Source organism: Danio rerio, chromosome 4 (assembly GCF_052040795.2).
Source record: "Danio rerio strain M-AB ecotype USA chromosome 4, GRCz13ab, whole genome shotgun sequence".
NCBI classification, from domain to species: Eukaryota; Metazoa; Chordata; class Actinopteri; order Cypriniformes; family Danionidae; genus Danio; species Danio rerio.
Genome location: NC_141024.2, coordinates 60,818,948 through 60,891,036, shown reverse-complemented (window position 1 = coordinate 60,891,036; position 72,089 = coordinate 60,818,948). Strand labels below are relative to the sequence as shown.

Genomic DNA, 72,089 nt, shown 5'->3' with positions numbered 1-72,089 from the left:
AAGAAATACACTTTAAAATTGTACAGAATAACTACTCTGTAAAATTCTAGTATTTCCAAATTTATTAAAATCGACAGCCCCTGTTCTTTCTGCAAACAAGCAGAGGAGACACTTGTACATATGTTTTTTGATTGTCCATTATCCAAGCAATTTTGGTCACTCCTAAATTCTCATATATCTGCTTTTGCCAATGCTGTGAATTGCTTTAATCTAAAAAATATAATAACCCAAAAGCTAAATCCCTGGAACACATCATACATTTTTTTTAATCTTATATGGCAAATTTTTCATTCACAAACAGAAATGTGCAAATAATTACTCATTTGCTCATTTTAGAATAGAATTTAACTCCCTCCTAAAATCACTTTATCTTATTAACAATAAAAAAAATCTAAGATTCCTGAAATATTATGCAGATGTATTTAAAGAAGATTCTCGATTTTAGTTGCTTTCCTTATGGTGATTTGTTTAAGTGTTATTGTAATTTCATTCATTTGTTTAATTTTGTTTGTTTAATTTAGTAATTTTATTATTATTATTAATATTAATACTTTAATTATATTAATTTTTTCCCCTTTCTGTCTAATAGTATTATTTGTATTTGTATGTGATTTTAGATATTTTTTCTTATGACAAAAAAAAAGTGAATCAACTGGAGAAAGGTTTGTTTTAAAGCTTTTACACAGCTATAAAGCGATTGATTAAAGTTTCAGGTTTTTCATCCAATACTAAATGAAGTTCTGCTGTTGACAATTTTATTTTAACCCTTTATACAACGTAATACTATTTTACTCAAAGTAAAGAGAACTATTGAACAACGTGTTTGTATTAAGTGTCTTAATGAAGGTTTAATTGATTAAATAGCATAATTTCACTTCATTCTAAGTATACATCACTATATATAAAAAATGCAGTACTAGTTTTAATCAGCTCATTTGTGGCTGTTGTTTCTTGCTCGGACTTACCGGATTTATTTTTGTTAATTACTCTCATATAAAGTAACTGTTGAAGGGAAGTTATTTTGTTTCTATTCATAGTTTTATTTATTTTAAACAGGACATTTTTATTGCTTTGTTCATTTTAAACATGATAAAATGTCCAAACGCAGAGAAAAACTATATAAGTCATGACTCATGACTAAGAGTAAGTGGCAAAAAAAAAGAAGAAAAAAAAAGACTTTTATTTTGGCGTGACATGTGACGTCATAAGCCTGCGCAGCTCCCGCGCTGTGATTCAACTGGAGAAAGGTTTGTTTTAAAGCGTTTACACTTATATAAAGCGATTGATTAAAGTTTGTTTTTTATTCAGTGCTAAATTATGTACCTGCTGTTGACAATATTATTTTAACCTTTTATACAACGCAGTACTATTTAACTCACAGTAATGAGGTCTATTGTTTGAATAAAGATAGGATAAACTTTTTGTCCCCGAGAGGAAATTTGTCTTGGGCAAAAAAATGCTACACATTGCTGTAAGCAGACAATAAAGTAAATAAAACAAACAACAATTAAGAACATACTCAAATAAAGTTACAGGGATGTAACAGCATGTAATAAGTGTTTTAATGAAGGTTTACTTTATTAAATAGTATAATGTCATTCCATTCTAAGTATACATCACTATAAGAAATGGAGTACTAGTTTTAATCAGGTCATTTGTGGCTTTTGTTTCTTGCTCTGACTTGCCTTATTTCTTTTTGTTAGTTTCTTTTATACAAAGAGACTGTTGAAGAGAAGTTATTTTGTTTTTGTTCATTGTTTTATTTATTTTGAATGGAACATTTTTATTGTTTTGTTCATTTTAAGCAGGACAAAGTGTCCAAACACAGAGAAAAACTCCTGCTGAAGCGACTGATCTCCACACTGTTATAAAGATGGCGTTTATTAAAGAGGAGAGTGAAGATGTGAAGATTGAAGAAGCAATTACAGTCAAACAGGAAGATCCACAGGAACAAACAGGTTATTTTTCATTCTCATAGACCAACTCAGTCATTTAATCCTCATTCAGATATATTTTAATAAGAAGAATACTAAATTAAATCCATCTTGCAGCCCTGAGTGTGCTGCCTAGTTCTCCTAAATGTACATAAGCACTCATTGAAAGACAGGAATGAGTTTAATCTGTTACTTGTTCTCATGTCTTTTGTCATTCTTTTATGTATTATTAGTCTCCCATTTTCATGATCATGGGCCAAAAATATAGTTATCGTGATGATAATACGATTAGTCTCGCAATCTATATACCCTTTCATTATGTTCTTGGCTGTTTTTGACCCATTGACTTCCATTACAACCACATTTTTTAACCGCAAAGCCATGACACCAAATAATCATGCATTCTAGATTGTTGCTGTTTTCCTTGTTGGGAAGAGGTCAAATGTGTCATTTTTACTGTTGATCATCAGTTGGCTGCATTCATCCTTTAGATGGGCCTGTTCAAATAAGTTTCTGTCTTTTATATGGAGTTCGGTGGAGTAAAACAGCAGTTTATAGTGTTCATGCATTAATACACTTTGTAGGGGGACCAACAGTTTTAACCCAAAAATGACCCGTCTATCAGATGAAGAAGAGCTGGATTCAGAGATTCAATTAAAAGAAAGTTTACTGTAGATAGTTTGCAGTTTCATCAGCAGAAGCCAGCTTCAACACTCACAACAAGTTTGTAGACTGCTCTACATACAATCTCAAAACAACAACAATTAGATGTCTAGAATCCTCTCTTTTCTCTCTATGCAAACTGTTTTAAGAAATGCGTCAATAAAATGCACTGAAACTTCACAAAAACAAAACACACAGGGAATATTTGAACCTATCAGTTTACAATATACTGATGCTTGTTTTTCCAGGCTTTATTGGTGTTAAAGGGCCATGAAACCCCCTCGTTTCAGCAGAGTGTTTTCACACCTCTACTTTGGAAAAAGTCAGAAAAGTGGGCGTGTCCAGCTCTGTTTAGGGGGGAGTGTCGGAGGAACTAAAGTGGGATGGTGTGGGAGTGTCTATTTGTGCACGAGTTTCAGAGTCAAAATACACACCCACACAGACAGGAGAAAGTGATGGTGTTTAACCTACATGGACATCTGTAGTCAAATTATTTGCCAAATTATTAAATGTTGGACTTTAACTGCAGTTTGGCTCTTTCATTCAGGGAATTCATTCATGCCCCTCGCGACAAACGAGATATTTGATTCGAGGAACTGCTGCAAGTGTGTATTTTTCATGCAGTGTTTGATACCGCACGGCGAATGAGAGAAAAAAAAAACTCTGCATTTCCCGGAAATTTAGATGCATACGGCAGGTAGTGTCAGAAAGCCGCGTGTGTTATTCCGGTCACAAAATGCGGTGCTAACATTTCTGCACTCAGTGCAATAGTTAACTTAATTCGATACGAACAAACTGAATAAACAAAGAGCACTGGTCGCTCACTTACCAAATCTGTAGAGACAGAACAATCACCAGCAACTAGAGCCGCGTCTTTATGAAGAGAATACTACAAGCAAATCCAGATTTCAGCGTTTGCAGATGAGAACAGCTCTCAGGTAAACAATAATCCTCCTTAGACACGTAAGTTATTGTTGTCGAGCGTCGCGTACACTGTTAATCCACATGTGAGTCTGAGCTCTCACAGAGAGAAAATGAAAACGAAACTTAACAGCAGCAAACTATAAAAGCAACACTTGACGCTTGTTTTGCCAACACAACGTGGCGTCTTTGTGGTGTAAACACGGTGACAATAATGAATATTAATGAAGTTGCACAATAGAGCGCGCTGATTGGTTTGACCCAAGCCTTACTCATGCATTAATGCATCACACTGTAAGACGTAATAAGGCTCACTCAGGCACAGACGCCCAGTCTGCACGCTGGAATACAACGCTATTATGTCATGACCATGACGCAGCTTCAAAAACTCGTTTCAAACAGGAAGTACGAATTTGCTTGAAATAACGCAAAAACAACCAATTTACACTTTTTAGTGAAATATAGGTGTCCTAATAGTGTTTTTAGCAGCGTTGGACACATATACGACTGTCAACAGCTCAAAAAATGTGTTTTGGTGTTTCGTGACCCTTTAATGGTCAGAAACGTTGGACCATTATTGCCTTTTTAGCATAAGCAGAGGAGAGAAACTAGCCAGACAGTAATCTGTGAATTGTGGAGCGGGCAAAATCTAAAGACGCATGTATTTTTTAGTAAGTGTACTTTTTTGTTATTGTTGTTGTTGCTTTTATTCTTGCCATAATAAAAATATGTATTTGTAGGGCAGCCCATGTTCTGCTGTCATTAATATTTTAAGAAATTATAATGGGTAGAACTGTCCGAGATATGAAAAAAAGCAAGTGATGCACCAAAGTTTGATTAAAAAAAATCTTGAATGGTCATAAAAATCCTTATAATCATTAAAATAATTTATAAAAACAAAAAATCTATTTAGTTTAAAACATTGAACGATATTAACGAAATGACGTAGTTACGGAAACTTTCTACTTCTCTGTTTATCCGTCTGACTTTACAGTGGGTTTCTTTTGACTGCCCCCTGTCATTTTAAAGAATATCACAACGGCGAACGTGGCGAGTACAGCCTCGTCCATTTCGCGGGGAGGAGCGTGCAGTCAGCGGTGGTGCGTGATGCGGTGCCAGGCTAGAGTATTCACCTTATACTTTGCCAACAAGCGAGCGCAGCCATTTGAATCTTTTTGGCACGAGACTTCCGGTCTCATTCAGTTACATTCATTTTTAGATATTAAAAACTGCTATTTTCGCTTTTTGATGTTGAAAACTGATATTTTCTTAATATATAATATTCTACTTGGTCTGTATAGTCATGCAAACATTTGCTTGTAGAGCAAGTAGTTTGACCATTTTCTGTCGTTTATTATTTCTAGTCATTTCTCCAATAGGCGACTGAATCGGAAGTTCTAAAACAATCGCGAAAACAGACGCACTTCCGCATTTTAGAATAAGGTCAATAAATCCAGCTTCTGTCTCTTTCTCACACATTCACACACACACTCACACACACACACACACACACACACACACACACACACACACACACACACACACACACACACACTATACTCCATATAAAAGGCAGAAACTTTTTAGCACTGAAACTGATAATCAATTTTAAAAATCACAAATCTCTTCCCAACAGGGAAATGTAATGGTGATGTGGGAATAGTGATCCCCCCCAAAAAATACAATAAACAAATATTAAACAAATATGTTTGTCACTTGTTTTTAAGTAGTTAATCTTGGGCACCAGACAGAATATCTGTTAAAATACATTTCAAACAAAATATATCACGGCTAGCTCTCACCACCAGTTACAAATAATAAAAAATAAATAAATGAATAAAATAACAAACAATGAGAACCAGAAAAAAACTCAGATAATTGCTGTAATTGTCTAAATAAAGTTTGTATTATTCAAAAATGATAATAAAAACACTTTGTACTTTTCATGCACAAACAGCAGTATCAACAACAAAACAAACAATATAACAATGAAACGCAGAACCCTCAGCACTTATAACTCAGTTGAAAGAAAAAAATGCAAATGATTTCAGGCCAGCAGATTTGTCAGATTTGAAAACCGGGAAAATAATGATAACAATAGTACGGGGAGAAAACAAAACAAGAGAAACAAAATGAGAACTTGGGCAAAGAAAACAAAAACTTTTGCTTCTTACCCACGGAGCGGAGGGGTCAAGGGAAATGAGTGGGGAATGGCGAATGTGGATGTGAAGGTTGAGGGTGTTGGTGAACCCAGCCGGTGAGTTGGCAGCTGACTCCATTCCAGCGAGAAAGATACATCGGTAAGTTGATTTTGTTCAGGAAACACTGCACTGAAGTCTTTGATGACGCACTCATTCACAGACGTCACGAGTAACAAGACACCAATCTTTGCTCTGTTGCTTCAATACATACTTCCGCTCTTTGTTTCTCACAGCCGTTAAGTTTACACTGCTCATCTCGACCCGAATTCTCTACTCGTTTCCCCACACAGCAACAGTACAGTCAACTTCTCTTTCTTCTACACACCACATAATGCTGCCTTCTTCAACTCTCCTCCTCCTCCACCTTTATTCTCTTACCCATTTCCTTTTTGCCTTCTCATGGGTGGAGACCAATTAAACAATGTTGACCTTCGTCAAAGAAAACACCAACAATCATAAATGCATGATTATATGCTGTCATGGCTTTGCAATTAAAAAATTTTCTTATAATAGAGGTCAATGGAGAAAAATCAGCCATGAATATAACGAAAAGGGAGTAAATTTGTCCAGAGTGTATTGAGTTTTTAAATGTTTTTTTTAAGCATTTTCCCAGTAATGGCGAATTCATTGTCTTAATGAACTTATTACTCTCATTTATATGCTTATTTGAGGAATTTCAGTGTTGTTGTTGTTAATATTTTTATTATTTTATTATCTACTGTATTTTATTTGCACTCAAATTTTTTTTATATTAGAGGCCGATGGAGCATTTTTCCAGAATATGTCAAAATAAGATGTCCCCAAATATCAGTCCATTTGCTAGAACACCGAGAACATTTGGCCGAATTAAGCCTCAAAATCACCTCAGAATGAATGAAAATGACCCAACAGCACACAAGGGGAAAGGTGCACATTCCAGCCTTCATGCAGATGCTGTACAGGTATGTCTCATGCCTGTGAGGTAGGGGTGGGTGATATGTAAAAAACATCATATCCCGATTCTTTCTGGGGAAATCACGATTCACCATTTTTATCCCGATTTTTTTTTTTTTTTTAAGTTGGTTTTTTTAAGAATATTTAGCAAATTACAAAGGTACAATACAACCAAACTAATGTCACCACATAAAAATATACTCTTAGCATGTATGTATAAGAATATTTTAATCAAGTGAAGATTTAATGCAAGTGCTATTCTGCAAAGAAAGAACATTCAACAAGACTTCCATTACAATTACTGTACCATCAAAATTAACATTTGTTTAACAAATCTAACAAATCTTAGTTTATTATTAGTTTATTATATATCTTAGCTTGTTTTTTTTACAAAGTTAAATAAAGTTTAAATAAAAATATAACTGTCAATGCAAGTGCACAGACTTTAGCATAACTCCCAAAATAAACATTGGCTTAGAAAAGAAAAATAAACATACAAACAGTAAACTACCTTTTGTACTCTGTTAAGTACCATAGATTTTTGTGCAACATGTTTCAGAACCAAAAAAATTAAATAAAGATACAAAAATATTTCCTGACCTCATTCCTGAGTCTTGTAAACTTAGCAGCTTTGGAACATATACATTTCTAAAGATAACAAAGTATGACAAATCACTATCACAAATTCTTAGAAAGGAAGACCAGCTGATTCACTTTCTCAGGCTTAAGAGATGCCCTTTGGCAGGTGACGATATTGCCACCAGTACTGAAAGCCCTTTCTGAGGGAGCACTTGTGGCTGGAATGCAGATATACTTTCTAGCAAGCTGGCTAATTCTTGGAAAGTTTGCCTCATGGACTTTCCACCATTCCAGCGGATCCACCTCACTTTCTGCATTTGGCGTGGACAAGTATCCCTTCAATTCTCCTTCTATTGCCTCTTTCAGAGATGAGGAAACTGATGTGGTTGCAGATGCACTTGCAACACCTAAGGCTTTTAAAAAGCTGGAAATTTTTTTCTTTGCTTTCTTGGGTGGTGTCTGATCCTCATCAAGGATTTGTGATGTGGAGGCTGAGGTATTAGATGTAGACTGCTGATCTGATTTTGGATGCTGTATGTGTATGGTCATCAAAGACTCCAGCTCAGCCACAGCTCTGGTTTGTATTCCCTCTACCTTGTCTTTGGCAATGAATTGTGTTTTGAATCTGGGATTGAAAAGCGAAGCCATATCCAGCAGGTCATCAGTGGTGGGGTCCTGATATTTGTCAGTGAGGTAATTCAGAATGGTTGTCTTCATTGTTTTTGTTAGTTCAGTGTCTTCATCATTCAGGCTCAAAATGTTGACTTTCAACATGTGAAGCACTGGCTTGACATAAGATACACTCAAATAGTCCTCACCTGAGAGCGCATCTGTAAAGTCTCTCAGTGGACTCAGTGCCTTTTTCACAGACTCCATCACGTCAACATCTTGCCATGATGGGACCAAATGCCTTGCCTTCTTGTCTGCCTTCAACCTGAAAAATCGCCTTTTCCTGGTCAAGCACTCGCTCAATCATGCTGAGCCTTGAACCCCATCGTGTTGGGGACTCAGTGATGAGCTTCTGTTGAGGTAGCTTTAGCTCAGCTTGAGCATTACTTGGTTCCCTCTTTTTCTTCCAGCTGAAGGAGAATGTGCTGACAACTTTCTTGCAAACAGATGTTGCACGTTCAACACGAGGGTCTTTGGCACTTTTTTCTAAAAAAAAACAAAAAAAACAATGTATCAATTAGATTAAACCTAATGCACAACACAATGTAAAAATGTATATAAAATGTTTAAATGTATATAAACATTTCATTTACAAAACATTTACTCATACCAGTGCCAGTGGCGCCCTCAGAAAAATTTCATAGGGGTGGCCAAAAGAGGCTACATCAAATCTTGGGGTGGCACACACGAAAAAATGAATTCAGTGTAATGTTATATTTTTGTGTTAATGTTATAATGTGATTTTAACAAGCAATTAATTACTTCAGTAATTCAGCAATTATAATTCAGCAAGTATATGTGCAAACCTAATAAAAATCAATATTTAGTTTTAAAACACTTTTTAGGCCAGTTATCTTTTACATACTTTTATTGTAAAGCAGTATATGCCATGTCTAAAATGAATGAAGATTAATGAATTAAGTCATTTTGTTGGCTGCATTTTATTGATTTATTTATTGTAATACTGTAAATTTACATAACTAAATTTAAATTAATAATATCAAAAGCAAAATCATATTGGGGTGACCAGAGTTTACACACAGCAACCCCTGGCCACCCCTTGGGGGCGCCCCTGACCAGTGCAATTACAGCAAACTAATCTCATGATTTTACTATGTTCAAAGTTCCTAATGTAATTTGCAATGATTTATTATAATAGCTGAATATAATCACTTGAATATCGGAGACCAATATTATTTTTAGTTGCACTAACCGATGGCTAGGTGGAGTCTGTGCCCAAAACACTGCAGACGAGTCCAGCTGTTGAGCTCCAATGCCTTCACCATGTTGGCCCCACTATCTGTCGTCATACAGGTCATGTTTGCTTCTTTCAGTCCCCAACATTCAAGCGCGTCCCTAAGACCTTGCGCTATGACCTCGCCTGTGTGGTCTTGTGAAAAATATGTTGTTTCTAGACACGCACTGCACAACTTCCACTCATGAATAAAGTGAATCGTCAGACTTAAATACGGCTCTGACGTACGGCTAGACCATAAATCAGCCGTTGTAGCGAAAAACTTTACGTTTTGAATTTTATTTGAATCTTGCTGCGACACTCTGAATAAAGCTGTGGAATGGCAGTGGAGGAAAAATATTTGCGGCTGGGTATTTCGTAACGTGGATCTACGACTTTTCAATCTTTTAAAGCCCTCATTTTCCACAGTCTTTATAGGAATCATGTCTTTGGTCAGGTAAAATGTCACGGCATCAGTTACGTCTTTTCAGCGCTTGCTCGTTCTCTCATACGAAGTTCCTTTGTGATATGTTTCTTTCGTTAGAGTTGTTTGTTTAAGCCTTGTCGTTTCTGGCTGATTGGATGTACCTGGTGATGTACTCGCGTGGGGTCCTTTTAAAATTTGACTCTCTGCATATTCTTTCGGGTGCTTTCTCTTGAGGTGGTTAAAAAGGTTCGTTGTGTTGCTATCCGTCGTGCGAATCTTATCATTGCAACATTTGCAAATAACTGTTGTTTGCGTTGTGTCTGTTAACAAAAATCCGAACAATTTCCATATTACAGAAGTTTAATTTTTTTTAGGAACCAACTCCTCCGTGTTTCCCTCCATTGTCACTGACTCTGTCTATCGAACTGCAAAGGATATGACGTGTTGTGCACTTTATATGGCGATACAACGATTCTTCCGAAAAAGTGGATCGTGCAGTAATTCTGATCGTCCACGATCAAATATCGTGTTATCGCACAGCCCTACTGTGAGGCAAGTATTCAGCTGATACCCCAGAACTTTTTTTTCTGATACGTTTACCAGTCAGGCACACAATGAACAAGTATTTCCTGTCCGCTTTACAAATTGTAAAAATCTGTGTCTTATCAATATGACCAAAATGACTTTTATGAGAAACTCTGAAAACTGGACTGACACTGTTTAAATTTACTATAACTTCTATGTTAAGCAGCTTTGACACAATTTACATTGTAAAAGCACTAGATAAATAAAGATGAATTGAATTGAATCTGCTTAAATGTGTACATGTTAATGGACCAAACACAATATAATCTGATTTTTTTTACATTTAATGTGCATCAAAATTACAGTGTGTGTAGCCAATGTTTCCAGTGTCTTTTCACTTTTCAGCTTTTGATGAGAGTTTTTAAGACTTAATGAAAACTAATGTTTTATTTATTTATTTCAGACCTAATTAAAGAGAATGAGGGGAGTAAAGAGGAGGAACATCATGTCAAAATTGAGGAAAAAAATCATTTACAGACTGATGGTATTTTAAAAAGGAGAGACAAGAATCGTTTCACCTGCACTCAGTGTGGAAAGAATTCGGCAAGCAAAGGCAAACTTAAGATTCACATGATGATACACACTGGAGAGAAACCATTCACATGCACTCAGTGTGGGAAGAGTTTCAACCAATCATCAAACCTTAATCACCACATGAGGATCCACACTGGAGAGAAACCATTCACATGCATTCAGTGTGGGAAGAGTTTCAGCCAATCATCTCACCTTAATTATCACGTGATGATCCACACTGGAAAGAAACCATTCACATGCACTCAGTGTGGGAAGAGTTTCAGCCAATCATCACACCTTAATCTACACATGATGAGCCACACTGGACAGAATCCATTCACATGCACTCAGTGCGGGAAGAGTTTTAACTGCTCATCACACCTTAATCAACACATGAGGATCCACACTGGAGAGAAACCATACACATGCACTCAGTGCGAGAAGAGTTTCAGCCAATCATCAAACCTTAATCAACACATGAAGATCCACACTGGAGAGAAACCATTCACATGCACTCAGTGCGGGAAGAGTTTCATTCAATCATCATCTCTTAATCAACACATGAGGATCCACACTGGAGAGAGACCATTTACATGCAGTCAGTGTGAGAAGAGTTTTATCTGCTCTACAAACCTTAAAAAACACATGAGGATCCACACTGGAGAGAAACCATTTATATGCACTTAGTGTGGGAAGAGTTTCAGCAAATCATCATCCCTTAATAAACACGTTGAAGGAACTCATGGGCATGTGTTGTATTTCAAATTTGGATACTTTAATCTAAAATCGTTTAATTTGTAGGAGAAAAAAATGTCTGGAAAATACCATAAAGCCATGTCAGACGCTACCGAGGTAAAGTTGGTTTTATATTCGCACATTCAGACTTTCCCCTTAATATTATAATTTCATAAAGTATTATTTGCTAACTCTAAATAGGGAAATCATATTAGCAACAAATGAATATCAAAGTACAACATTGTTCATAGTCAATTAAAGTGTTAATGTTGTTTTCAAGTTATATTTGCATGCTAATTCGGATTGAATATTCAATGGTAAACAATACAGAGACTACTAAATGAATGAATGTGTGAATATAAAACCAACTTTACCTCTATTCAGATGCTGACTGGATTTCACGTCTGAAATAAGTTTGCCTGCACAGGAGTTTGGCCATCAAATGAAGGCAACAGGCCAGCTTCTTGACAAAAAAAAGTGGCTTGAGATGTATCTGTAGGGATAGTTTACAGTTTAACCCAAAGAATGACCAGTCTGGTAGATGAAGAAGAGCCAGAGTCAGAGATTTAAAAAAAATAAATCAAATTTACTGAAGATAGTTTGCAGTTTCATTCGCAGAAGCCAGCTTCAACACTCGCAATGAGTTCCTAGGCCGCTCTGCTTACAATCACCAATCAATAACAATTATATTCTCACATAACGTCATTAACTGCGTCATACATATAGGTGTTCTAACCTGATTGGTTAAAACACAGATAGACTAGGAACATGTCCACGTGGGGTTCGTGCATACAATTCTGAACAATATCTAAACATAAACGTCAGACATCCTTTAGACTGATTAGAGCTGACTCCAGACCTGTGAAACGGATCAACAATCAAATGGAACACACACACACAAAATATAATCTGTTTCTTATCCAAGGCTGAGTGTACCGTCAGCCGTCTTTATCAAAACTGGTTAAAAACTGGTATAATCTACATTCAGGCAGTTATATTCTTACTACACAAAGTCTATCTTAAATAAAAAGTAGAATCACTTTAAAAGATTTAACTGTAAAAATATAGCAAAATCACTTTAAACATTTTAGACAGTATAAACTCCTAGAAATAACAATAGAAACAGTTGTTTCCAGTCCTCAGTTCCACTCAAGGTCTCCATGACCTCTGACCTAGTTTGCTGGCTCCTGAAAATAGGTATAAAGAGACAGGCAAATGCACTGAACATTCTTATATTAAGCAATGTGTTAACTTATTCATTAATTAAAATCAATTCACAGTTAAATACTGAAAAACAGGATGATGAAAAGGATAAACGGTGGTCCATGATAAGACGGATTCGAAAGCAGAAATCCGAATCCTTCAGTCGCCCCTTTTGACCAGAATGGAGTCCAAACTCCGCTTCCGGTCAACCTGTCACGGTTGTGGATCTATCTGCTCTTCTATGATGTGTCTGCGTGGTGTGAATTGTTTATTTGGGTTTGCGGGGTGTGTGCGCTTGTCTCTGTGTTTGTGTGAGAGTCGCGTGGCTGTCAGTGTTGTTGTGTTCATGTCATCAGCTGGGCGGTCACATGATCATGGTCATCGGTCGCCTAGCACCGCTCAGCTGATTATTGCGCTCCAGGTGTAGCGCATTACTGTGGCTATAAATGTTCAGCGTTCCTGTCTCACCTTGTCAGTTCGTTATCCTCACTTGTCTCTGTGTCTTTGTCAGGCTCTCCTCGTTGAGTTCGCTGGTTGTTCGCTGGTTGAAGTTTTCTCCGATGAACTTTAGATTCGCTCTGTTGACGGAGATTGAAGTTCTCCCCGATGAACTGTTGATTCGCTCTGTTGACGGAGATTGAGATCTCCCCGATGAACATTGTTCGCCCTGCAGACGGAGAACTATTTACCCCATCATCTTCTTCTTGTGAACACCCGACTTCCAGCCAGCCAGCTTCTCTTTGTTCTGTGTCCCTCCTTGTTTAATAAATATTGTCGCTTGCATTTGGGTCTCCACGTCATCTTTGAACAGTGTGACAGAACGAACTGACCAATATGGACCCAGCAAGCACTTCGGAGATCCAAGAGATTTTGTCCCGCAGCGCCGCTCGCTTAGATCATCAGGATCAGCAAATGCAAGTCACCGGCCAAGCCATTCAAGCTCTGGTGAATCAAGTCTCCGAGCTCACCACCCAAGTTCAACGTCTTAGCTCGGGTCTCGCCGCCGGATCCGCTCTGCCGCCTCCTCCCGTTGATCCACCAGCCAGTCCAGTTGTCAGTCAAAGCCGCTCCAGTGAACCACGATTACCTCCGCCGCAGAGTTACGCGGGCGAACCCCATCTATGCCGAGCCTTCCTAGCTAAATGCTCACTGTACATCGCTCTCCAGCCTTCTTCTTTTCCCAGCGAGCAGAGCAAGGTGGCATTTTTGATTAATCTGCTCACAGGTAAGGCGGCTTTATGGGGAACTACGGTATGGGAGAACAAGAGCCCTTGTTGTAACACTTTCAAAGCATTTTCGGACGAACTCAAGGTGGTTTTCGATCAAGCAGCTTCAGGCAGAGAGGCGTCCAGAAAGCTGGCAGAGCTCCGTCAGGGAGATCAGAGCGTCGCGGACTACTCCATCGAGTTTCGCACGCTGGCGGCAGAGTGTGGCTGGAACAGCGAGGCGCAATGGGACATGTTTTTTCACGGTCTAGCGGAGCACATTAAAGATGAGATCTACGCGTTGGAGTTGCCTAAAACGCTTGAGGGGCTCATCAATCTGGCGGTAAGAGTGGACAATCGTCTTCAACGTCGGGGACATTACAAGGAGTCCCGCCTTCAGCGTCTGGCTTCGCAGCCCTGTGTTCAAGAGGTAACGCCCACTGAGCCGGAGCCCGAACCCATGCAGATGGGAAGATTTCGTCTGTCTTCGGAGGAGAGACGTCGTCGACGTGCTGGGGGGTTGTGTATGTACTGTGGAGTTGGGGGTCATTTTGTGGCTTTATGTCCAGCCAAGATTAATAAGCCATCTATGGGTAAGAGTTTATTGGTGGGTGAAATTATGCCTAGAAGAAACTCTCCTAATATGACTTCCTTATCCATCAAACTGTGTTTTAATTCCATTTCTCACACATGCCACGCCCTCATCGATTCCGGAGCCGAGGGGAACTTTATTGATGCTAAATTAGCTAACAGTCTGAACATCCCTGTTTCTCCTCTTTCTTCACCTATAGCGGTGCATGCTCTTAGTGGACTGTCCCTTCCTACCATCACACACATTACTGCTCCCATAAAACTCATTACTTCGGGGAATCACACAGAACTCATTACATTTTTTCTCACAGACACCATTGATACTTCTGTCATTCTGGGACATCCATGGTTAGTGTTACATAAACCTCACATTAATTGGGGGCATAATGCAGTCTTTTCTTGGAGTGAGAGCTGTCATGAATCTTGTTTATTGTCTGCTTGTTCTAATGTTCCTTGTTCTGTGTTTCAGGAGGAGCAGGTGGATCTATCAAACGTGCCCCGTGAGTACCATGACCTGAAGAGAGTGTTCAGTAAGTCTCGGGCTGCTTCTCTACCTCCTCACCGTCCCTATGACTGTGCTATAGACTTATTGCCAGGTACGTCTCCGCCTAAAGGCAAGTTGTATTCGCTGTCTGTTCCAGAGAGGGAGGCTATGGAGAAATATATTTCTGATTCTCTAGCAGCCAAGATCATCCGCCCGTCTTCTTCACCGGCGGGGGCGGGATTTTTTTTTGTGAAAAAGAAGGATGGTTCTCTTCGTCCATGCATTGACTATCGAGGGCTGAACAGTATCACGGTTAAGAATACGTATCCTTTGCCGTTGATGTCTTCAGCCTTCGAGCGCCTGCAGGGGGCGAACTTTTTCACAAAATTAGATCTCCGCAATGCTTATCATTTGGTTCGCATAAGACCCGGGGATGAGTGGAAGACCGCGTTTAACACCCCTAGAGGGCATTTTGAGTACTGCGTTCTGCCCTTCGGCCTTTCTAACGCTCCGGCGGTCTTCCAGGCACTCGTCAATGATGTGTTGAGAGATATGATAGATCAGTTTATCTATGTCTACCTGGATGACATTCTGATTTTTTCTCACTCTCTCCAGGAACACGTTCAGCACGTCAGGCGAGTGTTGCAGAGGCTGTTAGAGAATGGGCTTTATGTCAAGGCGGAGAAATGCGTTTTTCATGCACAGTCGGTTCAGTTTTTGGGGCATATCGTGTCGGTCGAGGGGATGCGCATGGATCCAGAGAAGATTCAGGCTGTGGTAAATTGGCCAACTCCAGATTCCCGTAAGGCCCTGCAGAGGTTCCTGGGCTTTGCCAATTTTTACTGGCGGTTTATTCGCAATTTCAGCCAGCTCGCCGCACCTCTGACTAATTTGACCTCCTCCAAAACACCGTTCAGGTGGTCTAACGCAGCCGAAGCTGCATTTTCCAAACTGAAGGGTTGCTTTGTTTCAGCCCCGATTCTCATAGCCCCTGATCCTTCTCGGCAGTTTGTGGTGGAAGTTGATGCGTCCGAGGTCGGGGTCGGAGCCATCCTGTCCCAGCGCTCTGCCTTGGACGGCAAGATTCATCCCTGCGCGTATTTCTCACATCGTTTATCTGCTGCTGAAAGAAATTACGACATTGGTAATCGAGAGTTGCTGGCCGTCAAGCTTGCGTTGGAGGAGTGGCGACATTGGTTAGAAGGTTCTGGGGTGCCTTTTATCGTTTGGACCGATCATAAAAATCTTGAGTACATCAAATCTGCCAAAAGACTAAACTCTAGGCAGGCTCGGTGGGCATTATTTTTCGGACGATTTAATTTTTCAATATCGTACAGACCAGGTTCTAAGAACATCAAACCTGATGCGTTATCTCGTCTTTTTGATCGCTCGGATCGTACGTCATCTCCAGATCCGGTGCTTCCGCAGAGGGTTTTTGTGGCGAATATTTCTTGGGAGATCGAATCACGGGTTCGCACAGCCCTGGATGGGGTAACGCCCCCGATCGGATGCCCGCCGAGTCGATTATTTGTGCCAGAGGATCTACGGTCCGACGTTATCCGGTGGGATCATTCCTCCAAAGTAGCCTGTCATCCGGGGGTGAGTCGCACATTATTCGTTATTAAACAAAGATTCTGGTGGCCAGTAATGGCTCGTGATGTGCGCGATTTTGTTTTGGCTTGCTCTGTCTGTGCCGCTTCTAAGTCTTCCAATCGCCCACCTGCTGGACTCCTTCAACCGCTGTCAGTGCCTTCGAGACCCTGGTCACACATCTCGCTAGATTTTGTTACGGGTCTTCCATCCTCTAACGGCAACACGGTGGTTTTAACCGTGGTGGACAGGTTCTCGAAGGCTGCTCATTTTGTCCCTCTGCCCAAATTACCTTCAGCCAGAGAGACAGCGGTTACTGTCATTGATCACGTCTTTCGCATTCATGGCCTCCCGACAGACGTGGTTTCTGACAGGGGGCCTCAGTTTGTCTCTAAATTCTGGAGAGAATTCTGTCGTTTATTGGGGGCTACTGTTAGTCTTTCTTCTGGTTTCCATCCCCAGAGTAACGGTCAGACCGAGAGAGCCAATCAGGATCTTGAGCGCACATTGCGATGTTTGGTCTCGCAGAATCCATCCTCTTGGAGTCAGCAGCTTTCGTGGGTGGAGTACGCACATAATTCGTTACCAGTGTCGGCTACGGGCCTCTCTCCGTTTCAGTGTAGTCTAGGTTACCAGCCACCAGTTTTTCCCAGTCTGGAATCCGAAGTCGCGGTCCCCTCCGTTCACGCTTTTGTCCAGAGGTGCCGCCGCACCTGGAACAGGGCCAGACAGACCCTCCTCCAGGTGGGGGAGCGCACTAAGGCTAAAGCCGATCGCCACCGGTCTAAGCCTCCCGTTTACGTTGTCGGTCAAAAAGTGTGGCTTTCATCTAAAAACATTCCTCTCCGCACCGTTTGTAATAAGTTGGCTCCTAAATTTATTGGCCCTTTTACTGTCACTAAAATCATTAATCCTGTGGCAGTCCGCCTCAAATTACCTCCAGCGTACAGGAGAATTCATCCCGTGTTTCATGTATCTAAAGTAAAGCCCGTTTTTCATACGGCAATTAATCCGCATGCACCAGTTCCCCCCCCGCCGCGTCTCGTAGATGGGGAGACTGCTTATTCGGTTAAGCGCATTCTGGACTCTAGACGGAGGGGACGAGGATTTCAGTACTTGGTGGACTGGGAAGGTTACGGTCCTGAGGAGAGAAGTTGGGTTCCGGCTGGGGACATACTGGATCACTCTCTTATCGATGATTACAATCGCCAGGTAGGCTCGTCTGGGGACGCCAGGAGGCGTCCCTAGGGGAGAGGGTAATGTCACGGTTGTGGATCTATCTGCTCTTCTATGATGTGTCTGCGTGGTGTGAATTGTTTATTTGGGTTTGCGGGGTGTGTGCGCTTGTCTCTGTGTTTGTGTGAGAGTCGCGTGGCTGTCAGTGTTGTTGTGTTCATGTCATCAGCTGGGCGGTCACATGATCATGGTCATCGGTCGCCTAGCACCGCTCAGCTGATTATTGCGCTCCAGGTGTAGCGCATTACTGTGGCTATAAATGTTCAGCGTTCCTGTCTCACCTTGTCAGTTCGTTATCCTCACTTGTCTCTGTGTCTTTGTCAGGCTCTCCTCGTTGAGTTCGCTGGTTGTTCGCTGGTTGAAGTTTTCTCCGATGAACTTTAGATTCGCTCTGTTGACGGAGATTGAAGTTCTCCCCGATGAACTGTTGATTCGCTCTGTTGACGGAGATTGAGATCTCCCCGATGAACATTGTTCGCCCTGCAGACGGAGAACTATTTACCCCATCATCTTCTTCTTGTGAACACCCGACTTCCAGCCAGCCAGCTTCTCTTTGTTCTGTGTCCCTCCTTGTTTAATAAATATTGTCGCTTGCATTTGGGTCTCCACGTCATCTTTGAACAGTGTGACACAACCAGTGAGGTCACTAAGGAGAGTGAAAGTAATGACTCATGCTCTCTTAATAAGTTCGCAGAGTTTTCTTCGCCCCTTCTTGGACAAGCTGGAACCTAAAAATTCCAGTCCCCAAGCTAAGGGCTCTTTCACTTTCCACCCACAAAAGGAGTTCACGTTTCTCATCATCGATGGGATTAAGGGTCCTGCAATCTGAAGTGAAAACATACAAAAACAACAGCGGACCAAAGTCCAGAATGTGAACACAAATGCGCAAGCCCTAAAAGGCCTCCAGAAGTAAACAACTCATAATTTCCATCGATACTTCCTCTGATGCATCTACAACTTGCTCCAACTCTAAATCCAAACATACAGGCTAATTCTAGTGCTCAGAGTTCCTCTGATCAGACACAAAAGGTCATCCACTCGACCTAAGCCACACAGGATTCAAATTTATGACCTGCAAAAACATCTTTATCTTCACCAGTTTTAAAACCTTCATCAGCGTGTTCTGTAAATTCAAATTAGAATAATGAAAGATTTTTACATTAACACGCATTAAACATGCCCATACCACAATAGTCCAATTCAGCACCATTACCATGTTTAATCATCACCTTGCTGAACTCCATGTCAGTCAAGTCCACTTAAAATATATTTTCATTCAAATAATGATGTGATTGTAGTGATGCTACACATTCCTCTGTATCATTGATAGGAAGTGTACAAGCACCCTTGTCCTGGCCATAAATGAGCCAAAATCACCTTCACAGTTAACAAACTAATATCAAATCCACTCTCTGGAAGCCGGGCTAAATGAATAAACACTGTTATTGCACTCCTGACATTGAGCCAGACCCTCAGTCACCTCAAAGAGACTAGATATAGAAATAACCTGTTACCTAGAGACCAAGAAAGATGTAATGGTTTTTACAAGCTATTAATCCAATTTATTAACATGCAATAAGAGGGATTATGAATCCATTTCTTTTGTTCCCATATTTTAGGGGTTTAACACAATTTTCGTCTAGTTCAACAAAGATCAAACATAAGCCTGTCAAACTCAAGCATCTTTTAACAGAAATAAGACTAAACCTTATAATTATCTTCTCAACTTGTCATTTGTACCATTTACTTTACTCTGACTAAACCATTCAACATAATCAGAAGCAAACAGTATGATTTTGTATAAAATTCATTCGATTCTTACTGTCTGGTCAATTAGAAATGCTCACATGTTAGCTATTTGCTCAAACTTTTGATTATTTAAAATTCTTTCATACATGTCATTTGACAGTGAAACCTGTTTGAAAGCATTACCAATTGAACAAGAACAGACTGAGTTAACAACTCTTTTACCACATATAATCAAGACTCTTGCTTGGATATGGACTACTAAATTTTCATTTAAAGACAGTCTAAGTTTCTGTAAAACTTGTTAGTATTCACAATAATAATACTGACTTGAGTTGACTTGACTGCTTAAAAATGCTGTTAAAGTTGACGCTGCATTTCTGTTTACTAAAATGTTAATTTTCACTGCAGCAGTATAAATACTTCTTACTGAAGTCAACCATCAGATTCAAACACTTTCATTCAACTTTATCTCTCTGTTCTACACAACATCCAAACAATTATGTTCCTCTACCATTGAGGACACACACACATAGACAGATTGATTTACTGTAGCATTTGCCTTTAACACAAATGACTTCGACTCAATTCTCTGCTTATTTTTCCTATGCTAGAGTGAGGATGCTTTCTGGACTATTGTGGTTAGTGACTTAGCCAATGTCACTGTTTAAATGCCATCAAGTCTAAAATATTTAACATTAACATTCAGATAGCAAAGAAATAACTGTAATTAACCTTTTAACTTCTTAGTCAATTTAGACATGGGTTTGTAACCTGATATGGATGGCAGTCTTCAATTTCACAGCTATAAGCTAATAAAATTATTATTATTATTATTATTCCAGAGAGTAATCTGAACCAGGAAAAGAAGTCATTATTAACCATTGCAAACAGAGCCGGATAACCCATCCGTTTAAAGCTCATCTCATGGTCTGCATCATCTTTTCATCAGATTCAGCATTATTGACTTCTCTAATGTTTGATATTTCGCTTATACAATCAGTAATGATATAACACTCATTCCAGAGGTTAGTGTTAATATTTATATAACAGGGACAAATCATTCTCCCAGTACAATAAGCATTATTGTACCATAGATATGAATATTGTGACAGCTCATAACAAAGTTTGCTTTAGGTGTTGAACTCACACAAATTTATTCTTAAAATTCTTTGTCCAGTTTCAACTAGATTTACATGATCTTTTATCAAGTTTCAAAGTTTGCGTTCATAATCAATGTCTTTTCTAAGACAATCAGCTGGTGTGTTTTGTTTTCTTAATATCGTTGCTAAGCATGTCGATAATAGAAACAAAACTCAACTCATGGCTTCACTCAAACAGTCTCCGTCTCTCTGTTTCATGCACATAAATTTTCAATAGTCTTAAACTAAAACATTAAAATTATTACAATTCAGAATCTTTAATCATTCACTAACGTTCCAAATGTCAAAAGTTTGATCTCTTAAAACTCAGTTGGAACTGTTTAAAGACTAAGAGAATTTCTTGTAATTCTTTTACCTTAACTTCTTAATTCCATTCTTCTGTGTTATCCAAACCATCTCACAGCCAGTCTTCATCTTTAGCCAACACCATCTTAAAATTGTCCTTCGCCATGCATAAGGACCTGCATCAGTAAAATACTATGAAAAATCAGACACATCAGTTAAAAATCATCTCAGCTTCACATTCAGGAATTCAGCATTCTTAAAAATCAAACCTTGTATATCCAGTGCTGTTAAAGCAGCCAAGCACATTGATACTGGTAAAATTTTAAGAAATTATACTGTCTCCAATGGTTCTTGAAAGCCCAATGCCATTATCTTTTTACCAATCATCTCCTTCAGGGTATCATACCCTGGCATAGTCCGTGAAGCTTGCCACAAGGACAGACATGTCCTCAATAAAGGCAGGATTCTCGTGATCAAGTCTGGACGGGGCCACTGAGGCAGACTACTGTAACTTCAAACAGTTCCCCTCTAAGGATGCTTTAGGCCGATAGAGCATCACCCCAGTCCAGCACCATCTTTCACATTAAACATCCCCCTTTTCGGGTAGATGCCCCGGGGTTTACGAGGGGTCCCATGCCTTAGGTTGTTTTCAGCTTTGGCCAAGGGAAAATCTTACCCGTCTTAGGGAACCCCCCTTCGTGCCCACCGGTCAACTGCCACTCACACTGCAAGCTCCTGTGCAGGCTTCCTCCTTGATTCAGAATTTTCTACTTGGGAAAGTGCAGTCAAGAACCATGAAAGCCATTGAGACTACCTACTAGAATTCAAACATTGAGACAGGTTAATCAAACACTTAAATCAACTGAATATCAAGCTGAGATTATTCAGGGAGTTTAGATATCACCCTGATCCATTCAGTGTCAGGGTCTGCTACCTCAGTATAGCCATCAGGCCCTGTATGTGATGGTGGAGACTAAAGATAAGACAAAAGTTACAAACAGTAATAAACCGCTGAAGACAAGACAAGAAATTTCTAAACAGTAATAACAACTGTTCAAATTAATTATCTCTATAGCTCAGGGGGTATATTAGTGTTTTTCAAGATGCTTTAACAAAAGCATTTTCATTCATTCATTTCTCTGTTCACTTAGTCCCTTTATTAATCTGGGGTCGCCACAGCGGAATGAACTGCCAACCTATCCAGCACGTTTTTATGCAGCTGGTGCCCTTCCAGCCGCAACCCATCACTGGGAAAACAAACAAAAGCATTTTGCAATCTCTTATTTGTTAACTTTGATTTTTAATTACTAATACCTCTATTAGTGCATACAAATTGAAATGTAGAATTTCTGTATTCATTCTAGCATTTCCTTTACATTGGGATTTCCAACTGAGCACTGTGCTTATCAATTGTTATGGAACAGGCAGATAGCAGCTCTTAGCTGACATCTAATGAGAGAGAAAGAGAGTTTTGAGCAATCTAGAACGAAAATGCATGTTTACTAAATTTGAACATACATTAAACATAACATTAACCTAAATAACATAATTTCATTGTAATATCTTTTTACTCAAGCCCATCCTAAAACATATAAAACAGAGTTGACATGCATTTTCAAAGTAATGCTGTTACAGTGAACAATAGTTTTAGATCTTTCAGGGGTTAACTGCATCCATCAAAGTATTATTTGAAACCCCCATTTATGTTACATATATATTATTAAAAATATATAAATCCAACCATGAAGCTGCTTGTTTGCACAGACTTACATGGCACATTTTTATTCAGACATGTGTCTGTTACTTTTACAGCCAAAACCAGTCATGTTGAGGGCTAAACCAAGATAGCAGTGCAGTCATACAGAATCATATCTTCTAAGACAAAACATAAGCTATTCTTTATTCCCATAATGTTACTGTCAGTTTTTGTGCTTAGTTTTTGCTACTAGCCCCTCAATATTTAGATTTTAGCTTTTCAATGACAATTAAATGCCAAAGGAATACTTTTTTTTTCTTACAATCAGTTCTAAAATCATTTTAAACCTGAGAGCTTAGCTGAGCCATTTACTGCATTCTGCTCTCATCTATTTATACCTTTTTATATCTGAGTTCAACACCAAAAGCAAGAAGAAATTGAGAGGGCACTCTTACCAACAGCGCTTGGCTTCTGCTTGATAAATCTGCAAACCATCCCAAGATGTGCAAACTGTCCAGACCGGTCCAATCCAGTTAGGGTCATAATTTTCTCGGGATTGCTTCTGGTGCATCATTGATCAATCAACCTCACCCTGATATTTCTAGGTATCTTGTCTGACTTTTGTGGCCACTACTATCTAATGGATCTCTATTACAATGTTATATGTTATTTTTATTCAATTATATCTTTCCCTAATAATCTGACCTACACTATTCTTATGGCATGCCTTTTTGTCTGTGATGTAGTTAGATAGCAGTGGTGGAACTAATTACAATCTCGGGTTAATTTAGTCCACTACTGAATAAAAACCAGTCCAAGTTTTATCCCCGAGAATGTGTAAAAACACACCCATAAACTGAGTATTTTAACTCTGGGTGAAAGAGGAGGTACACCTCTCAACTACTGTTACACTTATCACTTATAGGTGTACCACAAAAATGCACCAGCTCGCTAAGGGATTCCACACAAATCTACCACAAATTTCTGTGAATCCACCGGTGCCTTTCATTCATGTCTGAATGAGAAATCCACACTTTCATTCACGGCTGAATGAGAAATCCACACTTTCATTTACGTCTAAATGAGAACCAACAACATTCATTCACGTCTGAATGAGAACCAACAACGTTCCGTTACTACCCACCACTTCACAGACAATCCCTAGTCTTATAATTTTAAATCTTCCTACCATCATTTTGTTGATTGATCAATGGTGTTACCAGTAAACAAGTGCCACGCGTCCTCCACCAAAACTGTAGGGATAGTTTACAGTTTAACCCAAAGAATGACCAGTCTGGTTGATGAAGAAGAGCCGGAGTCAGAGATTTTAAAAAAATTAATTAAGTTTACTGAAGATAGTTTGCAGTTTCATTCGCAGAAGCCAGCTTCAACACTCGTAATGAGTTCCTAGGCCGCTCTGCTTACAGTTTCAACAATCGAACAATTATACTTTTTACACAAGTCCAGAAAGGGTGGGATCCAGGTAAACAGTTCTCATTGGTTACAACAGAAATAGACAATTCTAAATACATGCGTCAAAGAAACATAGTATCTACTTCCAGATATGGATGGCCTTAATGCGTGCGTCAAAGAAAGCATTGTATCTGTCTCCAGATATGGATGGCGACCTGATGCCTAGAGGTGAGGTCGCCTTAAGTTATTAGGAGCTGATCTCCGATCTGTAAAAAGCTAAACCAGGAAAACAATAGACACAAACGACCATCTGTGTTAAAGACTCAAGGATGTTTCTTGTACGTTCAGCTGTGTTATCAGGCTGGTTCAAGACTGTTTCCATCAACAGTCTGCTGCAATATCTTTACTACACACAGTCTGTCTCCACACAAAAAGGAATTACATTAAAATTAATTATACTCAAAAACAGATCAATCAAACAGCTATAATATAATAGACAATATCAGGACAACTAGAACAGGTGTCTTCTTCTCCTCTGTATGGGGAGAGAGAGAGAGATCTCCATGACCTATGACCTGGTTTGTGTGTCTCCTGAAAACAAAGTTAAAGTAGACAGGCAAAAAGAGAAACAAGGACACAGAACATTCTTACAGTAAGCAGTTTTAACTTATTCATTAGTTAAAATCAATTCACAGTTAAATACTGAGAAACAGGATGATGAAAAGGATAAACGTTGGTCCATGATGAGACGGATTGGAAAGCAGAAATCCGAATCCTTCAATATATATATATATATATATATATATATATATATATATATATATATATATATATTGATATGTATAATATATATATATATATATATATATATATATATATATATATATATATATATATATATATATATATATATATTGATATGTGTGTGTGTATATATATATATATATATATATATATATATATATATATATATATATAAATAATATGTGTGTGTGTGTGTGTAAACCAATTAAATTATTTGAAACTAGGCATGAGCATTAAACACAGGTGGAGAAGAAAACACAACTGCCTAATAATTATGCATGCAGTGTAGATAATAATACTATGTTTAATAAAATAAAAAATATATATATTTTTTTAAACTTTTAACCACTATACCTTTAAGATTAATTGACAGTAGACATGCCCAGTCAGTTCTGTGTGACTTGTAGAATGATAGAAACTCTCTATCTCGGTCTTCCACAGTGCTGGTAAGATCAATAGTAACCTTGAGAGGGGTCCGGTCCTCAGCTCCGCACAACAAGCTTTCTTCTGAACCTGTTTGCTGCCTGCTGTTCATCCATCCAAAAAAGAATTACAATCATAAGCACTAGCATTGCTGGTACATTAATTACACTATACATGCTAGATAAATTAAAAACTACTATTGATGACTGATAAAAGACCTAAGGAGCTCATTTCAGTTTTCAATAGCAGCCTGTATCTATCTTTACTTTTTATTATACCGGTTAAGCCTTGTCTGTAAAACTGGGGGTCTATGTTCTACAGGAAAAATATATATATACAATTAAAAAACTTAATTGTATATTCACAAAGTCTCACACAATTGCATATGAAGACACATAATAAAAAGAATTTAGAAGACTTCTCAAAATATGCTAACCTTCCACTACAGTACAAATGTCAAATCACTGGTCTCTTGACGCTCATGCTCTCTGCCAGAAACACTGCTTCCTGCACTGCTACTGTTGTCACGTGTGGCAAAGCTGCTGCTGCTCCCTGCACTGATGCTGGTGTTACGTGTGGCAAAGCTGCTGCTGCTTCCTGCACTGCTGCTGGTGTTACGTGTGGCAAAGCTGCTGCTGCTGCTGCTTCCTGCACTGCTGCTGGTGTCAAGTGTGGCAAAGCTGCTGCTGTTGTCACTTGTGGCAAAGCTGATGCTGCTTCCTGCACTGCTGCTGGTGTCACGTGTGGCAAATGTGACGGTCTTGCTTGGGCTGTCTTCTTACTGTACACTGTACAATGGAGACAGACAGCGCGTGTAAATAGTTGCTGGATCAAAGAAAATGACCACTTCCACAGCAATGCTTCGTTAACTCTGCTCTGTTTTATTTAAAACAGTTTTATATATATTTTTTTTATATGCCAATGAATTCTTTTTAACTTTGTGATCATATAGTGTAAATTTTAACAGTCAGAATATGAAAAACATAACACACTTTGAATTTTACATGACAAATTAATGAATCACAATTCTCAATGTACAATCACTGAGTGTAACAGAGCAATACAATTCAACTCCAAAAGTAATGAAACTTCCCCACCTAGTGGAGACTTTTAGTAACTCGTTTTGAGTAAGAAGAAAAATAATTACAAACAATTAATTTATAACATTTAACACATACCTGTACAATGGAGACAAACAGCGCGTGTAAATAGTTGCTGGATCAAAGAAAATGACCACCTCTATATGAAACACAAGACAAATTGATTTCAATCAGGCCTCGTTATATAAACACGTTATAAACTCAAAATTGAGCAGCACACTCGACGCCAAACACAACTCAACAGTGTCCCAACATATTCATTGAAACATTAAGTCACATTAAAGCTAATATTTATGTGTTTTAAACACTTATTAATGGTCATTTTCCACCCGGGAGAAACGTGCAACTTACCCACAGCAATGCTTCGTTAACTCTGCTGTGGGCGGTCTCTACTCCACGCGCTTATTACATCACGCACACTCTAGAGGGCGCTGTCCCCATTTAGGCATTATTTAACACACTTATTTACTCTGTTACATACACACCCCTTAAATTATGCTAAACTGGGGCAGTGCCTGTACAGTAACAAAGCTTAACAACACAAGAACTAGAAAAAAAAATAAACAAAAAAACTGGAATATCCTTGACACTTTTCATTGTAAATATCAATTACAAAATTCCTCCATTAGAGGTATGCAAGAATGGACCGGTACCAAAATCCAGACTAAACACAGACTAAAGAGATGCCTTAAACACCTCCCTTTAGATACGCAATTCAAGGATTGAATTAAATTCAGACTATACTAAAGAGAAAATTCCAGCTCAAAAATGAAACCAACTCATTTACCCACGAAAGAGATTTTTTTACTACATCAAGAAGAGAAATCACAGATGGTGATAAATCAAGTACAAACTGATTGTTCATCTCACAGATCAATCTTTGTGGAGGTTTAACGGTCCTACCAGCCCTCGTTCTAATCATGTCTGTTTGAATGTGTTCTGGTTGAGTGCAAATTACAGGGTTAACTGTATCCGGAACAGGGTTATTGACTACTTTTGAAAGAGGTGAAATTGGCCTAGTCAAAGAGTGCTGTGAGGGACTCTGGTCTAAGTCTACATCTGGAACTAGTACTTCATCCAACAAATGCGGGATGTTACTTATCATTTCACAGTCCTGTTGAGCGGATACTGAGCTATCACAGGTATCAGAATCTGCCTTTGAATCAGAATGCTGAACGACTAAAGAACACTGAGGTTCAGACAAAATTATTGAGTCAGAGTCAATGTCAGGGCAGCTATGCTGATCAGACTGCACAATCCAGTAAGCGGTCCTTGAAATACTGTTAGGATCATCAGGTAAGTCTGAGGTTGATTCAACTGAGGGAGACTGAGATGGTAAATCGGACTCATCATCATTGTACAGAAAGTTAACAGGGAGCAAAAGATTTCAGTGGACAGTCTTTTCTCTGTTTGTTTCAGTGTCTCTTATCTGATATACATTGATTGGTGACCTTACTGACATCACTTTGTAGAGATTGGACTCCCACTTGTCTGCAACTTTCCGTTTGCCACGCTAACCACGATTTGCCAAAAGGACTCTGTCACCAACAATCAAGGGTGATCCCTTCACTTTCCGATTGTAAATCCTTGCATGCCGAGCTTGCTCAGCAGAAGTTTGCTTTTGTGCAATTTTTGCAGCCTCACTAAGGTCACATTTAAGTCTAGATACAAAATCAGAATACTTAACAACAGTGTCATTTTGGAGAACATGTTGGAACATCACATCGATGGGAAGACGTGGGACTCTCCCAAACATCAAATAGAAAGGCGCAAAGCCTGTGGTCCCGTGAACAGTGCAATTATAACAGAATGTTAGCATCTGAAGAGACTGTGGCCACTTGGCTTTTGACTGGGGAGGTAAAGCTCTTATCAAGTTTCCTAATGTCCTGTTGAAGCGTTCAGTGATTCCGTTCCCCATTGGGTGGTAAGAAGTGGTGTGTGATTTCTTGACACCTGCCATTTCTAGTAGCTCCTTAATCAGTTTGCTCTCAAAATTTGGACCCTGATCTGAATGCATACGCTTAGGGAATCCATACACACAGAAAATTCCCTTCCACAAAGGATAAGCAACCTGCTTAGCAGACTGGTTCTTGCAAGGGAAAGCGTAGGCTAACTTAGTGAAATGGTCCGTTGCCACCAAAACATCCACACTCTTGTTATCACTCTGCTCTGCTGTCCAGAAATCAATGCAGATAAGCTTTAATGGCTCTGTGGTGTGTATGTTCTCAAGAGGGGCACGATCTTTTGGTTCAGGGGTCTTTCCCACGATACATCGCATACAGGTCTTAACATGATTTACTATGTCGCGTTCCATTCCTGTCCAGAAAAATCTTTGTCTGGCCAACGAAACTGTCCTGGAGCGACCTTGATGGCCAGCCGCATCATGCAGACCATGAAGAACCTGTCCTTTCAGAGAATCTGGGACAATAAATTGATATAGCTTTTTGTTCATGTGATTGTCTCTCTTGACTCTGAAAAGCATGCCGTCTCTGATGGTAAGTTTATTCCAGTTCTTAAAAAGCCTTAAGACAGAACGAGGCTCACTAGCACGTTCATGTTTGTTAGGACGCTTATGTCGCTGAACATAAAAGATTGCTCTCCTCACTACATTATCATGTTCTTGTGCAGCTGACAAAGTGCTTGCATTGAGTGCAGTAGTCTGATCTACATTGATTATGTCTGGAATGGATTCCAAGCCCATCATCTCTCCAACACCACCAGAACAATGAGCATCCAATACTGCAGTGACATCTTGTGAGCTCAAAGTACCTGCCATCATCTGGTCGTCGCTGCTAACTCCAGTCTCATCAGGAGGAACATCAGCAGGACTGAACACTTGATAATTAGTGGTAAGTCGAAAAGAATCCTGCACAACTCGGTCCACAACACCATTCACTTGATTTAGCAGAGAGTGGTAAGGTTCCGTTACAAGACAGTGAGTCACACTTGACTGAACAAAAGGCTCCCTGCTCAACGCGTCAGCAACAATGTTTTTTGTGCCAGGCACATATTTCAGGTCAAAGCTGAACGAGGCTAATTTAGCAACCCAGCGTTGCTCGCAGGCATCGAGTCTTGGCTTGGTAAGTATGTAGGTGAGGGGATTATTATCCGTCCAAGCTGTAAAATGGCGGCCCTTCAACCAATAATGGAACTTGTCACATATCGGCCATTTAAGCGCAAGAAATTCTTGTCTGTGAGCTGGGTAATTGATCTGAGAACGTGACAATGTCTTGCTAGCAAATGCCACAGGTCTGGCCCTAGTGCAACCCTCAGGAATTTGTGAGAGAACAGCACCTAAACCATCAAATGAGGCATCTATTGCTAGAATTAATTCACGGTTAAAGTCAGGGTGTGCTAATGTTACGCTTGTGAGAAGGTCCTCCTTCAATGTCTCAAATGCATTCTGGCATTTGTCAGTCCAGTCTGTAGGTGTAAGCTTGATAACATTTTTCAAGTTAAGTTTCTTCCTCCTGCCTCTACAGCCTTTTGTGTCTGTTTTTGAAATCAGATCAAACAAAGGTTTGGCTTTAGCAGAACATCGCTCTATAAAATGTTGGTAATATAATACCATACCTAAGAAAGATCTGATTTTCTTATGACATGGAGTGACACCATCAGCACCCATCAAATCAACTGCTTTAACATCTGTGATGGCCTTTATTTTCCCAGGGTCTGTTTGGACACCATCTGCACAAATGACATGGCCAAGAAACTTAACTGATTTTCTCAAGAAATGACATTTACTTGGAGAAAGCTTGAGATTGTGAGCCTTGAGTCTTGAAAAAACCATCTCTAGCCTTTCAAGTGCAACTTGCTCATTGGGAGCAAAGACCATGAGATCGTCAAGGTAGCATAATAGACTTGTGAAGTTCTTGTCACCAAATACTGACATCATCATGCGCATGAACGTTGCTGGACTATTGCAGAGGCCCTGCGGCATCCTGTTATATTCATGCAGCCCAAATGGTGACGAGAAAGCAGTATATTTTCTATCATCCTCATGTAACGGAACATTATAGAACCCTGAGGTGAGATCCATAGTTGAGAAGAAAGCATTCCCTCCAAGAGCAGCCAAAGCATCTGACTGGTGTGGAAGAGGATGAGCATCTTTTACAGTTCTGGCATTTAGCCATCGAAAATCAGTACAGATCCTCAGATCTCCATTCTTTGTTCCACACCAGGACAAGGGGGTAAGCATACTCACTGTTAGATTTTCTGATTATGCCCTTTTCTTCCATTTCATCCAGGGCTACTCTTAGTTTCTCATAATGGCTTGGAGGAACACGACGATAGGGGAGACGAAAGGGCTTCTCGTCTACTAGACGAATCCGATGTACAAAGTCTTTGGCTTCACCACAGTCCATTTTATTCCTTGAGAATATGGAGTCATATTTCTTGATGAGATGGAGTAATTTAATTTTCCATGAAGCAGAAACTTCACAAGACATCAGATCCAAGTCACTCAATCCCATTTCATTTAAGATCTTTGCCATATCATCCTCAGATTCAAGGGAAACAATGTCACTATTTAAATGTTGGACATGGGAGCTAATAGGGTCACTCTCTGGAAGATCCTCAACAGCAGTGCATGGTGAAACATCTGCGATCTTTGCATTTCGACGCAGTGTTAACACACTGTCTGTGTGGTTAATAATTTTCACAGGTATCCAGCCATCACCCCATAAAGTTGTAATGACTCGACCAACCATGATCCGCTTAGGGCTACATCTGGATTGTGTAGGTTCCACAAGCACTGTGCTCCCCACAGATGTTGTAGAGCCAGCAGGAAGCTTGCCCCACACAAGACATTTACAATGAGGTTGAAGTGTCACACAATGTTTGAGCTTAACAGTACCCACTTTGTCAGGTATGTGACTGCCTCTCCTTCTCTGGGTATTGGAAAGCAAAGAAATGAACTCCAGACTCTCGCTTTCTGCATTACCGCTTGGCAGTGAGATTATTCTCCAGTACTCATCTGTATTTTTCAGGATAGTGAGCAGGCTTTTGATGGCGTTACTGCCCAATATCATCTCATCTGTTTGGCCTGGACCAACCAGCACAGGTATTATCATTTTACATCCATAAACACACATGGACAGATCATACATCGCCGTTGGTGCCACTCGATGACCGCCACATCCAATAATTACAACATCATCAGCAGAATGCTTTGACAGTGTGGGAGTACTCGCCAACAACTTAGCTTCAGCTGCCTCACTAAGAGTGCAAGCCATAGAACCACTGTCGAGTAATGCAACGAAAGATGGTCCATTTTCAACAGAAACAGTGGTGTAAAATAAAGAATCATTTCTAGGGACTCGCTGTATACCTTGAAAAACAGCCGTTTTTTTCAGGTGAGACACTAGATTTACTTTGCTCAAAAATAGACTGGTAATCTTGTGTAGCAAATATGGGAGGATTATCATTGTGGTCTGTACTAACCTCCCTTGCGCACAGACCCATTAGTTTTCCTGGTTGGGCTGAGGTGATTGTCCCCACCTGGGACAGAACCGTCTGGAATGATCAGGAGACTGACACTGAAAACAGCCGATGCTCACGACAATGTGTTAAAGCAGAGTGAGCAGCATCATTGCAGATAGCACATGGCAAAGCATCGAAACCTTCAATCCTAGGAAGTCTGCGGTAAGGCTGTGGTTTAGGACGAGGCCGACTTCTGTTAGTATTGGTCAGCAGGACTTTTTCAAGCATGTCGATGACTTTTTCTAGAGCAGAGGCATCTGCGCTTTTCTGTTGTTGCTCACAAACAGAAAGAGCAGGCGTTGGAACTCTATTAATGTCAATTTTATTAACTGAAACTTTCTCACTTTGTCTGCGGTACACTGTGCTGGTGGCTTTGAATGATATATCAGATTGATAGTCATTAAGCACAGCCTGAACTTCATGAGCTGACCATTTATCAATTGGTTTGGATCTGAAGGTTAAGGCCAAGTCCTTACTCGGGCAGTGTCTGATAAACATGTGAACTATTTCCACACTAGGCTTGTCAAGTGTTTTACCTTGTTCTCGCAGGCATTCATAGGCGACATCAGCAGCTTTTTTAAGTCTCAGCCAGTAGTCATAGGGGTTTTCTCCTTCCTCAGGCAAAGTAGTGTAAAAGTCAGCAAGAGGGACAGGTGAGTAATGAGTAGAACTGAAATGCTTGCGCAGAAGCCCGTAGACAGAATTTGGGCAAACAGTGGTGACAGTATCCAGGCCCGTGCAGAGACTGTCCAAAGGGCATGTGCAGGATAATTTTTTTGAAGAGGGGAGGGGGTGTTGTTGTCATTGTCGTCGCCGCTGCCACCGCCGCCGCTGCTGTCGTGCGCGTACTGAAGAGCGGTGTTGTCGCGCGCATACTGTTAAGCGTGTGGGGGGTGGGGAGCGCGCGTACTCAAGAGCAGTGTTGTCGCACGCCTACTGTAGGACGGTTGGGGTTGGGGGGTGTTGTCACGGGGGGCACTTTTTATCATTTTGGAAGGGCACTTTCTATCCAAGACTGACTGAGCTAGCCGGGCTGATGAGGAGCTCTTTCAAGAGCTAGACACCGTTTACAGTAATACCTTCCTTACCCATGACAATCTTCTGCTAAATCCTGATTTCATCTTGTAACGCTGGACAGAATGTGGCCCAGGATATATGCCCAGTGCACGTGTTAGCAGTTGCAAGGCAGCAAAGTGCGTAATTCGTCAGTGGGTGGGCTTGAATCACCAACCTTTGGGTCATTATATCTTGTTTAATACCCATTTTACACAGTCTCATTTATATTAATATGCAATTATGTCTCAATAAATAATTAAAATTTTCTAAAATTTGTTCCATATATTTCATTCTGACATTTTGCCATATTTCTTTTTAAATCATCATATCTTTCCTTCCAGTAGTTGAGTGTTATAGGTCTTACAAAAGCCTTTTATCTAAAAACAGCATAAAAACTCTTAACTGTACATAAGCTCATTGATCTTTTCTCCATTTTTCTTCTTAAAAAAGGTTTCTGATAATTCATCTTCATCGCCCAACTAATTTTTTTTTTTTAATTATTTCAATGCAATCTTTTGGTATTGCTTTTTTCAACTCATGACATTGTCTTTGTAATTTGTCTTTAACCACTATTTTATACCCATCCTCCACAATTACTTGTAATGGTACAAATCCTTTTATTACTTCATATAATACATCTTTAACTTGTCTTAATAAGAGACGACAATTCATGTGGAAAACAAGAAATTCTACGTAGGCCTATGAAGTTGTAGAAATAGAAAAGAAGAGGACATAATTATGTTGATGAGATTTGTACTCAGATATTAAGAAGTAATGTTGTTGTAGACATACAAGTCATCATAAAGTGGATTTAAAAAGTTAAGAAAATGTTTGGATTAAAGGTTTGTGTGAGAGAGAGAGCAGATATAGTGTAAAGTGAAAACCATGGGAGTAATTTATCAATAGGTCATGACTGCAACAGAAAGTGTCAAAAAAGCTAAAAAAAAGAGAAAAAAAAGAAGACTTTTATTTTGGCGTGGCGCATGACGTCATCAGGCAGCGCCGCTTCACCGCTGTGATTCAACTGGACAAAGGTTTGTTTGAAAACGTTTACACAGAGATAAACCGATTTAAAGTTAAAGTTCTAAAGTTTTAAGTTTTTTATATGGTGCTAAATTATATTCCTGCTTTTGGAAATATCATTTTAACCCTTTATACAACATAGTTCTATTTTATTCTCAGTAACTAATGGCTATTGTTTGAATAAAGTAACAGGAATGTGTGTAATAAGTGTTTTAAAGAAACGTTTTTACCTGATTTCTTTTTGTTAATTACTCCCATAAAAAAAAAACATTGAAGCAAGTGTTGAAGAGAAGTTATTTTGTTTCTGTTCATTGTTTTGTTATTTTAAACAGGATAAAGTGTCCAAACGCAGAGAAAAACTCCTGCTGAAGCGACTGATCTCCACACTGTTATAAAGATGGCGTTTATTAAAGAGGAGAGTGAAGATGTGAAGATTGAAGAAACATTCACAGTCAAACATGAAGATCCACAGGAACAAACAGGTTGGTTTTCATTCTCAAACACCAAATCTGATTCTCATTCAGATATATTTTAATAATAAGAATACTAAATTAAATCATTTTTGCAGCCCTGAGTGTGCTGCCTAGTTCTCCTAAATGCACATAAGCACTCATTGAAAGAGAAATGAGTTTCTTTCATCACTTGTTCTCATGTCTTTTGTCATTATTTTATATATTATTAGTCTCCCATTTTCTCTACCTTCTTAAGGTTATTGCTTTTCTTGTTCTCCTACTGTTTGTAAAGCGCCCTTGAGCACTGGTGCTTTACAAAATAAATAAACACAATAAATTAATAAAAGGTTTAACTGAGCTGACAATATAAAGTAAAAAAAACGTAACCGAAAAGTGTGTAATAATTGTTTTTCCGAAGGTTTAATTTAATAAATAGCATAATGTCATTCCATTCTAACAATACATCACTATAAGAAATTGAGTACTAGTTTTAATCAGCTCATTTTTGGCTATTGTTTCTTGCTTAGACCTACCTGATTTCTTTTTGTTAATTACTCTCATATAAATAAACTGTTGAAGCAAGTGTTGAAGAGAAGTTATTTTGTTTCTGTTTATTGTTTAATTTATTTTTAAACAGGACATTTTTATTGTTTTGTTCATTTTGCTTTTCTTGTTCTTTTAAGCATCCTTGAGCACTGGCGCTATATAAAAATGTTTAACTGAGCTGACAATATTTGACCTACAGTATTCCTAAGAAGATATCTGCTATTACAGTGATAGTGTTGGCTTAGTACTTTCCATTTGAATATGTCACGTTGATCACAATTCCCTTTTTTCTCAACTTCTTTATGGGTTTAAACTTGATTTTAGTAGATGTTACTAGTTCTCACAGATAGTATCTAAGTTAGAATTACATCATTATTATATTACTTAATTACCAGGGCTATTGTGTTAAAGTATGTCATATGGATGCCCCCAATTTTAAATATGCGGAATTAAATAAACACTAAAATAATTAATTATTATAAAACATTGTACAGTAATCTGAACTATATGATGTTGTTGTGGGACGACGTGAGACAAAAGGAACAAATTATGGTGGAACAATAACGTTTAGCATTGCACTGACTACAAGTGGCCAACAAACTAGTCTAAAAAAGACTTTTGCTGCTTAAGAAATGGATTACAGCATGCTGATGATATACAAACATTTGAGTATGAAGTTCGTCAGAATTGACCATATTCTTCGTGTACCAGCAGACGCAGCCATTGAATTTTTTTGCTTGACACTTTTTTTAAAGAAATCATTTTTAGATCCTAAAATCATTGTTATGCTGCTTACGCAAGGGATGATAACTCCTTTCATGGTGTAGCCTGGTTTGGAAAAGTCAAGGTTTTAAAACCTAAAATTTAAGTCAGAATTATTAGCCCACACTCCCATTGAATTTTTTTTTTTTAATATTTCCCAAATTGTTTTTAACAGAGCAAGGAAATTTTCACCGTTTGTATGATAATAATTTTATTTCTTCTGGAGAAAGTCTTATTTTTTTATTTCGGCTTGAATAAAAGCAGTTTTTTTTTTAAACACCATTTTAAGGACAGAATTATAAGCCCCTTCTGAATTCTGTCTTCAACTGGATGCAAGTGTTTTTTTTTTTTTTTTTTTCAAGACAGTATCTCCAGCGGAAAAGATATCTAAAGATGCCTTTCAAATCGTAAAGAAATCTGTTTTTGAAACTAATGAAAACAACAGATGTCAATGATTCATTTGAATGATTTAGCCTGACATGATTACTGCTCCAAAATAAAATAAATAAATAAATATTTCTCAAAATAAAATATTTTGTGCTTAAAGGGAAAAAAAGTGTTTGTTTTATACCTAGACATTTAAAAATAATATATTTTAGAGCAGTAATCACAATACTGTGAAAGCATGATATTTTTATTCAAGGTTATCATACATCAGAATCTTATACTGGCCCATGCCTAATGCTGCTTGATGTTGCAAAGTCATATTTTCTTATTTTATTATTTTTCTTTGTATGAATAAACATGAATACACTTGTTTGTAGAGCAAGTAGTGTGACCGTTTTCTATCGTTATTCCTGGTCATTTCTCCAATAGGCAACTGAAGCACTAAAACAATAGCATGTGAGATCGGGGCCTGTTTCATAAAAGTGGTTTAGAAAAGTTGAGTTTAAAGTTGAAAACCTCTTCAGTAAGCCAAACTAATCGTCCACGCTTAAATTAGTTACATAACAAAAATTCGAAGATCATTTGATTTTTACTTTAATTCGCGCTTTTCTGAACCACTTTTATGAAACAGCCCCTAGGGGTTATAAAATAATCCTGGGTTTTCATTAACAGACGTTTCACATTGGCAAACCCTGGGTTAACATTATTATTTGTATATTTAAGATGCCACTGTCCCTGATTGGACAAACAGCAGGTAACCTTTTGAGATGGCATTTCTGCATCTTGGCAGGTATATAAAATGTCACGACGCAGGTCTTCAGCTAAGCTCCTTTGGCTTAGTCTCTTTATTCATCAAGGGTCGCCACAGCTGAATGAACTACCAACTTATCCAGCATATGTTTTAAACCAGCTGCAACTCAGTACTAGTAAATATTTGCATAAGTTATATACAATAATGCAAACTCACAAATAGAAGAGTAAATTATGGGTACTTGCTATGAACATGCAGGATTTGCTCCAATCGGGTCTTCCAATCCAGTTAAAAATGTTTAAATCATGTGGAAGATACACATGAGGGAACTCAACACGAGTAATCCTGAGCGAGTGCATTTGATCATTTGCATTTAAAGCCACAGGCACTAAAAGAGCTTGGTTTTCCTCCTGACCACCAAAATGAAATATTCTGAAAGGAATATGATCTGATTTTGAGCCAAAACCTCAGACACATTCTGGGAACACCAAAGACTTATTTTCAAAAATAATAATAATAATAAGTTTTTTCTAAAAAAATAATATTAATAATAATAAAGGTTCATAATAGGAACCCTTTAAATATATTTATGATACAGAAATGAAAATAACCTCACCATTTACTGTACCTCTTGTGGTTTTAAACCTTTATGGGTTTTTTTGATTCTGTTGAACACAAAAGAAGATATTGTGAAAAAAATGTTGGCTTTCTATGTGTTCCAGCAGTGGCGCCCCCAGAAAATTTTCTTAGGGGTGGCCAGAAGAGGCCGCACCAAATCTTGGGGTGGCACACAAAAAAAATTATGAATTCAGTGTAATGTTATATTTTTGTTTTTGGTAAATTTAATAATGTAGTTTTTATACATTTAATTAATTCTTCTTGAAATATTGCTATTTATTCCTTAAAGTAATTCAGGAAGTACATGTGCAAAAAAAATAAAAATCTGTTTAGTTTAAAAACACTTTTCACATATATATACTGTATAAATAACTTTTTACTTGCTTTTATTGTACATCATACGGTATATGCCATGTCTAAAATTAATGAAGATTAATGAGTTTATTATTCCCAGTGATGGGTTGCAGCTGGCAGGGCATCCACTGTGTAAAAATGTGCTGGATAAGTTGGCGGTTCATTCCACTGTGGCGACCCTGGATTAATAAAGGGACTAAGCCGAAAAGAAAATGAATGAAAGAATAATGAGTTTATTAATAACCCAAACAAATTAACAAACTGAACAAAAGAGATTACTATACACACTCACTATACCTAATAATATCATTTATCCATATTACTTTTTGAGCCATTTTATTAATGCAGCTTCTTTTATTGATATACTGTACCCTAAGGTAAATATTAAATTGCCATTGCTGTCTATTGAAGGTGTGTGCGTGCTGTCAACGACGATCGGGAAGGGTAGTGGCGGTTCTAGTTTAAAGGGCCATGAAACCCCCTCGTTTCAGCAGTGTGTTTTCACACCTCTACTTTGGAAAAAGTCAGAAAAGTGGGCGTGTCCAGCTCTGTTTAGGGGGGAGTGTCGGAGGAAGAAAAGCGGCTTGGTATGGGAGTGTCTATTTGGGCGCGCTGAATTTCAGAGTCAAAACACACAACCACAGCGGACAATGTGACTGTGTTTACATGGACATCTGTAGTCGAATTATTTGCCAAATTATTAAATGGTGGACTTTAACTGCAGTTTGGCTCTTTCATTCAGGGAATTCATTAATGTCCCTCTCGACAAACGTGATATTTGATTCGAGGCGCTGCTCTAAGCGTGTATTTTTCATGCAATGTTTGATACCGCACGGCGAATGAGAGAAAAAAAACTCAGCATTTCCTGGAAACTTAGATACACACGGCAGGTAGCGTCAGAAAGCCGCATGTGTTATTCCAGTCACAAAATCCAACACGAGGTTATAGTTTGGTTGTAACTGTTAGTGCTAACTATTGCACTCGGTGCAATAGTTTGTTTGATACGAATAAAATACGAACTGAATAAACAAAGAGCACTGGTCGCTCACTTACCAAATCTGTAGAGACAGGACAATCACCAGCAACTAGAGCCGCGTCTTTATTTAGAGGAGACTACAATCTGGATCTCAGCGTTTGCAGATGAGAACAGCTCTCAGGTAAACAATAATCCTCCTTAGACACGTAAGTTATTGTTGTCGCGCGTCGCGTACACTGTCTGCGCTCTCACAGAGACAAAATGAAAACGAAACTTAACTGCAGCAAACTATAAAAGCAACACTTTACGCTTGTTTTGCCAACACAACGTGGCGTCTTTGCCGTCTACACTGTGACAGTAATGAATATTAATGAAGTTGCACAATAGAGCGCGCTGATTGGTTTGAACCAAGCTTTACTCATGCATTAATGCAACACACTGTAAGACGTAATAAGACTCACTCTGGCACAGACGCCCAGTCTGCACGCTGGAATACAACGCTATTATGTCATGACCGTGACGCAGCTTCAAAAATTCGTTTCAAACAGGAAGTACGAATTTGCTTGAAATAACGCAAAAACAACCAATTTACACTTTTAAGTGAAATATAGGTGTCCTAATAGTGTTTTTAGCAGTGTGGGACACATATACGACTGTCAACAGCTCAAAAAATGTGTTTTGGTGTTTCGTGACCCTTTAAATGACACCCTGGGCGAACCACCCTATACACCCTACCTCCCTTGAATTGTTAGATTTGTTATTCAATAAATATAACAATTTATTTATATTTATTTTATTATTATTTATATACAATTATCATTCTGAATAAATAACAGAAATCAATCCTAAATATTACTGGAAAACAACAACTGGAGTGATATGCCAAGATCACTTAAGAAACCTTTTGCATGGAAATTAATTATGACAATTCTAAAGAATACAAAAAAATGTATTACAGAATTATCTGTGGTCTTAGACCAGATCATGGCTGAGAACTCATGTTATGAAGTCTTACCTCCCTGACTCATTATCCCTCCTTTCTGCTTTAAAGGCATGCTTAGTGAAAGTAACATCATCATTATCATATTATATAAACTTTAGTCGACTTTCACCTCGGCACAAAATTCTGTTACTCCGTTTCACGGCGCATGAGCGGCGCGTATTTTGTCGGTGTGCATGCAAACAACCAACCGGGATTCACACAGGAGTGCGTGAGGTGCGGGAATGGTTTTCTGCGCGCATGCGTCAGTTTACTTTCACCAGCATTCAGCATTGAACCAGCACTAAGGGGGAGAGACAATCAATCAGCTACGTCAGTAACACCAACAATAATTTAGTGGCTGCATTTTATTCATTTAAACATTGGGGATTTATAAGTACATTTAAATCAATAATGTCAACAACAAAATTATATTGGGGTGGCCACAGGGGTGGCCAGAGTTTACCGAGGGGCGCCCCTGTGTTCGAGAAGAAAGGAAATGTTTAAGACCACATGACGGAGAGTAAATGTTATGGTCATTTATATTTGTGGGTGAAACATCCATTTCATGCTTATCGCTTTGAGTCTTCATACTAAAGTTAACTTCTTTTTTTTTAAGACCTGATGGTGCTGAAAGAAAAGACTCATCAACAGAATGAAATGGAAGAAAAACACCAAGACATAACGACTGATGAAAAACCTACACTGACGAAAAAGACTTTGTCACGTGGAAGACCTCGGAAATCCAAACCTAGGTGTAATTACAGCTGTAAACAATGTGGAATAAGTTTCCGTCAGAAGCCAAAGCTTGATGTTCACATAAGAGGTCACACTAGAGAGAAAGCTTACACTTGCAAACAGTGTGGAAAGAGCTTCTACAATACAAGAAACCTAACAGTGCACATGAGAATTCACACTGGAGAAAGGCCGTACACATGCCAACAGTGTGGGAAAAGCTTCCATAAAACAGGAAACTTAACAGTGCACATGAGAATTCACACTGGAGAGAGGCCATACACATGCCAACAGTGTGGGAAAAGCTTTTATACTACAGGAAACTTGACAGTGCACATGAGAATTCACACTGGGGAGAAGCCTTACTCTTGCCCTCAGTGTGGAAAAAGTTATAATCAAAATAGCAACCTTGAAGTCCACATGAGAACTCACAATGGAGGAAGAACTTTTGTTTGCACACAGTGTGGAAAAAGTTTCGCTCAAAAACAAAATCTTGACCTCCACATGAGGATTCACACTGGAGAGAAGCCTTACACATGCACAGAGTGTGGTAAAAGTTTCCCATATAAAAGCACACTCAAACACCACATGATAGTTCACACCGGAGAGAAGCCGTTTGCATGTGCGCAGTGTGGAAAGAGCTTCACATGTAAAGCTAACCTCAGGAACCACATGAATGGTCACACTGGAACCATAGTGTTCATATGTGATCTGTGTGGAAAGAGTCTCACACACAAATACTCCATAAAGAACCACATGAAGACTCACTCAGGAGAGCGTTTTATATGCATTGAGTGTGGAAAGGGCTTTAAACATAAAAGAAGCCTCAGCAATCACATGGAGCTTCACAATGGAGAGCAGAGTGCTCAAAATTAAGGCCTTGGCCACACAAACATGAGTATATGCATAACAGCAGCCTTTTCATGTAGTTTGGCTGTTAATTGATGTGAGGTTTATTTATAAACTACTTTCGAGAGGATCACATGCTTATGATTGTCCACGGCTGGTTCCACATTAACCAACACATGATTCACCAATCAGACGATTCCTAACTCACTGTAAATAACCAGAGTTTCTTACCTTAGTTATCTTTATCTTGAGGAATTCCCCTCCCACCCCTACTCCTCCTTTCTAGAATGGGCAACACAGCAGCCCAGTGATTAGTATTGTTGCCTCACAGCAAGAATGTCACAGCAAGAAGAGCCCTTACTGAGAGTTTGCTTATTCTCCCCATGCTCACATGGGTTTTCCCCAGTTTCTTTTCACAGCCCAAAAACGCGTAACCTAAGTAAACTGAACATTCTAAATTGGCACCGTAGTCAAGCTCTTAGAAGCCATATATCTCCCTTTAGCCATCTGGATATCTGTCATTATAAACAGAAACAAGTCGGGGGAGTTCATCAAGATCTACCTGAGCTCAAACTCCTCTCTCACCCTGCTTACGAGAGGTAGCCCGGGGCTGGAGGATGATTGTTACGGTCCGTGGGAGTTTGTATTTTTGTGCCTTCTCCCTCTCTGTTTTGCTTATCTCCCTTCGCATCTCCTCGACTGTAATTCGCTCTTTGTCTCGCCCTATCACCTTTTGTTCCGCTACTTTTTCTCTACTAGGTACCTGCTGATTGGATCCCGAGCCTGTCACTCCTCATTAGGGCGTTTCCTCGTGGACCAATTGGATTTCGTTCCACGGACTTTAAATTCGACCGGCCCGCCTTGTTTTTCAGAGTGCTATGTGTGTGCGTGTTGGTTTGTGTTCGCTTGCTGCTATTCATAATGTATGCTTTGTTCTGTGTTTCTGAATAACTACATCGATGTAAATTAAGTCATGGTTAAATAGTTTATCATTCTTTTTTGGGGAAAAGGGAATAGTTTACTAAGCCACTTCACATACATTTTGCCCGTAGGTAACTTCAATGTTCAGAAACACTAGGTAAGTGGGTGAGCGCCACATTTTGTATTTTTGCTTATTATTTCAGGGAGTTTAGGTGTTGCTTCGCAAACGCTGAAGATTTTGGTTTCTTTTTCACAATTTGATTTTTATTAGTAAGTTTAGAGGGGGATCTTGTGTTCTAGTTTAGGTGGCTTTTGGTTTTGTTTAGTTCTTTGCTTTGGCGCCACTCTAGTTCCTTTTTCCCCTAAAACTTTTGATTGTATTTCTTCTTCTTTTCTTCTTCTTCTTATTATTATTATATATACATTGTACAAAGCGCACACATGTAAGCCTCTCTTTTGTTGGCTTCATTTTTCTTCTCCTCATAAAAGGAATAAATTAATTGAATGTAAATTTTGGTGTCCTGGTGTATTTTCCATCCATCTACTCAGTAATAATTTAATATTATAAGTGTTACGTTTATTTTCCCCAGACAACTTAATTAAACCGTAACATTTAATGATTTCTCAAATTTCATCATATACTTGCTTTAAAATACTAGATAAAATATCTTTAAAAGCAATATAAAATTCACTTCCCAACCCATCTATTCCTGGACTTTTCTTTTTGTTCAATCCACTAATTGCTCTTTTTATTTCTTCTTCTCTTATCTCCTTGTCACATTCTCTTTTTTCCCCTTCTTCTACTCTTGATTTTATTAGATTTAGTAATTCCCCTTTTTCTTTTTCTTTTATCCCCTCTGTGCAAAACAATTTCTCATAATATGATCTTATTTCTTCCAAAATCTCCTCATGTTGTTCTACTATGTTCCCATTTCTGCTCCTTATTTGTCTAATCATTTCTGACTTCCCTCTTCTCTTCTCTAGATCAAAGAAAAATTTAGTGCACTTTTCCCCCTCTACTGTAAATTTTGCTTTGCTTCTTAATCTTGCACCTTCAAATTTCTCCTCCTCCATTTCATTTAATCTTCCTTGCAGTTCTTTTATCTTTTGTATATTTTTTCCATTCTCATTTTTCAATTCGTTTTCTAGTTTTTCTTTCAGCTCCTTTTCCTTATATTTTTTACAATTTTGTAATTGTCTACAATATTTTATCGTAAACTTTTTAACTAAATACTTCACGTTCTCCCACCACATTCTTTTGTCCTTATTATAGATTTCATTCCCTTTTTCCTTTTGAATAATTTCCTTTACACTTAAAACATAGTCTTCATCCTTTAAAACCGCTGTGTTTAAAACCCATACCCCTGGCCCTCTTTTCACATTACTCCAGTCTAGCTTCATATAAAGTGGCTTATGGTCACTCAGACTTGTTTCTTCATATTTAATCTTGTTTATAAACCCTTCAACATTTCTTGTGCATAAAATAAAATCAATTCTTGTTTTACAACAAAAATTCCCCACTATCTGTCTTCTTGAGTACTCTTTTGTCTGTTCATTCCTTTCTCTCCACACATCAATTAAATTCATTTCCTCCATCAATATTTTCAGTTCTTTTCTCCCCTTATCCGTTTTAAAAACCATTCCCTCAGCCATTTCTAAATTACTAAAAACAGTGTTAAAATCACCCATGATAATAACTCTTTCGTGTTTCTTTAAATAATTTCTAAGTACATTAAAATACTCTTTTTTTTTTTTTGTTCTCCTCTGTTGGGGCGTCACCATAATTACTTTTTTCTTTTCATACTCCATTTCACATATCATACACTTTCCCTCTTTGTCATTATAGATTGTTTTACATAAAACCCCACTGTTTTCTTTTAATAAAATTGCAACTCCTCTCCCTAGCCTCCCATCCCCATTATTGTATAACATTTCCCCACTCCACCTTTTTCTTATTTCGTTCATACATTCTTCCCTCCAGTTTGTCTCTTGTAGTAAAATCACATCTTCTCATTTACACATTTCTTTCACTTTTTCAAATTTCCTGTTGTCTAAAAGCCCTCTTGCATTAAAAGACACAATTCCTAAAACCATAAAAAATATAAAAACATTCATAAAAGACATAAAAACATTCATAAAAAACATCATCTCAGTCCATATCTTCCAAGCCCTTTAGCTTCCAAGCCCTTTAGCTATACTTATTTGCGCATTCAATTTCTTCATCTTTTAGCAGTTTTTTTCTTGCAGTCTCTAAATTAGGTTTTATCTTTAACGATCTTCTTCTTTTTGCTGATTTCCCCTGTGTCTCTTTGTTTCCATCCTTTTGTAAATGTTCCTCTAAATCGGCTTGCTCGTCAATACTTTGGCCTTTTGTCTCCTCTGTGTCCAATGCCTTTTGAAAACTGTCTGTCATGTCCATTTGTGTCCAAAATGTGTCTTCCTGTTGTCCTTGATTTAAGTCTTTATTATTCGAATCGCTCAATTCTGCTGCTTCCAAAACACTCTTTAAACTGTCAGTCATATATATTTGTGTCCATGTTGTCCCTTCCTGTTCAGTGACTCTGTCTATTCCATTAGTCTCATTCTCTTGTAGTTTTTCACTTTCAGATTCTGTACTTTTTTCTTGTGTTGCTGTTTTGTCCTCTGACTGGATATTGTCTCCTTCATACATCTGCCTGCCCACCTGCTGCTCTACCTCCTCCTCCTCTTCCCCAATCCAACATTCACATTTATTTAAAACCTTATTACAATCCGGGCACTTTACAGCAGTGCAAAACTTTGCAAAGTGCCCCCTTTCCTCGCAATTATAGCACCTAAAATCAGGACAGTCTTTTACCACATGATCTGGGCTCATGCACAGCCTGCACGTTTTCACCTAATGACTGTGCATCACCCTAAAGTATTGTGGACCTTCTGCTATCTCTATTCTTGTGCTGTACGGGAGGGACGCCACTTCTTTGGGGAATCTGGTTTTCACAAACCTCGTCCCATCTTCAATATTTGTGCCCGGATAAAACCTTCTTTTAATTTTTTAAATGGGACAAACTCCCCAATGATCCAATTTGTCTAAAATATCTTTATCAGCAACATAGACAGGCAGATGCATGAAGGAGACAACATAATCACGGTTTTGTAGCCTCTTAACTGCACAGTTTATCCCTTTAATAGTCAAGTCGTCCGTTAACTCATAAGCATCGTCCCTGAGTGGGCTTGAACCACCTACCTTTCAGTTAACAGCTGAACGCGCTAACCGATTGCGCCACAGAGACTTAGAGAAAAGTCACCTACAGTGGTAGAAAGGCGGAACTTTGTCTCAAAAGGTCTGCTATATGAACCCTGATGTAAGTTTGTTGAGAGTGAGAGAGAAAAGTAACAGAAACGCCCAACGTGGGGCTCGAACCCACGACCCTGAGATTAAGAGTCGCATGCTCTACCGACTGAGCTAGCCAAAGTTGATGAGAAACTCTTTCAAGAGCTAGACAATGTTTAAAGTAATACCCTCCCTACCCGTGACAATCTTCTGCTAAATCCTGATTTCATCTTGTAACGCTGGACAGAATGTGGCTCATGATATATGCCCAGTGCACGTGTTAGCAGTTGCAAGGCAGCAAAATGCAGAATTCGCCCCTGCGTAGGCTTGAAACACCACCCTTTCAGTTAACAGCCGAACACGCTAACCGATTGCGCCACAGAGACTTAGGGAAAAGTCACCTACAGTGGTAGAAAGGCGGAACTTTGTCTCAAAAGGTCTGCTATACGAACCCTAATGTAAGTTTGCTGAGAGAGAAAAGAAACAGAAACGCCCAACGAGGGGCTCAAACCCACGACCCTGAGATGAAGAATCTCATGCTCTACCGACTGAGCTAGCCAGGTTGATGAGAAGCTGTTTCAGGAGCTAGACACTGTTTACAGTAATACCTTCCCTACCCGTGAGAATATTCTGCTAAATCCTGATTTCATCTTGTAACGCTGGACAGAATGTGGCCCAGGATATATGCCCAGTGCACGTGTTAGCAGTTGCAAGGCAGCAAAATGTCTAATTCGTCCCTGGGTGGGCTTGAACCACCAACCTTTCAGTTAACAGCCGAACGCGCTAACTGATTGCACCACAGAGACTTAGGCAAAAGTCACCTACAGTGGTAGAAAGGCGGAACTTTGTCTCAAAAGGTCTGCTATATGAACCCTAATGTAAGTTTGTTGAGAGAGAGAGAGAAAAGTAACAGAAACAGCCAACGTGGGGCTCGAACCCACGACCCTGAAATTAAGAGTCTCATGCTCTACCGACTGAGCTAGCCAAAGTTGATGAGAAGCTCTTTCAAGAGCTAGACACTGTTTACAGTAATACCTTCCCTACCCGTGACAATCTTCTGCTAAATCCTGATTTCATCTTGTAACGCTGGACAGAATGTGGCCCATGATATATGCTCAGTGCACGTGTTAGCAGTTGCAAGGCAGCAAAATGCAGAATTCGTCCCTGCGTAGGCTTTAACAACAACCTTTCAGTTAACAGCCAAACACGCTAACCAATTGCGCTACAGAGACTTAGGAAAACGACACCTACAGTGGTAGAAAGGCGGAACTTTGTCTCAAAAGGTCTGCTATACGAACCCTAATGTAAGTTTGCTGAGAGAGAGAGAGAAAAGTAACAGAAACGCCCAACGAGGGGCTCAAACCCCCAACCCTGAGATGAAGAATCTCATGCTCCACCGACTGAGCTAGCCAGGTTGATGAAAAGCTGTTTCAAGAGCTAGACACTGTTTACAGTAATACCTTCCCTACCCATGACAATATTCTGCTAAATCCTGATTTCATCTTGTAACGCTGGACAGAATGTGACCCAGGATATATGCCCAGTGCACGTGTTAGCAGTTGCAAGGCAGCAAAATGCCTAATTCGTCCCTGGGTGGGCTTGAACCACCAACCCTTCAGTTAACAGCCGAACGCACTAACTGATAGCCCAACAGAGACTAAGGGAAAAGTCACCTACAGTGGTAGAAAGGCGGAACTTTGTCTCAAAAGGTCTGCTATACGAACCCTAATGTAAGTTTGTTGAGAGAGAGAGAGAGAGAAAAGTAACAGAAACACCCAACGGGGGGCTCGAACCCACGACCCTGAGATTAAGAGTCTCATGCTCTACCGACTGAGCTAGCCGGGCTGATGAGAAACTCTTTCAAGAACTAGACACTGTTTTCTGTAATAACTTCCCTACCTTTGAAAATCTTCTGCTAAATCCTGATTTCATCTTGTAACGCTGGACAGAATGTGGCCCAGGATATATGTCCAGTGCACGTGTTAGCAGTTGCAAGGCAGCAAAATGCCTAATTCGTCCCTGGGTGGGGTTGAACCACCAACCTTTCAGTTAACAGCCGAACGCACTAACCTATTGCGCCACAGAGACTGAGTAAGAAGTCACCTACAGTGGTAGAAAGGCGGAACTTTGTCTCAAAAGGTCTGCTATACGAACCCTAATGTAAGTTTGTTGAGAGAGAGAGAGAAAAGTAACAGAAACGCCCAACGAAGGGCTCAAACCCACGACCCTGAGATGAAGAATCTCATGCTCTACCGACTGAGCTAGCCAGGTTGATGAGAAGCTGTTTCAAGAGCTAGACACTGTTTACAGTAATACCTTCCCTACCTGTGAGAATATTCTGCTAAATCCTGATTTTGTCTTGTAACGCTGGACAGAATGTGGCCCAGGATAAATGCCCAGTGCACGTGTTAGCAGTTGCAAGGCAGCAAAATGCCTAATTCGTCCCTGGGTGGGCTTGAACCACCAACCTTTCAGTTAACAGCCGAACGCGCTAACCGATTGCGCCACAGAGACTTAGGGTAAAGTCACCTACAGTGGTAGAAAGGCGGAACTTTGTCTCAAAAGGTCTGCTCTACGAACCCTAATGTAAGTTTGCTGAGAGAGAGAAAAGTAACAGAAACCCCCGACGAGGGGCTCAAACCCACGACCCTGAGATGAAGAATCTCATGCTCTACCGACTGAGCTAGCCAAGGTTGATGAGAAGCTGTTTCAAGAGCTAGACACTGTTTACAGTAATACCTTCCCTACCCGTGAGAATATTCTGTTAAATCCTGATTTCATCTTGTAACGCTGGACAGAATGTGGCCCAGGATATATGCCCAGTGCACGTGTTAGCAGTTGCAAGGCAGCAAAATGCTTAATTCGCCGCTGGGTGGGCTTGAACCACCAACCTTTCAGTTAACAGTTGAATGCGCTAACTGATTGCGCCACACAAACTTAGTAAAAATTCACCTACAGTGGTAGAAAGGCGGAACTTTGTTTCAAAAGGTCTGCTATATGAAGCCTAATGAAAGTTTGCTGAGAGAGAGGCAACAGAAACACCCAACGTGGGGCACGAACCCACGACCCTGAGAATAAGAGTCTCATGCTCTACTGACTGACCTAGCCGGCTGAAGCTTGTTTAAGAGCTAGACACCGTTTTCTGTAATACCTTCCCTACCCGTGACAATCTTCTGCTAAATCCTGATTTCATCTTGTAACGCTGGACAGAATGTGGCCCAGGATATATGCCCAGTGCACGTGTTAGCTGTTGCAAGGCAGCAAAATGTCTAATTCATCCCTGGGTGGGGTTGAACCACCAACCTTTCAGTTAACAGCCGAACGCGCTAACCTATTGCGCCACAGAGACTTAGGGAAAGGTCACCTACAGTGGTAGAAAGGCGGAACTTTGTCTCAAAAGGTCTGCTATATGAATCCTAATGTAAGTTTGTTGAGAGTGAGAGAGAAAAGTAACAGAAACGCCCAACGTGGGGCTCGAACCCACGACCCTGAGATTAAGAGTCTCATGCTCTACCGACTGAGCTAGCCGGGCTGATGAGAAACTCTTTTAAGAACTAGAAACTGTTGTCTGTAATACCTTCCCTACCTCTGAAAATCTTCTGCTAAATCCTGATTTCATCTTGTAACGCTGGACAGAATGTGGCCCATGATATATACCCAGTGCACGTGTTAGCAGTTGCAAGGCAGCAAAATGCCTAATTAGTCCTTGGGTGGGCTTGAACCACCAACCTTTCAGTTAACAGCCGAACACGCTAACCGATTGCGCCACAGAGACTTAGGGAAAAGTCACCTACAGTAGTTGAAAGGCGGAACTTTGTCTCAAAAGGTCTGCTATATGAACCCTAATGTAAATTTGTTGAGAGTGAGAGAGAAAAGTACAGAAACGCCCAACGTGGGGCTCGAACCCACGACCCTGAGATTAAGAGTCTCATGCTCTACTGACTGAACTAGCCTGGCTGATGAGACACTCTTTCAAGAACTAGAAACTGTTTTCTGTAATAACTTCCCTACCTTTGAAAATCTTCTGCTAAATCCTGATTTCATCTTGTAACGCTGGACAGAATGTGGCCCAGGATATATGTCCAGTGCACGTGTTAGCAGTTGCAAGGCAGCAAAATGCTTAGTTCGCCCTTGGGTGGGCTTGAACCACCAACCTTTCAGTTAACAGTTGAACGCGCTAACTGATTGCTCCACACAAACTTAGTAAAATGTCACTTACAGTGGTAGAAAGGCGGAACTTTGTTTCAAAAGGTCTGCTATATGAAGCCTAATGAAAGTTTGCTGAGAGAGAGGCAACAGAAACACCCAACGTGGGGCTCGAACCCACGACCCTGAGAATGAGAGTCTCATGCTCTACTGACTGACCTAGCCGGCTGAAGCTCGCTTAAGAGCTAGACACCATTTTCTGTAATACCTTCCCTACCCGTGACAATCTTCTGCTAAATCCTGATTTCATCTTGTAACGCTGGACAGAATGTGGCCCAGGATATATGCCCAGTGCACGTGTTAGCAGTTGCAACGCAGCAAAATGTCTAATTCGTCCCTGGGTGGGGTTGAACCACCAACCTTTCAGTTAACAGCCGAACGCGCTAACCTATTGCGCCACAGAGACTTAGGGAAAGGTCACCTACAGTGGTAGAAAGGCGGAACTTTGTCTCAAAAGGTCTGCTATACGAACCCTAATGTAAGTTTGCTGAGAGAGAGAGAGAATAGTAACAGAAACGCCCAACGAGGGGCTCAAAACCACGACCCTGAGATGAAGAATCTCATGCTCTACCGACTGAGCTAGCCAAGGTTGATGAGAAGCTGTTTCAAGAGCTAGACACTGTTTACAGTAATACCTTCCCTACCCATGAGAATATTCTGCTAAATCCTGATTTCATCTTGTAACGCTGGACAGAATGTGGCCCAGGATAAATGTCCAGTGCACGTGTTAGCAGTTGCAAGGCAGCAAAATGCTTAATTCGCCCCTGGGTGGGCTTGAACCACCAACCTTTCAGTTAACAGTTGAACGTGCTAACTGATTGCGCCTCACAAACTTAGTAAAAAGTCACCTACAGTGGTAGGAAGGCGGAACTTTGTTTCAAAAGGTCTGCTATATGAAGCCTAATGAAAGTTTGCTGAGAGAAAGGCAACAGAAACACCCAACGTGGGGCTCGAACCCACGGCCCTGAGAATAAGAGTCTCATGCTCTACTGACTGACCAAGTCGGCTGAAGCTCGTTTAAGAGCAAGACAACGTTTTCTGTAATACCTTCCCTACCCGTGACAATCTTCTGCTAAATCCTGATTTCATCTTGTAACGCTGGACAGAATGTGGCCCAGGATATATGCCCAGTGCACGTGTTAGCAGTTGCAAGGCAGCAAAATGCCTAATTCGTCCCTGGGTGGGCTTGAACCACCAACCTTTCAGTTAACAGCCGAACGCGCTAACCGATTGCGCCACAGAGACTTAGGGAAAAGTCACCTACAGTGGTAGAAAGGCGGAACTTTGTCTCAAAAGGTCTGCTATATGAACCCTAATGTAAGTTTGTTGAGAGTGAGAGAGAAAAGTAACAGAAACGCCCAACGTGGGGCTCGAACCCACGACCCTGAGATTAAGAGTCTCATGCTCTACCGACTGAGCTAGCCGGGCTGATGAGAAAGTCTTTCAAGAACTAGACACTGTTTTCTGTAATAACTTCCCTACCTTTGAAAATCTTCTGCTAAATCCTGATTTCATCTTGTAACGCTGGACAGAATGTGGCCCAGGATATATGTCCAGTGCACGTGTTAGCAGTTGCAAGGCAGCAAAATGCCTGATTCGTCCCTGGGTGGGGTTGAACCACCAACCTTTCAGTTAACAGCCGAACGCGCTAACCTATTGCGCCACAGAGACTGAGTAAGAAGTCACCTACAGTGGTAGAAAGGCGGAACTTTGTCTCAAAAGGTCTGCTATACGAACCCTAATGTAAGTTTGTTGAGAGAGAGAGAGAAAAGTAACAGAAACGCCCAACGAAGGGCTCAAACCCACGACCCTGAGATGAAGAATCTCATGCTCTACCGACTGAGCTAGCCAGGTTGATGAGAAGCTGTTTCAAGAGCTAGACACTGTTTACAGTAATACCTTCCCTACCCGTGAGAATATTCTGCTAAATCCTGATTTTGTCTTGTAACGCTGGACAGAATGTGGCCCAGGATATATGCCCAGTGCACGTGTTAGCAGTTGCAAGGCAGCAAAATGCAGAATTCGTCCCTGCGTAGGCTTTAACAACAACCTTTCAGTTAACAGCCGAACACGCTAACCAATTGCGCTACAGAGACTTAGGGAAAAGACACCTACAGTGGTAGAAAGGCGGAACTTTGTCTCAAAAGGTCTGCTATACGAACCCTAATGTAAGTTTGCTGAGAGAGAGAGAGAGAAAAGTAACAGAAACGCCCAACGAGAGGCTCAAATCCACGACCCTGAGATGAAGAATCTCATGCTCTACCGACTGAGCTAGCCAAGGTTGATGAGAAGCTGTTTCAAGAGCTAGACACTGTTTACAGTAATACCTTCCCTACCCGTGAGAATATTCTGTTAAATCCTGATTTCATCTTGTAACGCTGGACAGAATGTGGCCCAGGATATATGCCCAGTGCACGTGTTAGCAGTTGCAAGGCAGCAAAATGCTTAATTCGCCGCTGGGTGGGCTTGAACCACCAACCTTTCAGTTAACAGTTGAATGCGCTAACTGATTGCGCCACACAAACTTAGTAAAAATTCACCTACAGTGGTAGAAAGGCGGAACTTTGTTTCAAAAGGTCTGCTATATGAAGCCTAATGAAAGTTTGCTGAGAGAGAGGCAACAGAAACACCCAACGTGGGGCACGAACCCACGACCCTGAGAATAAGAGTCTCATGCTCTACTGACTGACCTAGCCGGCTGAAGCTTGTTTAAGAGCTAGACACTGTTTTCTGTAATACCTTCCCTACCCGTGACAATCTTCTGCTAAATCCTGATTTCATCTTGTAACGCTGGACAGAATGTGGCCCAGGATATATGCCCAGTGCACGTGTTAGCTGTTGCAAGGCAGCAAAATGTCTAATTCGTCCCTGGGTGGGGTTGAACCACCAACCTTTCAGTTAACAGCCGAACGCACTAACCTATTGCGCCACAGAGACTTAGGGAAAGGTCACCTACAGTGGTAGAAAGGCGGAACTTTGTCTCAAAAGGTCTGCTATATGAATCCTAATGTAAGTTTGTTGAGAGTGAGAGAGAAAAGTAACAGAAAAGCCCAACGTGGGGCTCGAACCCACGACCCTGAGATTAAGAGTCTCATGCTCTACCGACTGAGCTAGCCGGGCTGATGAGAAACTCTTTTAAGAACTAGAAACTGTTGTCTGTAATACCTTCCCTACCTCTGAAAATCTTCTGCTAAATCCTGATTTCATCTTGTAACGCTGGACAGAATGTGGCCCATGATATATACCCAGTGCACGTGTTAGCAGTTGCAAGGCAGCAAAATGCCTAATTCGTCCTTGGGTGGGCTTGAACCACCAACCTTTCAGTTAACAGCCGAACGCGCTAACCTATTGCGCCACAGAGACTGAGTAAGAAGTCACCTACAGTGGTAGAAAGGCGGAACTTTGTCTCAAAAGGTCTGCTATACGAACCCTAATGTAAGTTTGTTGAGAGAGAGAGAGAAAAGTAACAGAAACGCCCAACGAAGGGCTCAAACCCACGACCCTGAGATGAAGAATCTCATGCTCTACCGACTGAGCTAGCCAGGTTGATGAGAAGCTGTTTCAAGAGCTAGACACTGTTTACAGTAATACCTTCCCTACCCGTGAGAATATTCTGCTAAATCCTGATTTTGTCTTGTAACGCTGGACAGAATGTGGCCCAGGATATATGCCCAGTGCACGTGTTAGCAGTTGCAAGGCAGCAAAATGCCTAATTCGCCCCTGGGTGGGCTTGAACCACAAACCTTTCAGTTAACAGCCGAACGCACTAACCGATTGCGCCACAGAGACTTAGGGTACAGTCACCTACAGTGGTAGAAAGGCGGAACTTTGTCTCAAAAGGTCTGCTCTACGAACCCTTATGTAAGTTTGCTGAGAGAGAGAGAGAAAAGTAACAGAAACGCCCAACGAGGGGCTCAAACCCACGACCCTGAGATGAAGAATCTCATGCTCTACCGACTGAGCTAGCCAAGGTTGATGAGAAGCTGTTTCAAGAGCTAGACACTGTTTACAGTAATACCTTCCCTACCTGTGAGAATATTCTGCTAAATCCTGATTTCATCTTGTAACGCTGGACAGAATGTGACCCAGGATATATGCCCAGTGCACGTGTTAGCAGTTGCAAGGCAGCAAAATGCCTAATTCGTCCCTGGGTGGGGTTGAACAACCAACCTTTCAGTTAACAGCCGAACACGCTAACCAATTGCGCTACAGAGACTTAGGGAAAAGACACCTACAGTGGTAGAAAGGCGGAACTTTGTCTCAAAAGGTCTGCTATACAAACCCTAATGTAAGTTTGCTGAGAGAGAGAGAGAAAAGTAACAGAAACACCCAACGAGGGGCTCAAACCCACGACCCTGAGATGAAGAATCTCATGCTCTACCGACTGAGCTAGCCAGGTTGATGAGAAGCTGTTTCAAGAGCTAGATAATGTTTACAGTAATACCTTCCCTACCCATGAGAATATTCTGCTAAATCCTGATTTCATCTTGTAACGCTGGACAGAATGTGGCCCAGGATATATGCCCAGTGCACGTGTTAGCAGTTGCAAGGCAGCAAAATGCCTAATTCGCCCCTGGGTGGGCTTGAACCACAAACCTTTCAGTTAACAGCCGAACGCACTAACCGATTGCGCCATAGAGACTTAGGGTACAGTCACCTACAGTGGTAGAAAGGCGGAACTTTGTCTCAAAAGGTCTGCTCTACGAACCCTAATGTAAGTTTGCTGAGAGAGAGAGAGAAAAGTAACAGAAACGCCCAACGAGGGGCTCAAACCCACGACCCTGAGATGAAGAATCTCATGCTCTACCGACTGAGCTAGCCAAGGTTGATGAGAAGCTGTTTCAAGAGCTAGACACTGCTTACAGTAATACCTTCCCTACCTGTGAGAATATTCTGCTAAATCCTGATTTCATCTTGTAACGCTGGACAGAATGTGACCCAGGATATATGCCCAGTGCACGTGTTAGCAGTTGCAAGGCAGCAAAATGCCTAATTCGTCCCTGGGTGGGGTTGAACCACCAACCTTTCAGTTAACAGCCGAACACGCTAACCAATTGCGCTACAGAGACTTAGGGAAAAGACACCTACAGTGGTAGAAAGGCGGAACTTTGTCTCAAAAGGTCTGCTATACAAACCCTAATGTAAGTTTGCTGAGAGAGAGAGAGAAAAGTAACAGAAACACCCAACGAGGGGCTCAAACCCACGACCCTGAGATGAAGAATCTCATGCTCTACCGACTGAGCTAGCCAGGTTGATGAGAAGCTGTTTCAAGAGCTAGATAATGTTTACAGTAATACCTTCCCTACCCATGAGAATATTCTGCTAAATCCTGATTTCATCTTGTAACGCTGGACAGAATGTGGCCCAGGATATATGCCCAGTGCACGTGTTAGCAGTTGCAAGGCAGCAAAATGTCTAATTCGTCCCTGGGTGGGGTTGAACCACCAACCTTTCAGTTAAAAGCCGAACGCGCTAACCTATTGCGACACAGAGACTTAGGGAAAGGTCACCTACAGTGGTAGAAAGGCGGAACTTTGTCTCAAAAGGTCTGCTATACGAACCCTAATGTAAGTTTGCTGAGAGAGAGAGAAAAAAGTAACAGAAACGCCCAACGAGGGGCTCAAACCCACAACCCTGAGATGAAGAATCTCATGCTCTACCGACTGAGCTAGCCAAGGTTGATGAGAAGCTGTTTCAAGAGCTAGACACTGTTTACAGTAATACCTTCCCTACCCGTGAGAATATTCTGCTAAATCCTGATTTCATCTTGTAACGCTGGACAGAATGTGGCCCAGGATAAATGCCCAGTGCACGTGTTAGCAGTTGCAAGGCAGCAAAATGCTTAATTCGTCCCTGGGTGGGCTTGAACCACCAAGCTTTCAGTTAACAGCCGAACGCGCTAACCAATTGCACCACAGAGACTTAGGGAAAAGTCACCTACAGTGGTAGAAAGGCGGAACTTTGTTTCAAAAGGTCTGCTATATGAAGCCTAATGAAAGTTTGCTGAGAGAGAGGCAACAGAAACATCCAACGTGGGGCTCGAACCCACGACCCTGAGAATAAGAGTCTCATGCTCTACTGACTGACCTAGCCGGCTGAAGCTCGTTTAAGAGCTAGACACCGTTTTCTGTAATACCTTCCCTACCCGTGACAATCTTCTGCTAAATCCTGATTTCATCTTGTAACGCTGGACAGAATGTGGCCCAGGATATATGCCCAGTGCACGTGTTAGCAGTTGCAAGGCAGCAAAATGCCTAATTCGTCCCTGGGTGGGGTTGAACCACCAACCTTTCAGTTAACAGCCGAACGCGCTAACCTATAGCGCCACAGAGACTGAGTAAGAAGTCACCTACAGTGGTAGAAAGGCGGAACTTTTTTTCAAAAGGTCTGCTATAAGAACCCTAATGAAAGTTTGCTGAGAGAGAGAGAGGCAACAGAAACACCCAACGCGGGGCTCGAACCCACGACCTTGAGATTAAGGGTCTCATGCTCTACCAACTGAACTAGCCGGCTGAAGTTCATTTAAGAGCTAGACACCGTTTACAGTAATACCTTCCCTACCCATGAGAATATTCTGCTAAATCCTGATTTCATCTTGTAACGCTGGACAGAATGTGGCCCAGGATATATGCCCAGTGCACGTGTTAGCAGTTGCAAGGCAGCAAAATGTCTAATTCGTCCCTGGGTGGGGTTGAACCACCAACCTTTCAGTTAACAGCCGAACGCGCTAACCTATTGCGACACAGAGACTTAGGGAAAGGTCACCTACAGTGGTAGAAAGGCGGAACTTTGTCTCAAAAGGTCTGCTATACGAACCCTAATGTAAGTTTGCTGAGAGAGAGAGAGAAAAGTAACAGAAACGCCCAACGAGGGGCTCAAACCCACGACCCTGAGATGAAGAATCTCATGCTCTACCGACTGAGCTAGCCAAGGTTGATGAGAAGCTGTTTCAAGAGCTAGACACTGTTTACAGTAATACCTTCCCTACCCGTGAGAATATTCTGCTAAATCCTGATTTCATCTTGTAACGCTGGACAGAATGTGGCCCAGGATAAATGCCCAGTGCACGTGTTAGCAGTTGCAAGGCAGCAAAATGCTTAATTCGTCCCTGGGTGGGCTTGAACCACCAAGCTTTCAGTTAACAGCCGAACGCGCTAACCAATTGCGCCACAGAGACTTAGGGAAAAAGTCACCTACAGTGGTAGAAAGGCGGAACTTTGTTTCAAAAGGTCTGCTATATGAAGCCTAATGAAAGTTTGCTGAGAGAGAGGCAACAGAAACATCCAACGTGGGGCTCGAACCCACGACCCTGAGAATAAGAGTCTCATGCTCTACTGACTGACCTAGCCGGCTGAAGCTCGTTTAAGAGCTAGACACCGTTTTCTGTAATACCTTCCCTACCCGTGACAATCTTCTGCTAAATCCTGATTTCATCTTGTAACGCTGGACAGAATGTGGCCCAGGATATATGCCCAGTGCACGTGTTAGCAGTTGCAAGGCAGCAAAATGCCTAATTCGTCCCTGGGTGGGGTTGAACCACCAACCTTTCAGTTAACAGCCGAACGCGCTAACCTATAGCGCCACAGAGACTGAGTAAGAAGTCACCTACAGTGGTAGAAAGGCGGAACTTTTTTTCAAAAGGTCTGCTATAAGAACCCTAATGAAAGTTTGCTGAGAGAGAGAGAGGCAACAGAAACACCCAACGCGGGGCTCGAACCCACGACCTTGAGATTAAGGGTCTCATGCTCTACCAACTGAACTAGCCGGCTGAAGTTCATTTAAGAGCTAGACACCGTTTACAGTAATACCTTCCCTACCCGTGACAATCTTCTGCTAAATCCTGATTTCATCTTGTAACGCTGGACAGAATGTGGCCCAGGATATATGCCCAGTGCACGTGTTAGCAGTTGCAAGGCAGCAAAATGCCTAATTCGTCCCTGGGTGGGCTTGAACCACAAACCTTTCAGTTAACAGCCGAACGCGCTAACCTATTGCGCCACAGAGACTGAGTAAGAAGTCACCTACAGTGGTAGAAAGGCGGAACTTTGTCTCAAAAGGTCTGCTATACGAACCCTAATGTAAGTTTGTTGAGAGAGAGAGAGAAAAGTAACAGAAACGCCCAACGAAGGGCTCAAACCCACGACCCTGAGATGAAGAATCTCATGCTCTACCGACTGAGCTAGCCAGGTTGATGAGAAGCTGTTTCAAGAGCTAGACACTGTTTACAGTAATACCTTCCCTACCCGTGAGAATATTCTGCTAAATCCTGATTTTGTCTTGTAACGCTGGACAGAATGTGGCCCAGGATATATGCCCAGTGCACGTGTTAGCAGTTGCAAGGCAGCAAAATGTCTAATTCGTCCCTGGGTGGGGTTGAACCACCAACCTTTCAGTTAAAAGCCGAACGCGCTAACCTATTGCGACACAGAGACTTAGGGAAAGGTCACCTACAGTGGTAGAAAGGCGGAACTTTGTCTCAAAAGGTCTGCTATACGAACCCTAATGTAAGTTTGCTGAGAGAGAGAGAGAAAAGTAACAGAAACGCCCAACGAGGGGCTCAAACCCACAACCCTGAGATGAAGAATCTCATGCTCTACCGACTGAGCTAGCCAAGGTTGATGAGAAGCTGTTTCAAGAGCTAGACACTGTTTACAGTAATACCTTCCCTACCCGTGAGAATATTCTGCTAAATCCTGATTTCATCTTGTAACGCTGGACAGAATGTGGCCCAGGATAAATGCCCAGTGCACGTGTTAGCAGTTGCAAGGCAGCAAAATGCTTAATTCGTCCCTGGGTGGGCTTGAACCACCAAGCTTTCAGTTAACAGCCGAACGCGCTAACCAATTGCACCACAGAGACTTAGGGAAAAGTCACCTACAGTGGTAGAAAGGCGGAACTTTGTTTCAAAAGGTCTGCTATATGAAGCCTAATGAAAGTTTGCTGAGAGAGAGGCAACAGAAACATCCAACGTGGGGCTCGAACCCACGACCCTGAGAATAAGAGTCTCATGCTCTACTGACTGACCTAGCCGGCTGAAGCTCGTTTAAGAGCTAGACACCGTTTTCTGTAATACCTTCCCTACCCGTGACAATCTTCTGCTAAATCCTGATTTCATCTTGTAACGCTGGACAGAATGTGGCCCAGGATATATGCCCAGTGCACGTGTTAGCAGTTGCAAGGCAGCAAAATGCCTAATTCGTCCCTGGGTGGGGTTGAACCACCAACCTTTCAGTTAACAGCCGAACGCGCTAACCTATAGCGCCACAGAGACTGAGTAAGAAGTCACCTACAGTGGTAGAAAGGCGGAACTTTTTTTCAAAAGGTCTGCTATAAGAACCCTAATGAAAGTTTGCTGAGAGAGAGAGAGGCAACAGAAACACCCAACGCGGGGCTCGAACCCACGACCTTGAGATTAAGGGTCTCATGCTCTACCAACTGAACTAGCCGGCTGAAGTTCATTTAAGAGCTAGACACCGTTTACAGTAATACCTTCCCTACCCATGAGAATATTCTGCTAAATCCTGATTTCATCTTGTAACGCTGGACAGAATGTGGCCCAGGATATATGCCCAGTGCACGTGTTAGCAGTTGCAAGGCAGCAAAATGTCTAATTCGTCCCTGGGTGGGGTTGAACCACCAACCTTTCAGTTAACAGCCGAACGCGCTAACCTATTGCGACACAGAGACTTAGGGAAAGGTCACCTACAGTGGTAGAAAGGCGGAACTTTGTCTCAAAAGGTCTGCTATACGAACCCTAATGTAAGTTTGCTGAGAGAGAGAGAGAAAAGTAACAGAAACGCCCAACGAGGGGCTCAAACCCACGACCCTGAGATGAAGAATCTCATGCTCTACCGACTGAGCTAGCCAAGGTTGATGAGAAGCTGTTTCAAGAGCTAGACACTGTTTACAGTAATACCTTCCCTACCCGTGAGAATATTCTGCTAAATCCTGATTTCATCTTGTAACGCTGGACAGAATGTGGCCCAGGATAAATGCCCAGTGCACGTGTTAGCAGTTGCAAGGCAGCAAAATGCTTAATTCGTCCCTGGGTGGGCTTGAACCACCAAGCTTTCAGTTAACAGCCGAACGCGCTAACCAATTGCGCCACAGAGACTTAGGGAAAAAGTCACCTACAGTGGTAGAAAGGCGGAACTTTGTTTCAAAAGGTCTGCTATATGAAGCCTAATGAAAGTTTGCTGAGAGAGAGGCAACAGAAACATCCAACGTGGGGCTCGAACCCACGACCCTGAGAATAAGAGTCTCATGCTCTACTGACTGACCTAGCCGGCTGAAGCTCGTTTAAGAGCTAGACACCGTTTTCTGTAATACCTTCCCTACCCGTGACAATCTTCTGCTAAATCCTGATTTCATCTTGTAACGCTGGACAGAATGTGGCCCAGGATATATGCCCAGTGCACGTGTTAGCAGTTGCAAGGCAGCAAAATGCCTAATTCGTCCCTGGGTGGGGTTGAACCACCAACCTTTCAGTTAACAGCCGAACGCGCTAACCTATAGCGCCACAGAGACTGAGTAAGAAGTCACCTACAGTGGTAGAAAGGCGGAACTTTTTTTCAAAAGGTCTGCTATAAGAACCCTAATGAAAGTTTGCTGAGAGAGAGAGAGGCAACAGAAACACCCAACGCGGGGCTCGAACCCACGACCTTGAGATTAAGGGTCTCATGCTCTACCAACTGAACTAGCCGGCTGAAGTTCATTTAAGAGCTAGACACCGTTTACAGTAATACCTTCCCTACCCGTGACAATCTTCTGCTAAATCCTGATTTCATCTTGTAACGCTGGACAGAATGTGGCCCAGGATATATGCCCAGTGCACGTGTTAGCAGTTGCAAGGCAGCAAAATGCCTAATTCGTCCCTGGGTGGGCTTGAACCACAAACCTTTCAGTTAACAGCCGAACGCGCTAACCTATTGCGCCACAGAGACTGAGTAAGAAGTCACCTACAGTGGTAGAAAGGCGGAACTTTGTCTCAAAAGGTCTGCTATACGAAACCTAATGTAAGTTTGTTGAGAGAGAGAGAGAAAAGTAACAGAAACGCCCAACGAAGGGCTCAAACCCACGACCCTGAGATGAAGAATCTCATGCTCTACCGACTGAGCTAGCCAGGTTGATGAGAAGCTGTTTCAAGAGCTAGACACTGTTTACAGTAATACCTTCCCTACCCGTGAGAATATTCTGCTAAATCCTGATTTTGTCTTGTAACGCTGGACAGAATGTGGCCCAGGATATATGCCCAGTGCACGTGTTAGCAGTTGCAAGGCAGCAAAATGCCTAATTCGCCCCTGGGTGGGCTTGAACCACAAACCTTTCAGTTAACAGCCGAACGCACTAACCGATTGCGCCACAGAGACTTAGGGTACAGTCTCCTACAGTGGTAGAAAGGCGGAACTTTGTCTCGAAAGGTCTGCTCTACGAACCCTAATGTAAGTTTGCTGAGAGAGAGAGAGAAAAGTAACAGAAACGCCCAACGAGGGGCTCAAACCCACGACCCTGAGATGAAGAATCTCATGCTCTACCGACTGAGCTAGCCAAGGTTGATGAGAAGCTGTTTCAAGAGCTAGACACTGTTTACAGTAATACCTTCCCTACCTGTGAGAATATTCTGCTAAATCCTGATTTCATCTTGTAACGCTGGACAGAATGTGACCCAGGATATATGCCCAGTGCACGTGTTAGCAGTTGCAAGGCAGCAAAATGCCTAATTCGTCCCTGGGTGGGGTTGAACCACCAACCTTTCAGTTAACAGCCGAACACGCTAACCAATTGCGCTACAGAGACTTAGGGAAAAGACACCTACAGTGGTAAAAAGGCGGAACTTTGTCTCAAAAGGTCTGCTATACAAACCCTAATGTAAGTTTGCTGAGAGAGAGAGAGAAAAGTAACAGAAACACCCAACGAGGGGCTCAAACCCACGACCCTGAGATGAAGAATCTCATGCTCTACCGACTGAGCTAGCCAGGTTGATGAGAAGCTGTTTCAAGAGCTAGATAATGTTTACAGTAATACCTTCCCTACCCATGAGAATATTCTGCTAAATCCTGATTTCATCTTGTAACGCTGGACAGAATGTGGCCCAGGATATATGCCCAGTGCACGTGTTAGCAGTTGCAAGGCAGCAAAATGTCTAATTCGTCCCTGGGTGGGGTTGAACCACCAACCTTTCAGTTAAAAGCCGAACGCGCTAACCTATTGCGACACAGAGACTTAGGGAAAGGTCACCTACAGTGGTAGAAAGGCGGAACTTTGTCTCAAAAGGTCTGCTATACGAACCCTAATGTAAGTTTGCTGAGAGAGAGAGAGAAAAGTAACAGAAACGCCCAACGAGGGGCTCAAACCCACAACCCTGAGATGAAGAATCTCATGCTCTACCGACTGAGCTAGCCAAGGTTGATGAGAAGCTGTTTCAAGAGCTAGACACTGTTTACAGTAATACCTTCCCTACCCGTGAGAATATTCTGCTAAATCCTGATTTCATCTTGTAACGCTGGACAGAATGTGGCCCAGGATAAATGCCCAGTGCACGTGTTAGCAGTTGCAAGGCAGCAAAATGCTTAATTCGTCCCTGGGTGGGCTTGAACCACCAAGCTTTCAGTTAACAGCCGAACGCGCTAACCAATTGCACCACAGAGACTTAGGGAAAAGTCACCTACAGTGGTAGAAAGGCGGAACTTTGTTTCAAAAGGTCTGCTATATGAAGCCTAATGAAAGTTTGCTGAGAGAGAGGCAACAGAAACATCCAACGTGGGGCTCGAACCCACGACCCTGAGAATAAGAGTCTCATGCTCTACTGACTGACCTAGCCGGCTGAAGCTCGTTTAAGAGCTAGACACCGTTTTCTGTAATACCTTCCCTACCCGTGACAATCTTCTGCTAAATCCTGATTTCATCTTGTAACGCTGGACAGAATGTGGCCCAGGATATATGCCCAGTGCACGTGTTAGCAGTTGCAAGGCAGCAAAATGCCTAATTCGTCCCTGGGTGGGGTTGAACCACCAACCTTTCAGTTAACAGCCGAACGCGCTAACCTATAGCGCCACAGAGACTGAGTAAGAAGTCACCTACAGTGGTAGAAAGGCGGAACTTTTTTTCAAAAGGTCTGCTATAAGAACCCTAATGAAAGTTTGCTGAGAGAGAGAGAGGCAACAGAAACACCCAACGCGGGGCTCGAACCCACGACCTTGAGATTAAGGGTCTCATGCTCTACCAACTGAACTAGCCGGCTGAAGTTCATTTAAGAGCTAGACACCGTTTACAGTAATACCTTCCCTACCCATGAGAATATTCTGCTAAATCCTGATTTCATCTTGTAACGCTGGACAGAATGTGGCCCAGGATATATGCCCAGTGCACGTGTTAGCAGTTGCAAGGCAGCAAAATGTCTAATTCGTCCCTGGGTGGGGTTGAACCACCAACCTTTCAGTTAACAGCCGAACGCGCTAACCTATTGCGACACAGAGACTTAGGGAAAGGTCACCTACAGTGGTAGAAAGGCGGAACTTTGTCTCAAAAGGTCTGCTATACGAACCCTAATGTAAGTTTGCTGAGAGAGAGAGAGAAAAGTAACAGAAACGCCCAACGAGGGGCTCAAACCCACGACCCTGAGATGAAGAATCTCATGCTCTACCGACTGAGCTAGCCAAGGTTGATGAGAAGCTGTTTCAAGAGCTAGACACTGTTTACAGTAATACCTTCCCTACCCGTGAGAATATTCTGCTAAATCCTGATTTCATCTTGTAACGCTGGACAGAATGTGGCCCAGGATAAATGCCCAGTGCACGTGTTAGCAGTTGCAAGGCAGCAAAATGCTTAATTCGTCCCTGGGTGGGCTTGAACCACCAAGCTTTCAGTTAACAGCCGAACGCGCTAACCAATTGCGCCACAGAGACTTAGGGAAAAGTCACCTACAGTGGTAGAAAGGCGGAACTTTGTTTCAAAAGGTCTGCTATATGAAGCCTAATGAAAGTTTGCTGAGAGAGAGGCAACAGAAACATCCAACGTGGGGCTCGAACCCACGACCTTGAGATTAAGGGTCTCATGCTCTACCAACTGAACTAGCCGGCTGAAGTTCATTTAAGAGCTAGACACCGTTTACAGTAATACCTTCCCTACCCGTGACAATCTTCTGCTAAATCCTGATTTCATCTTGTAACGCTGGACAGAATGTGGCCCAGGATATATGCCCAGTGCACGTGTTAGCAGTTGCAAGGCAGCAAAATGCCTAATTCGTCCCTGGGTGGGCTTGAACCACAAACCTTTCAGTTAACAGCCGAACGCGCTAACTGATTGCGCCACAGAGACTTAGGGAAATGTCACCTACAGTGGTAGAAAGGCGGAACTTTGTCTCAAAAGGTCTGCTATATGAACCCTAATGTAAGTTTGTTGAGAGTGAGAGAGAAAAGTAACAGAAACGCCCAACGTGGGGCTCGAACCCACGACCTTGAGATTAAGAGTCTCATGCTCTACCGACTGAGCTAGCCGGGCTGATGAGAAACTCTTTCAAGAACTAGATACTGTTTTCTGTAATAACTTCCCTACCTTTGAAAATCTTCTGCTAAATCCTGATTTCATCTTGTAACGCTGGACAGAATGTGGCCCAGGATATATGTCCAGTGCACGTGTTAGCAGTTGCAAGGCAGCAAAATGTCTAATTCGTCTTTGGGTGGGAGTGAACCACCAACCTTTGAGTTAACAGCCGAACGCGCTAACCTATTGCGCCACAGAGACTTAGGGAAAGGTCACCTACAGTGGTAGAAAGGCAGAACTTTGTCTCAAAAGGTCTGCTATACGAACCCTAATGTAAGTTTGCTGTAAGAGAGAGAGAAAAGTAACAGAAACGCCCAACGAGGGGCTCAAACCCACGACCCTGAGATGAAGAATCTCATGCTCTAGCAACTGAGCTAGCCAAGGTTGATGAGAAGCTGTTTCAAGAGCTAGACACTGTTTACAGTAATACCTTCCCTACCCGTGAGAATATTCTGCTAAATCCTGATTTCATCTTGTAACGCTGGACAGAATGTGGCCCAGGATAAATGCCCAGTGCACGTGTTAGCAGTTGCAAGGCAGCAAAATGCTTAATTCGTCCCTGGGTGGGCTTGAACCACCAACCTTTCAGTTAACAGCCGAACGCGCTAACCAATTGCACCACAGAGACTTAGGGAAAAGTCACCTACAGTGGTAGAAAGGCGGAACTTTGTTTCAAAAGGTCTGCTATATGAAGCCTAATGAAAGTTTGCTGAGAGAGAGGCAACAGAAACATCCAACGTGGGGCTCGAACCCACGACCCTGAGAATAAGAGTCTCATGCTCTACTGACTGACCTAGCCGGCTGAAGCTCGTTTAAGAGCTAGACACCGTTTTCTGTAATACCTTCCCTACCCGTGACAATCTTCTGCTAAATCCTGATTTCATCTTGTAACGCTGGACAGAATGTGGCCCAGGATATATGCCCAGTGCACGTGTTAGCAGTTGCAAGGCAGCAAAATGGCTAATTCGTCCCTGGGTGGGGTTGAACCACCAACCTTTCAGTTAACAGCCGAACTCGCTAAACTATTGCGCCACAGAGACTGAGTAAGAAGTCACCTACAGTGGTAGAAAGGCGGAACTTTGTTTCAAAAGGTCTGCTATAAGAACCCTAATGAAAATTTGCTGAGAGAGAGAGAGGCAACAGAAACACCCAACGCGGGGCTCGAACCCACGACCTTGAGATTAAGGGTCTCATGCTCTACCGACTGAACTAGCCGGCTGAAGCTCATTTAAGAGCTAGACACCGTTTACAGTAATACCTTCCCTACCCGTGACAATCTTCTGCTAAATCCTGATTTCATCTTGTAACGCTGGACAGAATGTGGCCCAGGTAATATGCCCAGTGCACGTGTTAGCAGTTGCAAGGCAGCAAAATGCCTAATTTGATTCTGGGTGGGCTTGAACCACCAACCTTTCAATTGACAGCCGAACGCGCTAACAGATTGCGCCACAGAGACTTAAGGAAAGGTCACCTACAGTGGTAGAAAGGCGGAACTTTGTCTCAAAAGGTCTGCTATATGAACCATAATGTAAGTTTCCTGAGAGAGAGAGAGAAAAGTAACAGAAACGCCCAACGTGGGGCTCGAACCCAGGACTCTGAAATTAAGAGTCTCATGCTCTACTGTTGGAATATCTTGCCAATTCCATACGTGTTCAATAAGAAAAGGTCTGGAGAGGGTTTTCTTCAATGCTAAAAATATTAGTAATTTATTGCATACAAATGAATAATTCGATGACAGAGCTCTGGGTTTTATTACCCCAATGGAATACAAGAATTACATTCAAGATGTTCGCAACTAACATACATTTCCTGACTCCAGCATATATACACAACCGACCTTAACAGGTGGAGTTTTGGTTTAACGTCACTTATCAGTCATTCTGCAGTCCCTTGGCCCTTTGTTACCCCTGGACATTACTTCCTCTTTCTGCAACCTTTCTCTGCATACCAGAACTGAACACTTCCGTGCATCTTTAATATATTTCACACTTCTACAAGCATCATGACAACTTGTGACATGTCTAGACTATAGTTCTGGAACAAACCTAAATTTATTCTTATTCTGGTTTTTCCACTTGTCAGCAGTTCTTCTAAAAAGTATGCAGCACAGTAAAAAAGAGGAAGTTTGTCTGGTCAAGATGTTTTATAATACAATAGAAAAGATTGATTAATCTGTTGTTAGTCTAAACATTTTCCTAATAAAAAAACACAAAAGTAATGAAAATAAATTCCTTTTCTCCAACAATTCCCCTTTTCTGCTCCTCTCTGGAGCAGAGAAAAACAAAAACAGATAATCAAATCTCCACAAAAATGTCCCATTGTCATTACTGCAGGCCTTTGCCTAAATCTTTGTTTTACCTCTTATTCAAAACAATCGTTAACATTATAGTGCTCATTCATTATGTTAGATGATGCCTATAACCCCTTTCAACTAAATTTCTTTAACTTTTTTAGATTCAGTTTATAATTTCTACACTCTTGGTTCTCCTCTTCAGTGGTGCAGTCTCTTTCCTCTTGAAGTCACATTCTTATACACTTTATCAATAAAGGTAATTTTTTCTTCTTCTTCCCCAACAAAATTAGAATAAGAATGACAATAATAAAAATGTAAACAAAATTTAAAAAACTCCAACATAAAAAAATAAAAATCTGATTAAAAGGAAATCCACGCCCATAAAGATATGCTCTAATTAAAAATCCCACTGTATAACTACGATCAAAGATCAACACCTGTGAAAACACATGTGATTGGAATTAGAAATTCACTAATACAAAATTATAATCCCCATGAATAGTTCAAACTGAATTTCAACATTTTAAATTCATTACAGCACAAAAATTACAATTGAGATTTAGGATGAAAAATCAACAACTTCAAAGTAGGATTCAACTCAACAATTATTAAAATGAAAGATTCAGAACTTAATCGTAACAATGTTATTAAACTAACAACTCAAACTCGTCACCAAATGATTAAAACCAAAATTCAAACATATTTAAACTAGATTCCTTTTTTTTTTTCTCAATGTCTTAAAATGGGAAAATCAAAAACACAACAATGTGATTAAAATAAAATAAAAATCTTAAGAATCTCTTCAAATAAAAGGCTCAAAAACCACAATGGCTTAAAATAAAAATCTTAAAGTGTCTTTAAATGAAAGATTTAAAAACAACAATGGCTCAAACTAAAATAATCTTTAAAAATGTGTTCAAATAAAAGAATCTTAAAATCCTCTTCAAATAAAAGAATCTTAAACTCATAATGATGTGTTTAAAATAAAATAATCTTAAAATGTCTTAAAATAAAAGATTACGAAAAAAAACATACAAATGTCTTAAAATAAAAGATAAAAAGCATAAAAAAATTCTTAAACTAAAAGATAAAAAAACATAAAGAATGTCTTCACATAAAAGATAAAAAAATAATATGTCTAAAATAAAAGAATAAAAATAATTTACGTCATTTCGGTTCAACTAGTTGCCCATACACTTTTTATATACTTTTATAAGCTAACTAAAAATCACTACATTTCCTCATCCGTTTCTTTCAGCTGTATTTTGACTTCATCATTAAACTTCTTCACATGGTTATATGTGAAAGAAAATCTGTTTTCTTAAACTCTCTTATTATGTTTCAATTCTTTTATCAGATTAGAACTGTTAATTTTTACCCAATGACGTGAGTTCAATTTTTCATGTTCAAATTTCTTCTTTACGCATAAATATTTTTTTTTCTGATACCAACCTTTTCTAGTTTTTAATATCCCATCTTAATTTAGATGATTCAACATAATATTTTGCTTTTAGTAAATCTTTACTTAAATAATCAATTCCATCAAAATGTATAATTCAAATGATTCCAGTTACCAATAGTTGTTTCTTCTTCTTTAGTCACCACCATACATTGTACTTCCTCCTATATCGTGTTCATGCCCTGTATCAGTAAACCTATGAAAATTTGCAAAAATAGTTAAATATCATTTCAACATTATACATTTAGAGATTCATTGTATATTTTCCTTTAAGTCTTTTTCTTAGTTATTATTTTCATAACAAAACCTTAATAAATTTCATATTACCAGTCATCATATGGTCTCAAATGGTTCTTGACAGCACCCTGCCTCTTACTTTACCCACAAGTTCCTTTTTCTGAGTGTCTGATCTCCAGACATAATTAGCAGTTTGCTGTGGTCCGGTTTGGAGGAGCCCACATTTCTGAGGCAGACTACTGATCTTTCACAGTGCCCCTCCATACTCAGATGCTCTAGGCCTTTCAAGCATCACTGCTCCGCTCCACAACCATCTCACTCAACACCTGCCTACCTGTACAGGTGCCTAGTCTTCCGCGACAAAATTCCTGGCTTAGGTCGCTCCTGGTGGCCAACGAGAGTCTTACCCGTCTTTGGAATAATGTCTCATGGAGACCAGTTACTGCTCTTCTCCACTGCAACCTCCTTCTCAGTTTTCCTTCAGAACTTGGTATCTCTGATGTTAGGGAAACATGCACTCAAGAACCATGTGAGCCATTGAGACCACATTCTAGAGTTTAACCAATGAGACAGGTTTTATTAAGTTTAATCTCAATTTGACCCCCAATAATAGTTTTAAGTAAAGTTTGACATCTTCACTACCATCCACTCAGCACTATGGTCTGCTTAGTCTGCAGGCAAAGCTGTAGGGCACTACGATGGTGGAGACTAAAAAACAAGACACAGTTGGGTTATTATTCATAAAACACAAATTATGACATGGCCTACCATGTGGTATAATTGTTCAACATTATTGCTATATCTCAGGGTTCATATTAGGCCTTGACCCCTCATGTTTGTTTAACATATATTTTTATATCTGAAATGCAATGTTTAATTATCGATTTCTTTCTTGGTGTTTATCCTTTTTAAATTTAGAAAAATTAAACTCACTTCATCTTGTTCATCCACATCCACTAAGTGTCCATGATTTTTCTTTGACCCTAGATGATGGCTTAGATAGTCTTATGCTGCTGATTTTCATAGATGAAAACAGCCAGTGTAAGCCATAACAATTTTTTTAATCATTATTATTACTAATATTATTATTCTATTTAGTTTTTGCACCTAAACTCAATCTTGTCCTCTCACATCAAATCTCAGTTCCTCAAAGTGTTACTTCCCCAAAGTGTTACAAGTGCAACTATTTTTCTAGTTTCTATCTCATCAGTTTAATGTCTCTGTCTTTCTCTCTCTCTATGTATATAATATTTTTCAAACCTATTTCAATATATTTTAAACATTTCTTCTTCTTCTTTCTATCAAACCATAACTTGGATTTCTTTAATTCTAAGCTTTTAAGTTTTTCTTATCCATATTTTTTATCTTCCTTACATATTTGCTCATTCACTCTTCAGTTGATCAATATTAAACTGTCACATTTTCTTCTAATTTTTCTCTTCATCGACCAGAGACTTATGCCAATTTTATCTCTTTGCTGTTTAACAGCTCATCTCGAAGTCATTTTCCTCATTTTTCCTCAAATATATTTATTCTAATGTTTCTTTAATAGCTGGTCTTTATGTTGTATTTTAATTTCTCTTTATTTTTCCTATTAGTATTATTAATTTATTTGTTCTTATTGTTCTAGTCAACAACTACTGGTCTATTGTTTTAGTCACCCTCCTCTATTTAGTAAATTCATTTCTTTATTAATATATTCATTCGTATAGCTTCAAATTCCATTTCAACAAATATAACTGTATTAAGCATATTTCCCATTATTTCTTTATTTCACTTGTCTTTTTTATACCGCATTGTAATAGATTTGTTTATTTTGTAACTGATACTATATCCCTAATTATTATATCACAGTCTATCATTATTTAATCAAAACAATTTTATATACTCTTTTAATATAATTTTCTCCTTCTGCCCCTACTTCAACTGCTTCTTCCTCATGAAAAGGAGTGGCTCCTTTTTTCTGACTTCCTTTTTGTTGTCAGTCTGTCTAAGATTGTCTGCCTGAGCACTTCCTCTTTTTTCTCCCCTCATCGGTCTTTCTACAGCTGTTCCAACAAATGCCAAAATCATGCCACATTACAAATTCCAACTAATTTTTTTCCATTTCTTACTACCACAACATCTTTATTGCCCCCTTTTACTATGTTATTAACTTTGTAAAACTCAAATTCTCTGTTTCTCAAAATTGTAGCCAATTTAACTGTTCAATTATTGCTCTACTCACATATTTTACACAATTTTCACATTTAAGCTTCTCATATATTGTTTCTCATTTCCTTTCCAAAATTTTTTCTTCTTAGTTCCAATCATTTACCACTTGTCCCATTGAGTTTTTAATTTTGTCTATGACATTTCCATATTGCTCACATTCTTAATCGAATTAATTATGCATTTTTCACACCTCCACTTCCTCGAATCTACAGTGTTTTTCACACACTCACTAATGAACTTCTGTATGTTGCATTTACTGCACATACACAATCAAAAAATATATATATATTTATCCTCCTCAAACAATCAAATTTTCACCTGCAAACTTCTTGCACTTTGCCAATTACTGAACTTTCACAATTCTAAATGACATTTAATTGAATATCATATACGCTTATATACAGCCGGCTAAATATCTGTACACTATGCTTATTTCAACTGTTAGTCACTAACGCAACAGACAAACATTTACATAAAATAAAATGCGCGCTTTTCACAATTCTCAACTTCTAATCACTTCTTATATTTACACTCGCCTTCAACAGAGTCGACTTTTCTATGTATGTTTAATCTTTTCTATGTATGTTTAATTATTATTGTTATTATTATTTTCACTGTATTTTCTACAGAGTCACAACCTCAGTGAAGCAAGTTATCCACACACAGTCACAACCTCGGCGATTAAACTGTCCCTAATTTTATTTACAATCTCACCCTATAGCTGTCTTTAACGCTTGGACCTACTAAAACGTAGGGGCTTGCACCCAGACTGTTCGGGACCACCCGTCGGCTCGTCCCTCGGACTCCCGCCCTTATAGCCCAAAATTCAGTCAATGCCGTTGCCCAGATAAAATCACAGTATTGGCAGAGACAGCAGTCACCTGAACAGCACACCCTAGGATGGTATTATATTAATTCAGTGTAGGAGCACAGACCTCGTCTGATCTTTCCTTCTACCAAACAAGCAAAAACAGTCAAAGTGTATCAAATTATTTTCTGATTTACTTAGTGAATGCCATATGACGAAAACGTAATAATACCCGAAGCTGCACAGTCACAGCTTTATCTGGTCTCCTGTGCAATACAGTCTCAGCCCATCCTGGCCTTCCTGTATCTACACTATACTACTCTATCCTAAACTATTAGTCTTCTCTACACTATTCTATACTATTCTAAACTACCCTATCTATTTCTTCATATTATTCTGACAGACCGGTTAACATTTAAAGCATATATACATTTAAACTCATCGAATTATTCAAATGCTTATACTTTTAACTACATCAATCCTACATATCACATGACATCAAACAATTTAGATTAGGCCAATTGCAGAAATTCGATGTAACAGGTTTTCTGCTTACCTTATTTTTTTGGCGCCGATGATGTCAATGCAATACGACAGATCAATAACTTCCTCTCCCCCTTTTCCACGTCGGGGTCACCAAATTGTTGGAATATCTATCTCTATTCCATGCGTGTTCAATATAAAAAGGTCTTGAGAGGTTTTTCTTCAATGTCAAAAATATTAGTAATTTATTAGATACAAATGAATAATTCGATGACAGAGCTCTGGGTTACATTACCCCAATGCAATACAAGAATT

The 72,089-nt window shown here is 40.5% G+C and overlaps 2 protein-coding genes and 6 non-coding genes across 8 annotated transcripts; 2 read left to right on the top strand and 6 right to left on the bottom strand.

Annotated features, from left to right (window-relative positions):
- Window positions 1-1,217: 1,217 nt before the first annotated feature.
- On the top strand, window positions 1,218-11,398 carry LOC147845127 (uncharacterized). The gene is made up of 3 exons (XM_087250510.1): window positions 1,218-1,247; window positions 1,809-1,958; window positions 10,550-11,398. Exons 2-3 carry the CDS (start codon window positions 1,874-1,876, stop codon window positions 11,344-11,346), a joined length of 882 nt encoding a protein of 293 aa, XP_087106636.1. The 5' UTR covers window positions 1,218-1,247; window positions 1,809-1,873; the 3' UTR covers window positions 11,347-11,398.
- A 22,466-nt stretch (window positions 11,399-33,864) lies between these two features.
- LOC147845125 (uncharacterized) lies at window positions 33,865-42,734 on the top strand. Its single transcript, XM_087250331.1, has 3 exons — window positions 33,865-33,904; window positions 34,226-34,375; window positions 40,338-42,734. Exons 2-3 carry the CDS (start codon window positions 34,291-34,293, stop codon window positions 41,327-41,329), a joined length of 1,077 nt encoding a protein of 358 aa, XP_087106457.1. The 5' UTR covers window positions 33,865-33,904; window positions 34,226-34,290; the 3' UTR covers window positions 41,330-42,734.
- Window positions 42,735-47,973: 5,239 nt separating this feature from the next.
- On the bottom strand, window positions 47,974-48,047 carry trnan-guu (transfer RNA asparagine (anticodon GUU)). Its single transcript has one exon. It is a non-coding gene; the product is annotated as a tRNA-Asn (tRNA).
- Window positions 48,048-48,992: 945 nt separating this feature from the next.
- On the bottom strand, window positions 48,993-49,065 carry trnak-cuu (transfer RNA lysine (anticodon CUU)). Its single transcript has one exon. It is a non-coding gene; the product is annotated as a tRNA-Lys (tRNA).
- A 1,845-nt stretch (window positions 49,066-50,910) lies between these two features.
- Window positions 50,911-50,984, bottom strand: trnan-guu (transfer RNA asparagine (anticodon GUU)). Its single transcript has one exon. It is a non-coding gene; the product is annotated as a tRNA-Asn (tRNA).
- Window positions 50,985-51,094: 110 nt separating this feature from the next.
- On the bottom strand, window positions 51,095-51,167 carry trnak-cuu (transfer RNA lysine (anticodon CUU)). The gene has a single exon. It is a non-coding gene; the product is annotated as a tRNA-Lys (tRNA).
- Window positions 51,168-52,786: 1,619 nt separating this feature from the next.
- On the bottom strand, window positions 52,787-52,859 carry trnak-cuu (transfer RNA lysine (anticodon CUU)). The gene has a single exon. It is a non-coding gene; the product is annotated as a tRNA-Lys (tRNA).
- Window positions 52,860-64,165: 11,306 nt separating this feature from the next.
- Window positions 64,166-64,238, bottom strand: trnak-cuu (transfer RNA lysine (anticodon CUU)). The gene has a single exon. It is a non-coding gene; the product is annotated as a tRNA-Lys (tRNA).
- Window positions 64,239-72,089: the final 7,851 nt, after the last annotated feature.

Bases quoted from the DNA above. Each gene is read 5' to 3' on its own strand.
- LOC147845127 (XM_087250510.1), top strand. From the start codon at position 1,874: ATGGCGTTTATTAAAGAGGAGAGTGAAGATGTGAAGATTGAAGAAGCA. The intron at 1,959-10,549 runs GTTATTTTTCAT...TATTTATTTCAG, and splicing joins AGATCCACAGGAACAAACAG to ACCTAATTAAAGAGAATGAG.
- LOC147845125 (XM_087250331.1), top strand. From the start codon at position 34,291: ATGGCGTTTATTAAAGAGGAGAGTGAAGATGTGAAGATTGAAGAAACA. The intron at 34,376-40,337 runs GTTGGTTTTCAT...TTTTTTTTTAAG, and splicing joins AGATCCACAGGAACAAACAG to ACCTGATGGTGCTGAAAGAA.